The following is a 72,089-nucleotide window of genomic DNA, read 5'->3' on the forward strand; positions in this document are numbered from 1 at the left end:
TGGGGTTAGAAATTCCTGCAACACAATACCCATGGTTATAAACGGCACTTTAATTAGAGACATGCTAGAACATATGTTACTAATAGACATTCCTTTCTGTACCAGCTGGACCTTACCATGAAAGTCTCTACTCACCACTCAATAATCACCACTGGGATTTTAGACAGGAAATTTCCACTTAAGAGGAAGTTTTATCTTGATAGTGATTGAAATGGGCATCTATGCTGTGAATACTTTTGTCCCTGTGATGTATATGTCAAATTCTTATAACCAATGTGATTTTATTAAAAAGATAGAAATTTGGAAGCAATAATGCTGGCCTCAGGAATAAAGCTTCTTATACAACTAAAGACCCCCTTTGAGCTGTCTTACCTCTACTATAACTTGAAACCACAGTAGGAAGACACTATCTATGAACCAGAAAATTGGCTCTGAGTAGATATCAAATCTGTCATTTCTTAACTTAAAATTTCCAAATTTCCAGATGTGTGAAAAACAAATGTTATTGTACATAATTGTTTATAAATTTTATTGTATATAAGAGACTTAATCTAAGAGATTTGTTATAACATTCTGAACATATGATGAAAGGATATAAAATGATCTTGAAACCTGAAATGTATATAATGTATCAAGGCAATGTCAGAGATTTACACTGGTGGAGAGGACAGTACTTAGAAAAATCTCTATTATATAATGGAAATGACTTAAACAAGATACCACTCCAGATGCACAAGTAGCTACTTAGAAGAAGTACCCCAACAACTGTTTTATTCCATCTCCTAGTTGCATATGTTCTGTGAGTGTTTCTCAGCTCCCTGCAAAAACTGCTTTGTTCTTGGATGGCAACTCCACCATGAATAGATAGAAGGCTGCCAGTTTGGTTGAAAAAGATAAAAACAGTCACTTCAATGAGATAACCTGCATTATTTCCCTTTAATTTGAACTTTTACCAATGCAAGGGTGTTGGCCAATGCCCTGGCCATCTGGTTAAGCAAAACCAAAAAGAAAGAAATAGAAAACTGGCCATTCAGGATATGCTTTTGTGAGTAATAACCTTGGGACATCAGTATAAAATTTTAATCCCATCCCATCTGTCTTAGGGCTACAGTTCATAGTCCATCATCCAGGAAAGTTAGGAGAAAAAGCTGGAGGAAGGAACTGATGCTGAGGCCATGGAGAAATATTACTAACTGACTTTCTCCTCATTACTTGCTCAGCCTGATTTATTTATTTCTCTCGTTATTTTTTATTATCAAATTTTAATTAAAATAGTTATGTCACTTTTCCCCTTCTCTTTCCTTCCTCCAACACCTCTTATGTCTTTTAGCTCCAAACCATTCCATACACCAGCACCCCCATCCCTTTCAAATTCATGATTGCTTTTTCGTCGATTATTGTTGTTTACACACACACACACACACACACACACACACACACAAAGTACAACTGCCCTGAGTCTGTTATGGCTTATGTATATATAGTTTCAGTGCTGATCCCTTTGTTTTGGATAACTAATTAAAAAGACCCATTTATAGAAGAGGCTAATTCTTCCTCTCATTAGTCACTAGCTGCCTTTAAATTTGTCTAGAGGTAGGACTCTGTGAGATTTTCCCCATCTGTGTGAGCATTGCTATGGTTATTGTTCAGGTCTTGTTTAAGTACCATGGGTGTAGTTTTCTGTCATTTCTAGGAGTCACCCTCTCATAACAAATTTCCTGGTCTCCAAGCTTTTACTATCTTTTTTGTCCCCTCTTCCTGTTCCTTTGAACCTTGTGTGCAGGAATTATATGCAGATGCACCTTTTGGAGCTGGTCTCCCACAATCTGTTGATCTCTTCATTACGGCCAGTTGTAGTTTTTTTGTAATGGTATCCCATTTTCTTCTTTAAATACAAATTTTTACTGGATCTAGAAACTGTGTTTGAGAACTGATTTGAACAAGTGAGTATGTCATTACAAGAGAGTGCTGATATGTTAGCCTGCTTTCTTATAGCACCAAGGACGACTCAGGGGTGACACTGTCCACAGTGACCTGAACACTCTCAAAATCAATCAGCAATCAAGAAATGCACCAGAGGCTTGCCTACAGGCCAGTCTTGTGAGGGAATTTTCTCAATTCAGGTTACCTATTCAAGAATTACTCTACTATTTTGACTGCACAGATAGTGTATTCACAGGGGCACACTGTGAGACTTTATTGTCACTTTGTTGAGCAAAACCTTGTCACAATGATACATGTGAAGACACTGTTGAAAGCTATATTTGTCACTGCTGGCCTGGATATACAGGGACCCTGTGTGAAATAGACATAAGTGAATGCAGTAGCAACCCCTGCCAATTTGGGGGGGAATATGAGGCATGGTCCCCAGAGGATCAATAATAGGGACACATTGCAGGACTGCCTTCCTCCTTCAAATACCTTGGAGCCTCAGGGGATGATTGCATCCATCTACCTGAATTCACAAACAGGAGCCTAGCATAACTGTCCTCTGAGAAGATCCCCTGAGCATCTGACTGAAACAGATGCAGAGACCCACAGCTGAACATTTGCTAAAGCTCAGGAAGTCTTGTGAAAGAACTGGAGGGAAGACTGAGGAACCCAGAGGAAATGGAGATTCCACAAGCAGACCAACAGAGCCAACAAACCCAGAGACTGAACCACCAACCAAAGAGCATAAAAGGGTTGGACTTAGGCCACACACACATATGTAACAGATGTGTAGCTTGGTTTTCATGTGAGTCCACCAACTACAGAAGTGGAGGCTTACACTGACTCTGTTGCCTGCCTGTGGGTCCTGTTTCCCTAACTGGGCTGCATTGTCTGACATCAATGTGCCTGGTCTTGCAGAGACTTGAGGTGCCAGGGTGGGTTGGTACCCAGAGTTGGTATCCAGAGTTTCTCAGAAGTGAAGGGAACATGTGAGTGAGGGGCATGTGGATGGGACTAGGGAGAGTGCAGGCACTGTAATCCCAATGTAAAGTAAATTAATTAATTAATGAAAAAAGAAAAATTTAAAAATTTTCAAAAGACTATAGTTTGTGCCAATTTGTCATAAAACTAGCCAGGAGACCATCAAAGAGTCATTTTGAGTACCAGAAGATGATTAGAACCAGAATGTGGTTATTCAGATTAATGCACAGTAGGCATCCACTGTGTCCACAAGATAAGTGGAGTGACATTAAGGAGCTGTAGCAATGCAGAGATTAAACAAATGTACATATATTCCCCCTTGTTCCTTGGTGGCACAAAATGACAGCATAAACTATGTGTCATAAGAGGCACATATGGCTATTAAGCAGATTCTTCAAGAGAAAGATGAAAACATGGACTTATGTCAGTAGACTTTGCTTACTGGGTGATATACTTAAACATTCATAGTAGTATCAAAGGAATAGAAGAGAAGGTTAGATACTATTTTGGATACTATGGTGGTTTGAATATGCTTGGACCAGGGAGTGGCACTCTTAGAAGGGGTGGCCTTGATGGAGGAGGTGTGGCCTTGTTGAAGGAAAGTGTGCCACTGTGTAGGTGGGCAATGAAACCCTCCTCCTAACCACACAGGAGCCAGTTTTCTCCAAGCAGTCTTCAGATGAAGATGTAGAACTCTAGCGATGCCTATAGAGTTGTAGGCTCACATCTGCTCAGCCACAGGGTATGGCCACTTGGGGACACTGAACATGGGGAGTTTGACTGCACTTATACCATGCAGCTGCCAGGACAGTAGGTGCTGGGCTGTAAAGAAGTGCTGAGGCATCACTCTGGGGTGGGGCCATGGGGTTCTTAGACTCGTGGACATCCAGGCACCTCTGGGAGTCAAGGAAGAGCAGAGAACTGAGTCAGGGGCCCTTGGGCTGGGGACAACATCTAGCCCAGAGCCAAGGGAAAAAGGAAGCTCTGGCTTGTCCCAGCAGAGATGATAGTCCTTGCCTTGGCTTCAGGCTGGGAGCACAGAGAGACCTTCTATGGGAGATTAGGCTGCAGCTCTGTAGGTGAAAGCCTTCTTCATGGCTCTCCATGGCAGATCTTGGTGAAAACAGACAGTCCATGATTCCAATTTATTGGCATGGTGGAAAGTGGATGCATAAAAACCATGCCTCACTTCTCAGGGTGAGCCTGAGATTAAATACCTTTTGCAAGATGGAATGTCTGGGAAGGGATGCTTTTTGGCTAAGCCCTCCAGGCCTCTAGGTACCTCATTAGCATGGAGAACTCTGTTTTGGGCCTATGTGAACACAGGTGATGTCTCCTTTATGTGAGAAGCCTGGCATGTTTTCCAAGTCAGGATTCTGCCAGGGAGATGGGAGTCACCTAAGCCTCAGGTGTGTGCCCACTAAGTCTCTGGGTCTCAACCTGCTCTACCTTACCAAAGTTCCTGGCACCATTTTATGTTCCACACATGCCTGTCTGGACACTGCCATGATCCAGCATTGATGATAATGGACTGAACCTCTGAACATGTAAGCCAGCCACACAACCATCTGTCGTTAATATCTCTCAACATCAATTCCCAATAAAAAAACAAGCTAACAGACTGGATATGCAAGCAGGATCCAGCATTTTGCTGAATACAAGAATCATACCTCAGTCTCAAAGACAGACACAACCTCAGAGTATAAGGCTGGAAAAAAAGTTTTCCAAGCAAATGGTCCCAAGAAACAAGCTGGAGTAGCCATTCTAATATCCAATAAAATAGACTTTCAACCAAAAGTTATCGAAAGAGACAAAGAGACAAGGAAGGACACTACATACTCATCAAAGAAAAAATCCACCGGGATGAAGTCTCATCCCGAACATCCACATTCAAAAAAAAAAAAAAAAACTTTACTAAAGCTCAAAACACACACTGAACCTCACACAATAATAGAGGGAGACTTCAATACCCCACTCTCACCAATGGACAGGTGATTGAAACAGAAACTAAACAGAGATGTGGTGAAACAAATAGAAGTTATGAACCAAATGGATTTAACAGATACATATAGAACCCATAGGAACACCAGCAGTCTCAACTAACCCAGACCCCCCTGGGAGCTCTCAGACACTGAGGCACCATACACAAGCTAGTCCAGGAGCCCTAGCACATATATGGTTAGAGGATAAATGGTCTGGCCTCAATGGAAGAATAGGTGCTTAATCCTCGAGAGACTTGAGGCCCCAGTAAGGGGAAAGACCTGGTTGGTGGAAGGGTGGGGAATCCTCTCAGAAACAGGGAGGAGAAGGAATAGGATGGGGAAATGGGGGGGGGAGGGACCTAAGTGGAGGCATCAGCTGGATTGTAAATAAATAATATTTTTATAAATTATGTTTAAAATCACCAATCCTGACATTATTAATTGGTTAGCTATTCCTTCCATCTCTGTTCCTTCTTTGTCTCTCTATTTCTTATAGACAGGACAAATTTTGGGTCAAAAGTTTTGTGAGTGGGTTGGTGTCCTTCTCTTTCCACTGGGGGTCCTACCTGGCTACAGGAGGTAGCCACTTTAGGTTTTATATCTCCACTGCTATGAGTTTCAGCTAAAGTCATCCCCATAGACTCCAGGGAGCCTCCCCAACTACAGGTCTCTGGCAAATCCTAGAGAACCTTCCATCCCTGCCAGCCACAGGTCCCATGCACTCCCCTGGCCTCTGACCCTGTCTGCTCTCTCTCCCCACACTGATCCCCAATCTCTCCTCCATTCAGGTCTCCTTCCCCTTTCCCACCCAGTTTTCTCCCTCCTAGAGACCCATGGCCAAACATTGGGTGGACCTTGGGGACTCTTATAGAAGAGTTGGGGAAATGATTGAGGGCCCCATAGGGGATAGGAATTCCACAGGAAGACAAAGAGTCTACTAACCTGGACCCTTGGGGGCTCTCAAAGACTGAACCACCAACAAAAGAGCATGCACCAGCTGGAACTAGACCCCTCCCATACATATGTAGCAGATGTGCAGCCCAGTCTTCATGTGGGTCCCCCAACAATTGGATTGAGGACTATCCCTAAAGCTGTTGTCTCTCCGTGGAGTCTGTTCCCCTGGCTGGGCTGCCTTCTCTGGCTCAGTGGCAGAAGATATACCCGCAAAGATATGATGTGCCATGGTGAGGGGATAACCAGAGGGGGCTTCTACTCTCTTAGAGGAGAAAGGAAGAAGGACTTGAGAGAGGGGAACAGGAATGTCGAGCAGTAACCAGGATAATACATACATACATACATACATACATACATACATACATACATACATACATACCATACATACCATACATACCATACATACCATACATACCATACATACATGAAAGAAGAAAAAGTAGTCATTTTTATGTGGGTCCGCATTTCCCCCAGCCACTGGGATATGGGAATGCCATGGGGCAAGTGGAACTTGGAGACGCTAGGCTGCATTTACCCTCCAACCACTGTTGGGTCCTAGGCTTGAGGGGAGTGCCAATACACTGCTCAGAGGATGGGAAAATGCAGCCTAAGATGTAGGAAGCCAGGGCTGGGGTTCCCTGACTCCTGGGCATCCGCTAGAAACCTCACAAAGAATGGAGAGAATGGAGGGTGGAGGGTACTCAGGCCTGCGATGAGGAGCCAGGGACCAGAGGCTCCCAAACTCCTGGACATCCAGATGCCTATGGGTCGCAGAGAGTTGGGAATGAAGGGGCCCCGCCAGCTGAGGACAAGTCCTGAGCTGCGAGGGGAGGGTGAAGGGATATAGGGGATAGAGAACTCTGGCTTAGCTTAGCAGTGTTGAGTCCAGGAGCGTATATTTCCAGTATTTCCTTTAGACAGGTGCAATTCTGAGTTAAAATTTTGGAGATGAGTGAGTGGCCCCACCCCTCAACTGGGGGGCCATGCCTAACCTCTGGATATGGTCTCTACAGGTTCTCCCTCCCCTTTGTGGGATATTTCAGCTAATGTCATCCGTGTGGGTTCCTGGGAGATTCTTGCTTCCCTGGCATCTGAGACTTTCTGATTGCTACCACCAGTTGCCCATCCCCCATTGCTACATACCTCTGTTCAATTTCCTGACCTTCTGTCCATCTCCTCCCATACCTTATTCTCTTCTTTTTTCCCCTCCCACTCTTCTCTTCCTCCCAAGTCCTTCCTACCCTCTACTTCCCTTGATTATTTTGTTCCCCTTCTAAGTAGGACTGAAGCATCCACTCTTTGGTCTTAAATCAAAACAGCAAACTATCAAGGAACAACAATAGCTTTAGAACTCATGGAATGTGACCCCCTAGTTAGCACAACCACAATAGGTGTGCCTTGGAGAGGCAGAGCCCTGAAAACTATGACCTGAGAACTTCAGGCTATTATAAAGCATTGATCTACTTGTTGTTCTTGCAGTCTTCACGTCCCTCCTAATCTATGAGTTGTATGAAATCTCTAAAGGGACTTCCAGCCCCTCATTAGGGAGTACCATTGGCACTTACAATAACAGTGACTGATCTTTTCCAAGCATTGCTGCTGGAGCAGATTAATCCATCCACTACCCTTAGAAAGAACTTAGAGATGTAGATTAATGGTAACATCCCCAACCCTTAGAGAGAATTTGGAGATACAGATTGTTAAAAAGTTAGGTTAAGATGTCTTTGCTAAAATGGGGAAAGGAGATGACATCTTAAATGTAAATAAATAAAATATCCAATTTTTTTTTTAAAAAAAGATGTTTTTGCTAGTAGCTTTGATGAAGAAAAACTTAAAAAACAATTTGAAGTTTATAAAAGCACACTCTTAATAGTTGAGCTAGGGGTTTTTTAAGGTCAGGGAACAAGAACAATGGCAGCCCAGTTCACACTGGCTGATGTCACTTTTACTTAAGCTGAATCAAATGATGATTAATTTTTTGTACCTATTTTTGCCCTCAGCTTCCTGATATAATTTAATAAAAATGTTAATAATAGATGTGTATCCTGAGGATTTAAACTAAAAATGACTGATTGCTTGTTATATAACAGTTTAGATTTGTAATTCTTTTAAGATTTTTATAGGATTACTTTTTTAGATAAATAATAAAATAATTGATGCTTTCTTGTAACTTCAAATTGCAGCCTGCCAGTAAAGAGAAACTGGCTGAAAAAACTTGCTTGCCACACTTTGTTAATATATAACAAGTTATTTAGTTACAAATGTATGTGGGTTCTTGGGAATAATTTATTTTCTTCACTTGTAGTGTATAAAATGTTTATTCATGTGAGTATTGGGGAACACATTTTTTTTCTTACATATTATACTCATTGAAATAGTTTAGTAGAAGAAAATAGAAGAAAAATCACATTATGATTTTTGCACTGCTTAAAGATTTTGCTGGGATATATAAGCTGTGGGAGAAAAATAAAATTATTGGAGCTTGTTCGTTGGAGCTTTGTTCCATCCACCCAATGTGTATATGTGTATATATGTATACATGTGAAAATGGTTGGAGCTTTGCTCCATCTACCAAAAGTATGTACATACCTATGTATGTAAAATAGTTGGGTCTTTGCTCCTTTAATCAACTATATACATATGTATGTATGTATGTACGTATGTATGTATGTATGTATGTATGTATGTACATAAGTATGCAAAGTTGTTGGAGATTATGGGACCTTGTTTCATTCACCAAGTTCACCCATGTGTGTGCGTGCGTTTGTGTGTGTGTGTGTGTGTGTGTGTTCCCTCACCCTTTTCACCAGCCCCAGAGAATTAAGTTCGACTCCTTCATGCTTTTCACCAACCCCAGAAAATGAGGCTTTGCTCTCTCAGAGAAAAATCTGGTGAATGATCAATTGCCAACTCTACACGATGCCTCAGTTTACCCTGTAATGTCAAAGCTAGTCTTCAACAGCAAATGGCCATAGCAGAGTCTTTTATCTTCCCTCTGAAATGTCATAATCCATACTTCCCATCTTCTTCACTGCTGTCAAGTTCCCACAGAATATCCCACAGAGTTCTTAACATCCAACGGCTTTGCTAGATCAAAGTTCTAAAGTCCATAATCCTCCTAAAAACATGGTCAGGGAGGTCACAGCAATACCCCCACTAAGCTGGTACCAATTTCTCTTAAATAGGGTTTCTGTTGCTACAACAAAACACTAAGACCAAAAATCAAGTTGGGGAGGAAGGGTTTATTTGGCTTACATTTCCATTATTGGGGAACTCAAGACAGGAACTTACGCAGGGCTGGAATCTGAAGGCAGGAGCTGATGCAGAGGCCATGGAGGGCTACTGCTTACTGGCTTGCTTGCTTCCTATGACTTGCTCAGCCTACTTTCTTAAAGAACCCAGGACTACCAGTTGAGGGGTGGTACCACTCACCATGGGCTGGAACCTTCCCCACTGACTACTAATTGCGAAAATGTCTAACAGCTGGATCTCATGGAGGCATTTCCTCAACTGAGGCTCCTTTCTCTCTGATGACTCTAGCTTGTATCAGATTGACACACAAAACCAGCCAATACAGGTCCATTTTCTTTGAGTATCTTTTCCCCTCCTCCCCGGAGGTGATGTTTATCTTTAATGTTACGATGTGTTTCTTAGATGCATCATAAAGATGGACTCTGGGTTTTCATCCATATTGTTAATCTGTTTTTTTTTTAATTAGGTAATTGAAACCAGTGATTTCGAGAGATATCAATGAGTAGTTTGTTGATTCCTGTTGTATTTGCTGTGGTGGTGGCAGTAGTGTGTGTCTATGTGTCTGTGTCTGTGTGTGTGTGTGTGTGTGTGTGTGTGTGTGTGTGTGTGTTCTTATTTGCTTGTCTGGGATCATTTATTCCTTGTGGGTTTTGTAGTTAATATCCTTACATTTGAGTTTTCCTTCTAGTGCCTTCAGTGGGGCTGCCTTTGTAGATAGATATTTAATTTGGTTTTATCATGGAATGTCTCATTTTCTATCTATGGTGAATTAAATGTTTTCTGCATATAGTAGACTGGGATGGCATCTGTGGTGTGTTAAGAGTCTGCAGCACTTCAACCAGGCCCTTCTGGTGCTTTTAGAGTCTTTACTGAGGTAACAGGTGTGATTCTGATAAATGTGCCTTTATATGTTGTTTCTTCTTTTCCTCTTGCAGCTTATTGTGTTGTTTTTTAAGTTCAGTGTTTTGATTATTATGTGCCATAGGGGCTTCCTTTTCTGGCCCAGACTATTTGTGTTCTGTTTGCTTCTTGTACCTTGATAGGCATCTCCTTTAGGTTATAGACATTTTCTTCTATAATTTTATTGAAATATTTTCTGAGCCATTGAACTGGGTTTCTTTTCTTCCCACTAGTCTTATTATTCCTAGATTTCCTAGATGTTTAAGTGTCTTGAGTTTTATAGATTTAACACTTTCTTTGACCAATGTATCTATTTCTTTTACCATGTCTTCAGTGACTGAGATTTACTTTCATCTCTTGTATTCTACTAGTGATGCTTGCCTCTGAGGTTCCTGTTAAAGTGCCTAAATTTTTCACTTCCTGGTTTTCCTCAGTTTGGGTTTCATTGATTCTATTTCCACTTTCAGTTCTTGAGCTATTTTATTCATATCTTTAACTATTTGTATTTTCATAAATTTCTTCAAGGAATTTATTCATTTCCTCCTTAAGGGCCTTTATCACATAGCATGATATTTTATGATATTTTTCTTGTGCTTCAGCTATGGTACAACAGTCAGGGCCTACTATAGTAAGATTTCTGAGCTCTAGTGGAAACACATCCTAGCTGTTATTGTTTTTATGCTAGTTTCTAGGAATGAGTTTGAGGAGATTATAATTCTAGGTGCTGATAGCTGATCTTTTCTTTATTGGGTGGATGTTTTGTTCCTTGGTTTCTTCTGCCTTCCTTCATACCTAGGAGAGTGTGGTGGCTCTGTGTTGCCTAGTAGGAGATTCTTCTGGTATCCTAATAAGTGTGGCCACAGGGGCTCCAAGTAAAACATATTTCTAGGTACTGGAAGCTTCTTAGAAGTAAAGATTTTCCAGGAAGGGGAACTAAAATGGTTCACAGGAGAAAGGTGGAGTTTTCCTCCAGAATCTGCTTAACTGTGAATGAGGGTCTGCCACAAAACTAGGGATGAGACTAGGGGACTGGATTTGGAGGCACAGATGGAGAGGTGAAGATCTTCAGTAAGCCTACCTGCCTCTTTGGCTGGAGTGGCCTACAGGTTCCCAGGGAGTGGCCTGCTGGAGTTGAAGATTGGGGTAAAGCAATACCTGGGGGAAGTTTGAAGGAGAAGATGTGTGATCCACTGGAGATGGGGATTGGGAGGAAGGCAGGCCATGGCAGATGATCTGCTGCAGGGCTGGGGATGGACTGGGGTATTAGATTTGGAGGAGCAGAGGGAAAGGTGACGAACTGCAGTTAGCCTACCTGCTTCCCTGTCCAAAGTAGCCTAAGGATTCCTCATGTCTTATTTTCACATTTATTTGTGTATGTTTATCCTCATGTGTGTCATGAATGTGGAGGCCAGAGGATAACCTGCAAGAGTCAGTTCTTTCCTTCTATCACATGCATTTTGGAACTCACTCAGGCTGTCAGGCTCAGTGACAAGTGCCTTTAATCAGTGAGCCATCTTGTCAGTCCATGTCTGTCTTTTGATAAATTTAATCATCACATTTAAAGCACCTATTTTACAAAATGATCATGCACTGTAGCTTTTATTTACACCTATAATACAATGTTTATTCAACATATGCAATAGTCAGGTGTCACATATCACATAACAGAATAAGAAAATCACCATAGAAAAAGTTACAAATATAAAAGGCACTTAAAAAGTCAACATTCTTTCATGATACTCTCAACAAGTTGGATACAGAAATGACTGCACCTTAATTTGCCAGTGACTATATATGTATGATAAGCCAGTGGCTGTCATCATACTCAACGAAAGTTCGGAGCCTTTCCTTTAAGATCAACAATATCCCTGCTTCGAACTTATATTCATCATAATGCTGCAAGTTTGAGCCAATTAAATAAGAAAAAGAAATAAATGGTATGTAAATAATAAAGACAAAATTGTTTTTATATATTTCCATTCTGAATAGAAGAAAGATTGGTAGAGCTCTCTGGAAAACAGCATCAAAACTCCTCATACAACGATAACTACAGCGACTAAATACTCCCAACAAACTGATTATGACCATACACTCAGGGAATGCTTAAAAGACATCTGTAATCTATGTTCAATATAGCAGTACCAACAATAAAGTATGTAAACAATCCAATCGTTCTTTTCTGTAGGAAACTTTCTTAGGGGCTGGGGAGATGAGAAATTGACTGTGCCTACAAATGGAAAGCTAGGATGAAACCCAAGCTTCTTAGCTGTAGAGGCCACACTCATAAACACAGTGACACATGCAAACACACAACACATACATACAAATACTTTGAGTCTGTGCATAAAAAGAATGTCTACCCCTTTTGTTTTTTAAAGAAAAGTCTGTCATGCAAGACAACAGAGATGAAACTTGAAAACAGTTTGTTATGTGAAAATAAGGCAGACACACAGAAACTAAAAACAATATACTATCTTATTTAAATATGGAGTGTAGTTGGGCATGGCAGTATATGCATTTAATCCCAGCACTTGGGTAGCAGAGGATCTCTGTGAGTTCAAAGCCAGGTTAGTTTACACAGGAAGTTCCAGAGCTAAACAGTGAGAACCTGTCTTTAACAAGTGAATGTTTATGAGTTACTGTTAAAGGTTATAAACTTTCAGTTATAAAATGAGCAAATTAAAAGTACAACTAGTGAATACAGTTAATAATGTGCATTACCTGAAATTTCTGAGATAGTAAGAAGTGCTTCATAATAACAAAACCAAATTACTGTATCACATTTTAATTAACCTAGTAATTGTTTCATGGTATATTCCATAGAATCTTGTACATCTTAAAACTAGAACAGCATTACACGCAAATATTTAAAAATCTCAAATATTGAAAATGCAATAAATCGCCAAAATAAGCTTATAAAACCACCAAGAAAGCTGTTTCTGCTAGTACACAAGATCTTAAGACATACAAACAACCCCCATATTCTATACATGAAGTTTCCCAAATGTGAATGACTTTATTGAATGTTGATGACTAATGTAAATAATTACTTTCCAACATTTCATACTTTTACAAAGTCCTCCACTGTAGTACTGTGGGTAATCTTCAAAGAACTGAGCAGAAATACAATTTTCCACGTTGTTTGTCAACAGAGTTTCTCTCACATATTTATAAAAAGCCGTAGAAACAGTGAAGGCTTTCCATTTTTTTGACTTTGTGAAGCTTCAAAGGAGGTTTGGGTGAGCTGGGTTTTGAGCATTCTGAACACTTTCCCATTCTTTAAGTTCATGAGGCACCTTTGCAATATGATTTCTTTCATGTCTCTGAAGTCAACTAGGATATAATCACTTTACAAATGGCTTACACGGATAAGCTTTCTTGCCACTGAGAATCTGGATGCACTGCTAAAGTAATAGAACTTCTTAAAGCAGTCTCTTCATTCCCTCCAACCAAAGAATTTATCTCGAGATTTTTTATGTGTTCTGTAAGATGAGAACGACTGAAGGCTATTCCATCACTTTTACAAGTGTAGGCTTTCTCTCCACTGTGAACTCTTACATGTTTACTTAGATGAGAGTAAACAGCAAACGCTTTCCCACACTCCTTACAGTCATAGGGTTTCTCTCCAGTGTGAGTCCGCATGTGAATATGAAGGTAGGAGGAACATGTAAATGCTTTCCCACACTCGTTACACTCAAAGGGCTTCTCTCCAGTGTGAATTCTCAAATGTGCAAGAAGATAGGAGGATGACGCAAAGGCCTTTCCACACTGGTCACATTCGTATGGCTTCTCTCCTGTGTGACTTCTTATATGCTCAAGGAGGCCTGAGGATGTAGTGAAGGCTTTCCCACATTCTTTACAATTGTAGGGCTTCTCCCCAGTATGCGTTCGTATGTGTTTTGTAAGACCAGAACGCACAGTGAACGCTTTCCCACACTCCTCACACTTATGGGGTTTCTCTCCTGTGTGAATTCGTATGTGTTTACTTAGATGTGAAGAAACAGTGAAGGCTTTCCCACACTCCTTACATACATAAGGTTTCTCTCCAGTGTGAGTTCGTATGTGATTATGAAGGTAGGAAGAACATGCAAATGCTTTTCCACACACATTGCACTCAAAGGGACTTTCTCCAGTGTGTGTCCGTAAATGTTTAGTAAGACTTGTGCGCTCAGTGAAGGCTCTGCCACACTCCTTACACACATAGGGCTTCTCTCCAGTGTGAGTCCGCATGTGAATGCGAAGATATGAAGAACAAGTGAAGGTTTTCCCACAAACTTTACACTCAAAGGGCTTCTCTCCAGTGTGTGTTCTCAAATGTGTAATGAGGGTTGAGGAAGAAGCAAAGGCTTTCCCACAATGATCACATTCAAAGGGTCTCTCTCCCATGTGACTTTTCATATGTTTAATAAGGCCTGAGGTGGAAGTGAAGGCTTTCCCACACTCCTTACATTTATAAGGCTTCTCCCCTGTATGTGTTGGTAAATGTTTACTAAGGCCAGAACGCCCTGTGAAGGCTTTGCCACAGTCCTTACATTTATAGGGCTTTATTCCAGTGTGAACTCGAAAGTGATCATTAAGACACGAGGAATTCCTAAAGCATTTTCCACAAACCTTACACTCAAAGGGCTTGTCTTCAGTGTGAGTTTTTAAGTGCTGAGTTAGTGGGTAACACCTAGAAAAGGCTTTCCCACATTCCTTACATTGATAAGGTTTCTCCCCAGTGTGAGTGCGCATGTGAATATTAAGGTTGGCAGAATATTTAAAACTTTTCCCACATTCCTTACATTCATGGGATTTTTTCCCAGTGTGTGTTTGAGCACTCTCAGCATGACTCATGGCTGGGCTAAAAGTATCACCGCACTGTACCCATTTAAAGAGTTTGTCTTCACTGTGACTTCTCCCAGGCCTCTGAAGAGATGACTGACTATCAAAGACTTGCTGAAATTCACTGGATTCCAGGCATTTGTTTTGTACACATGTTGACTTCATACTGAAGTCTTTTCCATACTGGCATAATTCAGGACCGTTGTCTACAGAGGTCTCCTTAGGCCGAGTAGGAAAGACTTGCCCATACTGAATACAATCATAAATGTTCCCTGTGCTTTCAACACCCATGTGTGTCAGACTGCATGAAGGTTCTTTGACGATTTCTCCAAGTGGCATAAAGTCACAGAGCTCCTTTCCATTATGGCTATTTGACTGTTGATTAAAAAAATAAGAAGATACTATTTTTTTTTCAAATGTATTAGTATACTTCACTTATCTAAAGACAAGAACATGATGAGGATGATGGTTTTCCAATTTTAATTACATGCATTTCACTCAATGTGAATGAAAACATCCTACTGCAAGAATCTTAGGTCATCTGTTCTAACTCTGAAAAGCTTCCTGTGCTTTCATGAAATTGTTTTAAAAGCCCAATGTCTATAGCTATAGGTAGGAATATGTGCTAACGGGAAGTCAAGTTTCAAACTATGATTAGGACATCTTTCTAGACACTACTCCTGTGGATGCAGGCTATTTCTCTTTAATACCTCTTTATCTGTAAACATTTTGATGAATTTATATGAAATACCCAGTCTATTTCAATGAAAAAAATATGAAATATCTCTTGTGGCTCTTACCAGTTGTATCTCACTTGACATTTTTAACTGAAAAATATCCTGCTGAAACATTGTCCCTCTGGTGTTAAGTTGCATAGCCCATTCTGAAGTTAAATAACAACAAAAAACATGTAAGTGCTTCCACATTGAAATAGAAACATTAATAATACATCTCATTTTAATTTGTTTTCATATTAAAGAAGTTAAAAACAAAGCTCTTAAATGTTAGCAACTCGGCTATGTCTAAGATTTTACAGACTGAGGATACAGGTTCATGTCAGAATAAAGGAGTCCCTGAGGGCTGGAGAGATGGCTCAGAGGTTAAGAACACTTACTGGTCAAATAAATAAACAAACAAACAAATAAATAAATAAATAAATAAATCACCCAGATTCAGTCCCCACCACCCACATCAGACCACTCACAACCACTTGTGACTCCAGTTCCTCTTCTGGCCACCACAGGCACCTGCATACACATGGCACACATGGACTCACACAGCCCACACACATACACATAAAAATTAAAACAGCAGTAATAAATATTTCTAAAAGGTCTTGAATCTAACAGTCAATAATAATAATGATAATAACATAAACATAATAAAATTATAAAGAGAATAGACAGCCAAAACTTAGAAATCATTTACTCTGAAATTTAAGTGCCCTGGTAAACAGAGACAGTATTATTAGGAAGAAAAAGAAAGACTTGGACAATTGAGATTGTAAAGAAGTCTAGGTAGATGGAAAGTAATAGTTTAGAGGTATGAAGATCTCATAAAACATATATATCCTATGGTCTCAGCCTTCTGACTAAAGTTTTCTCTTCTTGGTAATATACCTTAGTGGTAGAGCACTTGCTTATCTTGCCTTTGTGCCAGCCACAGAAGGGGGAAGGGGGTCCTACTGTATTCTAAATAGACTGAACTCCCAAGCATTTACCTTGGTGAACTCTTCTCTTGACTACTCTCAACTCTTCAGCCTCCAAACAAGAGCTGGATCTGGATTTGATAAGCTGACATCCTACACATGAGGAAAGATGCATTCGTGAAAGCAGATCAAGCAAGAAAGGGTATACCTTTCTATGACTTAGAAACTTCGGTTCCAATGACAGCAATAAAATACTGCTAAAGACCCCAATATGTAAATAGTCCTTTTATGTGTTGGTAGGTACTGACTTCATACCTTTAAAGAATAAAGTTGACAGTTACAAAGACAAGACAAAACACTAATATTGGGCCAGTTGGATGGCTCACCAGGTAAAATGCTGGACACTAAGCCTGACCACCTGTTTACATGCCTAGGACATGGTAGAAAGAACAAACTGACTCTCACTAATTGCCTACTAACTTTTAGATATACACCATGACAAACGAAAAAAATAAATGTAAACAGAACACTTTTAAGCACTAATCAAACATAATCAAATATAAAAGAAAGTAAGTGAGACAGGTTTCCACTGTGTGATCGACTGGCCTAAAACTCTGCACACTAGGCTAGCCTCAAACTCAGATAAGCCTGTCTGTACTTCCTGGAGTACTAAGATGAAAGGCATGAGCCACCATATCTACAAGATCTTTGTTATCACGGAGAAAAAAGTTACACTAGTAGTTAAATAATGCAGTGCATCCAAATCATATGAAAGCACTATTAAAACAGAGATGATTAGGACCCCAAACAGTATTTCTGATTCAGTCTGTCAAAGATAGTCGGATAATTTCCTGTTAATGAAGCACAATAGCAATACTGGTGATTTTAGAACTGTGTCTTAAGATACAACAGGGCAGATGAAAACATAATAGGACAGAGTATGAGATCTCTTTTTCTTTCCCTCTGCCCTACCCTACCCTACCCTACCCTTCTCTCCTCTCCTGTTTTTTGCTTATTTTGTTTTTTGAGAGAGTCTCTATTCAAATGCACAGAGATGCTCCTGCCTCTGCCTCCCTATACTGGGATTAAAGGCGTGCACCACCACATCCAGCCCTCTGTTATTTTCAACTGTCCTCAGAGCTGCCATCACCAATTCTAAAACACAGAACATTCATAGCTGTGATGGCTCAGCAGGTAAAGGGACTTGCTGCCAAGCCTAAGTTTCACCCCTAAAACTCACATGGTAGAATGAGAGATCACTCCCAAAAGTTGTCCCCTGAACTCCATTTGTGAACTATCATACACAGAAACACACACACACCATAAAATAATCAAATGTAATTAGAAAAATATACATATCTTTGGTTGTTATAAGCATCTACAAGGAATGAGGGGAACCTCACCTAATATTGCCAGGTTCTGGTAGTTCTCCAGCATCACCTCTCTGTAAAGGTTCCTTTGTTTTGTGTCCAATAAAATCCATTCCTCCTGGGTGAAGTCTACAGCCACATCCTCAAAGGTCACTGACTCCTACAATCACACACACTTGGATTTGAGCCAACTAATATCTCTATCCAAGGTCAAAGAAGACTGAGGAGAGGAACTGAATGCCTCCACAGAGCTGGGAGTTCTCCAGCAGCCTATGGCAGAGTTCAGTGAATAGCCATAGGTATTCTTTACATCTATCTCACTAGTATTTTCACTTTCTTATCTTGTTTTTAAAGACAGGGTTGGCAAGGCTGGCTGGCACTAAAGTCTCTATTCCACCCCCACTTTTCCTACTGGGTGCTGGATTAAAGGCACGGACCACCATGCCTGAACTACATCCCTGACTTCCTGACACATCTCACTATCTCACCCACAACCAGATCACATGCTCTTTCTATGTCCTTCTATCTAAACACACTAAACATACTGCACACACTTGATGAATGATGAGAGGTGAATAAAGTCTTTCAGAAAGGAGAACATTCATCCCCTTTATCAACTGTCAGAGCACAGTAAAATCAGAAATAAACAGTAAACGCCCTGAAGGTGAACATCAATTACAAATAACTGAAATGCTGAAATGATGTTCACAAAAATTGTAAGCCAATATAAAACTTTATTTTCTTTTGTTTGTTTGTTTGTTTGTTTGTTTTCGAGACAGGGTTTCTCTGTATAGCTCTGGCTGTCCTGGAACTCGCTCTGTAGACCAGGCTGGCCTCGAACTCAGAAATCCCCCTGCCTCTGTCTCCCAAGTGCTGGGATTAAAGGTGTGCGCCACCACCACCCAGCTACTTTTCTCATTGATATAATAAAATATATGGCAAGAAACAACTTCAGGGAGAAAGAATTTATTCTGGCTTGCAGACAGTCATGAAGAAATACAACTAATCACTCAGTCTTTGAGTGAAGTTTTATTTACTTCCAGAAGCTCTGGAGAAAAAAGTCTGCCTAAATGAAATGTGTCAGCCTTATGAGTGTAATGGCAAGATATACTTTAGTCACACCTGGTAACTACTTGTCCAGCAGTCAGACACCCTCTTTTCCATCTCTGTCTTTTCATTATGAAAGTAGCCTGGGTTCCTAGAAAATAAACCTAGTAAGAAAAAGAAAAAGAAACTAGAGTTATCCATAATTCTCAGATTTACATACATGAATGTAATTCTATCCCAGGTCAAAATTCCCATATAGTCCAACACAGGAAATCAAGCGCTCTCTCTCGTGCTTGGCCCCGTTGGGGGGGGGGGGTACACATTACCTCTCTCTCTCTCTCTCTCTCTCTCTCTCTCCCTCTCTCCTTCCCTCCCTGTCATCCTCCCCCACACACACACACACACACACACACACACACACGTATACAGGACTACCACACAGTGCCAGAGTAACCAAAGAGAAAAGAATGGTGAGCCACACTACCCTTGAGGACAAGAATATCAGTCTCATTTACAGGTAAAGAACAGTAAGCCTAAAAACATGGCCTATTACTGCCCTTGGTGGAGTAACTCATGAATGAAAGAAATCAAATAGCACCCATGACCAAAGTACACATATCAGCAAGCTGGCTTATGAAACAAACAACTTCAGCAACTCTTGTCGACTTCAGCATCTGTATTACTTATTTCTCATTGCTATGATAAAAAAGTACTCAACAAGGAGTAACTTTGGGGGCTGGAGAGACAGCTCAGTTGTTAAGAGCACTTGTTGCTCTTGTAGAGGACCTGTATTTAGTTCCTAGCACCTACACAGTAGTTCACAACCATCCAGAATTCCAGTTCCAGATCTAATGCCCTCTTATGATCTCCACAAGCACCAAGCACACATGTGGTCCATAGGCACTGTACTGGCTGGTTTTGTGTGTCAACTTGACACAAGCTGGAAGAGAAAGGTGCTTCAGTTGAGGAAATGCCTCCATGAGATCCAGCTGTAAGGTATTTTCTCAATTAGTGATCAAGGGGGGAGGGCCTATTGTGAGTGGTGCTATCCCTCACAGGCTGGTAGTCTTAGGTTCTATAAGAAAGCAAGCTGAGCAAGCCAGGGAGGGAAAGCAAGCCAGTAAGTAACATCTCTCCATGGCCTCTGCATCAGCTCCTGTTTCCTGCCCTGTGTGAGTTTCAGTCCCGACTTCCTTTGGTGATGAACAATAATGTGAAAGTGTAAGCTGAATAAACCCTCTCCTCCCCAACTTGCTTCTTGGTTATGATGTTTGTGATGGAATAGAAACCCTGACTAAGACAGGCATACATGCAGGCAAAACACATACAGAAAACAATAAAATAAATAAACTTTTTAAAAGATAAAAAAGAAACAACTTAAGAGAGAGCCTATTATGGCTTATAGTTCAAGGGGATATAATCCTTGAAATGTACTAGAACAGTCTCTTCCAGAACTTGAGGGACATGTCTAGGCAGTTTATACACATAAGTGGTCAGTGGTGATCTTCAATTCTCTCTATAAGGGAAGGCATGGCAGCAGGAGTGGGAGGCTGGCCGACTGCATTGCATCAGCAGTCAGGAAACAGAGAATGAACCAGGAAGTTGGACTGGCCTATAAAACTTCAAGGCCCACCTAACACTGAGCCACTTCCTCCAGCAAAGCTCCACCTCCTGAAAGTTTTACTCTCTTTTCAAATAGCACAATAGGCTTAGAACCAAGGGTTCCAGTAAATCATTGGGGTAATTTCATATTCAAACAACAGAAGCAGCACTGAACTAGAAGCATGACTGCTCAAGCCAAGAACACCAAAACTTACTCTGTACAAGGAATACACAATGCATGAGCAAGACTTACTGATGGCTTCCATCCTGTAAAGGTGATGGTGAAATACACTGGAACACTCCCTTCTGGAATTTGAAGGACAAGTCACATAAGTAGCCACTGGTGATCTTTCCTCTCTCTACAGTGTTACTTGTGTTCTTGAAGACATGGATTGTTCATCATCAAATATTATCTATTAATCAACAAGCATCATAATTAGTTTTTTCTCTTTCTGATGGGTAAAAGTCACTAAAAATGATAACACATGGGCTGGAGAAATGCATGACTAGTTAAGAGCACTTGCTGCTTTTCCACAGGATTTGCGTTAACTTTTCAGCACCCACGCTGGGCCAATCACAACCACCTGTAACTCCAGCTCCAGCAATCAGCTCCCTCTCCTGCCTCTGTGAGTGTCTTCATACACATGGAACACATTCACACAGATACACACAATCACAGACATAAATAAAAATATAAACAAGCTTAAAAACTGATTACTCAAAGGCCAGTATCATCAGCAACATTTATGCTTTAAAAGCCTAGATTCGAGGGGGCTGGGGAGATGATTCAGTAGTTAGAGTGTTTATTGATCTTGCAGAGGACCTGAGTTCAGTTCCCAGTACCCACATGGTGGCTCAAAACCATCCATAATTCTGGTTAACCTCTTTGAACTCCACAGATATCAGGCACACATACAGTACACACACATGCAGGCAAAACACCCATACACATAAAATAAATAAACAAATTTTTTTTAAAAAGCATCTAGATTCAGGACCAGGAAGATGACTCCATAGGTAAAAGTGCTTACCAGTAGGCATGGCAGCCTGAGCACAATCTCTGGGACCCATAAGGCAGAAGGAGAAAAATCAACTTTAAAAGTGTGGGAGGGGGTGACCAGGAGCAGGGCAGTGAGCAGGATGTAAAGTGAGTGAATAAAAAAGATAAAATCAAACGCTGTCCTCGGACCTCCAAAGTCGTGCTGTGGCATGAGCTCTTCCCCATCCAATAACACAAACGAAATAAACAAATGTAAAAACAGTATCAGAAAACACACAGACTATACTCAGGAAAAAAAAGACTCAGGGCTGCAATTGTTCTAACCTGTGGGGCTGTGGAAATCCTGGGATGATCGGCCACGCCCCCAAAACCCAGAGACCTAACATACAGCCCCCATGCTAGGCCACGTAAGGCACTCTGCCTCAAGATTAACGTATTACCTAAAAGCCCCGCCCCTCTCCTGCTTCCAATATAAGCAAACCCCTTCTGACATCTTTTGGGAGAGCGCATCATCTTTCAAACTCATCGCCATGTCAATAAATCTCCACGTGTCTCTTGAGATTCTGGACTCACTGTGTAAGTGGAAAACCCGCGTGCGTGGCGTGGCGTGGCATGGCGGGGGGGTGGGGGAGGGAGAGAGAAGCCTTTTCCGCCCGCCCCTGGCCTAGGGACATTTTCTCCTGACAACAGCGGCCCATGCACCGCCTTCGCGCCGTGTCCCTCATGCCCGGCGTCTCTGCTCCAGGGACCCTGCAGTCGCAGGCAGCGTGTGGGCTGTTCAAGCCTCAACACCCGGGCAAGACCGAACCATCAACAGAGAGTGCTGAGAGCCAGCCCGCTCCAGGTCTCGCTGCCGCCCGCGATTCGCGGGCGCCAGCTTTGACCCGCACTAACCATCTACTTAGAGATGAACTAATAAAGCTTTAGGCACTTTGGTCCTAAATTCTGATGTAAGAGATGGCACTCCTTGGTGGCATCATCATATAGAATACTCTAGAAATTAACATCTGGCTCACATTTGTAGCAAAAGAGTAAAATCAGAAGATCATATGGGTTTTGTTTGTTTTGTCAGTCTCAACTGTTTCCTACAGCCCAGTCTACTAAATATACAGCTGAGACTGTCCCTGAATCCCTGATCATCCTGCCAATACTTCCCAGTTACTGGAATTGTATGCATTTACCACCATCATGGCCAGCTTCAGTAAAGTTTTACCAAAAAGTCTGTACTAGGGGGCTGCCAAGATGGCTCAGTGTGTAAAATGCTTGCTGCACAGCCTGGCAATCTGAACTTGATTCCCCCAATCCACATGAGAGTAGATGGAAAGAACCCACTACAAAGCTGTCCTCTGTCCTCTCCATGCTTACCATAGCACACGCAACTTCACAACACACATGCACACATGCACACACACAAACACAAAGTAGACAAACAATAATAATTGATAACTACACTGCTTGAAAAAAGAAAATTGGGAGCTGGAAAAACAGTTGATCTTGTAAAAAGACCCAAATTTGGTTCCCAGAACCCATGTCAAGAGGACCACAACCACCTGTAACTCTCAGGACCTGCACTTATATGCACAAACCCCCATGAAAACAAACATGCATACCACAATTGAAAGTTAAAAAAAAAAAAAAGGTTTGAAAGTCAGACTGTATCTGAAGCACTAACAAAGCCAAAGACAGTCGCTGTATATGAGCAGAGAGCCATGTTCTGAGCTTCATGCTTCTGCTCCTAGCAGAGGGCAGAAACCACACAGAAGGTGTGCTGGCTAGTTTTATGACAAGCTTGAGTCACCTTAGAAGAGGTAACCTCAATTAAGAAAAGGTCTCCACGCCCAAGAATCAATGGGGGTCACCTTAGCTGTGATTCACTACATTGGGGATATGGAACCTAAAAAGGTCACCTCCTGTAACCAGACAAAAACCCCATGGAGTGATAGACACACCAACCCACCCACAAAACTTTCAACCCAAAATGTATCCTATCTACAAGTAATGTAGGCAATGGGGAGGGAACAGAGACTGAGAGAATGGCCAACCAGTAAGCTGTCCAACTTGAGTATGGGTAAGCACCAATCCCTAACACTATTAGTAATACTCTATTATGCTTGCAGACAGGAGTCTAGCATGACTGTCCTCTGAGAGACTCCACCCATCAGCTGACTGGGACAGATACAAACACCCACATCCAAACAGTGGATGAAGCTTGAGAATTCTTATGGAAGAATAGGAGGAAGGGTTGAAGGGGATAGATACTCCACAGGAAGATCAACATAGTCAACTAGCCTGGATCCTTGGGGCTCTCGGATTCTGAACCATCAACCAAAGAGCATACATAAGCTATACCTAGGTCTCCCCACTCATATGTGACAGATGTGCAGCTTGACTTTCATATACTGTCTTGAACAACTGGAGCAGGGGCTAGCCCAAAAGCTGTAGCCTGTGCATGGGATATATGTCCTTCTAGTTGGGCTGCCTTGTCTACTCTTACTGGGAAAGGAAGCTCAACGCCTTGAAGTGCCAGGGTTGGGGGGATACCCAGGGTTCCCCACACCCACCCAGGGGAGAAGGGGAGGAAGGAGGAAGGAAGGATTATGAGAGGGAGTGACCAGGACGGGGGCAGTAAAGTGGATAAGTAAAAAATAAAATTTAAAAAATATATATCACATTGTGATAAACATTTTAGGTGACAAAAACAAACACACAAGTTTCAAGATCTACAGCCAATCATCACAGGAAAATGACTCAAAAATAACCTATAGACTATATATTAAAATATATATGCAAATATAAATATATACAGGTAATATATATAATTTCATATATCATATTCATTTACATATAACAAACATATCCTTTATCATTTAACTTTTTATTTGTTTAATAATAGCCCCTCTGATAATTTGTAATATCTTTTTAAATTAAAGAATGAAATGAAAGACAAAACAGGCTATTATTTATTAATAATTTATTTCTTCACATTTTAAATATTATAATTTATTTCTTCACATTTCAAATGTTATCCCCTTTCCTGGTTTCACCTCCGGAAAATACTTATCTCATTCTCCCTCCCCCTGCTTCTATGAGGGTGTTCACCCACCCACCAACACAATCCCACCTCCCCACTCTGGCATTCCCCTACACTGGGACATTGAGCCTTACCAAGACAAAGAGCCTCTCCTCCCACTGATGTCTGACAAGGCCATCCCCTGCTACATATGCCACTGGAGCCATGGGTCCCTCCATGTGTACTCTTTGGTTGGCACTTTAGTCCCTTGGAGCTCTGGGGGGTCTGGTTGGTTGATATTGTTGTTCTTCCTATGGGTAGCAAACCCCTTCAGCTCCTTCAGCCCTTTCTCTAACTCCTCTATTGGGGACCCCGTGCTCAGTCCAATGGTTGGCTGCAAGCATCCGACTCTGTGTTTGTCAGGCTTGGGTAGAACCTCTCAGGAGACAGCTATATCAGTCTCTGTCAGCAAACACTTCTTGGCATCCGAAACAGTGTCTGGGTTTGGTGTCTATATATGGGAAAGACCCCGGGTAGGGCAGTCTCAGGATGTTCTTTCCTTCCATCCAGTATCTGTTCCACACTTTGTCTCCGTATTTCCTCCCATGAGTACTTTGTTCCCCCTTCTAAGAAGGACTGAAGCATCCACACTTTGGTCTTACTTCTTTTTGAGCTTCATGTGGTCTGTGAGTTGTTTTGTGAGTATTCCATGCTCTTTGCCTAATATCCAATTATCAGTGAGTGCATACCATGTATGTTCATTTGTGACTGGGTTACATCACTCAGGATGATATTTTCTAGTTCCACTCATTTGCCTAAAATTCATGAATTCATTGTTTTTAATAGCTGAGTAATACTCCATTGTGTAAATGTGCCACATTTTCTGTATCCATTACTCTGTTGAAGGACATCTGGGTTCTTCCCAGCTTCTCGCTATTATAAATAAGGCTGCTATGAACACAGTGGAGCATGTGTCCTTGTTATATATTAAAGCATCATTTAGGTATACGCCCAAGAGTGATATAGCTGGGTCCTCAGGTAGCACTATGTCCAATTTTCTGAGGAACCTGCCAGACTGATTTCCAGAGTGGTTGTAACAGCTTGCAATTGCACCTACAATGGAGGAGTGTTCTCTTTCTCCACTTCCTAGCCAGCATCTGCTGTCATCTGAGTTTTTTTTTATTTTAGCCTTTCTGATTGGTGTAAGGTGGAATCTCAGGATTATTTTAATTTGCATTTCCCTGATGACTAAGGATGTTGAACATTTCTTTAGGTGCTTCTCAGCCATTTGTTATTCCTGAGTTGAGAATTGTTTTGTTTAGCACAGTACCCCATTTTTTAACAGGGTTATTTGGTTCTTTGGAGTCTAACTTCTTGAGTTCTTTGTATATATTGAATATGTAGGGTTGGTAAAGATCTTTTCCCAATATGTAGGTTGCCGTTTTGTCCTACTCACAGTGTCCTTTGCCTTACAGAAGCTTTGAAATTTTAGGAGGTCCCATTTTTGATTGTTGATCTTCAGACAGAAGCCATTGGTGTTCTGTTCAGGAAATTTCCCCTGTGTTAACATGTTCAAGGCTCTTCCCCACTTTTTCTTCTATTAGTTTCAGTGTATCTGGTTTTACGTGGAGGTCCTTGATCCACTTGGCCTTGAGCTTTGTACTAGAAGATAAGAAAGGATCAATATGCATTCTATTGCATGCTGACCTCCAGTTGAACCAGCATCATTTGTTGAAAATGCTGTCTTTTTTCCACTGGATGGTTTTAGATCCTTTGTCAAAGATCAAGTGACCATAGGTGTGTGTGCTCATTTCTGTCTCTTCAATTCTGTTCCACTGATCTGACTGTTTCTGTACCAATACCATGCAGTTCATATCACTATTGCTCTGTAATATAGCTTGAGGTCAGGGATGGTGATTCCCCCAGAAGATCTTTTATTGTTGAGAACAGTTTTCACTATAATGGGTTTTTTGTTATTCCAAATGAATTTGAGAATTTCTCTTTATATCTCTATGAAGAATTGAGTTGGAATTTTGATGGGGGTTGCACTGAATCTGTAGATTGCTTTCGGCAAGATGACCATTTTTACTATATTAATCCTGGCAATCCATGAGCATGGGAGATCTTTCCATCTTCTGAGATGTTCTTCAATTTCTTTCTTCAGAGACTTGAAGTTCTTGTCATACAGATCTTTCTCCTGCTTGGTCAGAGTCACACTAAGGTATTTTATATTATTTGTGACTATTGTGACTGGTACTGTTCCCCTAATTTCTTTCTCAGCCCATTTATCCTTTGAGTAGAAGAAGGCTATTGATTTGAGTTAACTGTACATCTAGCCACTTTGCTGAAGTTGTTTAACAGGTTTAGGAGTTCTCTAGTGGAATTTTTGGGGTCACTTAAGTATGCTATCATATCATCTACAAATAATGATATTTTGTCTTCTTCCTTTCCAATTTGTATCCCTGTGACCTCCTTTTGTTGTTTAATTACTCTGGCTAGCACTTCAAGTGCTATATTGAATAGTTAGGGATCAATTGGGCAGCTTTGTCTTGTCCCTGATTTTAGTGGGACTGCTTCAAGTTTCTCTCCAATCAGTTTGATGTTGGCTACTGGTTCACTGTATATTGCTTTTACTATGTTTAGGAATGGTCCTTCATATTCCTTATATTTCCAGGACTTTTACCATGAAGGGATGTTGAATTTTGTCAAATGTTTTCTCAGCATCTAGTGAGATGATCGTGTGGTTTTGTTCTTTGAGTTTGTTTATGTAGTGGGTTATGTTGTTCCATATATTGAGCCATCCCTGCATTCTTGGGATGAAGCCTATGTGACCATGATGGATGATCGTTCTGATGTGTTCTTGGATTCAGTTTTTGAGAATTTTATTGAGTATTTTTGCATTGAAATTCATAAGGGAAATTGGTCTGAAGTTCTCTTTCTTTGTTGGGTCTTTGTGTGGTTTAGGTATGAGAGTAATTGTGACTTCATAGAATGAATTAGGTAGTGTTCCTTCTATTTCTATTTTGTGGAATAGTTTGAGACTATTGGTATTAGGTCTTCTTTGAAGATCTGATAGCATTCTACACTAAACCCATATGGTCCTGGGCTTTCTTTGATTGGGAGACTTTTAATGACTGCTTCTATTTCTTTAGTGGTTATGGGACTGTTTAGATGGTTTATCTGATCCTGATTGAACTTTGGTGTCTGGTATCTGTCTAGAAAATTGTCCATTTCATCCAGATTTTCCAGTTTTGTTAAGTAAAGGCTTTAGTAATAGGATCTGATGATTTTTTGGATTTCCTTGGTTTCTGTTGTTATGTCTCCCTTTTCATTTCTGATTTTGTTAATTTGGATACTGCCTCTGTGCCCTCTGGTTAGCCGCTAAGGGTTTATCTACCTTGCTGATTTTCTCAAAGAACCAGCTCCTGGTTTTTTTGCTCAGTCTTGTATGGTTCTTTTTTGTTTCCATTTGGTTGATTTCAGCCCCAAGTTTGATTATTTCTTGCCATCTACTCCTCTTGGGTGTATTTGCTTCTTTTTGTTCTAGAGCTTTCAGATGTGCTGTCAAGCTGCTAGTGTATGCTCTCTCCAGTTTCTTTTTGGAGGCACTCAAAGCTATGAATTTTCCTCTTAGCACTGCTTTCATTGTGTCCCATAAGTCTGGGTATGTTGTGCCTTCATTTTCATTAATTTCTAAAAAGTTTTTAATTTCTTTATTTCTTCCTTGACAAAGATATCATTGAGTAGGGTGCTGTTTAGCTTCCAGGTGTATTTTGGGGTTTCTGTTGTTTTTGTTGTTATTGAACCGGCCTTACCCCATGGTGATCTGACAGGATGCATGGGATTATTTCAGTCTTCTTGTATCTGTTGAGGCCTGTTTTGTGATCAATTATATGGTCAATTTTGGAGAAAGTACCATGAGGTGCTGAGCAGAAAGTATATTCTTTTGTTGTAGAATGAAATGTTCTATAGATATCTGTTAAATCCATTTGTTTCATAACTTGTTAGTTTCACTGTGTCTCTGTTTAGTTTCTGTCTCCATGATCTGTCCATTGATATGACAGTGGGGTGCTGAAGTCTCCCACTATTATTGTGTGAGGTGCAATGTGTGATTTGATCTTTAGTAAAGTTTCTTTTATGAATGTGGTGCCCTTGAATTTGAGCACAGATGGTCAGAATTGAGAGATCTTCTTGAAAGATTTTTCCTTTGATGAGTATGAAGTGTCCTTCCTTATCTTTTTTGACAACTTTTAGTTGAATGTCGATTTTATTCGATATTAGAATGGCTGTTCCAGCTTGTTTCTTGGGACCATTTGCTTGGAATTTTTTTCCAGCCTTTTACTCTGAAGTAGTATCTGTCTTTGTCACTGAGGTCCATTTCCTGTATACAGCAAAATGTTGGGTCCTGTTTACATATCCAGTCCATTAGTCTATGTCTTTTTATTGGGAAATTGAGTCCAGCGATGTTAAGAGATATTAAGGAAAAGTGACTGTTGCTTCCTGTTATTTTTGTTGTTAGAGGTGGAATTATGTTTGTGTGGCTATCTTCTTTTGGGTTTGTTGAAAGATTACTTTCTTGCTTTTTCTAGGGTGTAGTTTCCCTCCTTGTGTTGGAGTCTTCCATCTATCATCCTTTGTAGGACTGGATTTGTGGAAAGATATTGTGTAAATTTGGTTTTGTCATGGAATATCTTGGTTTCTCCATCTATGGTAATTGAGAGTTTTGCTGCATAAAGTAACCTGGGCTGGCATTTGTGTTCTCTTAGGGTCTATATGACATCACCCAGGATCTTCTGGCTTTTAGAGTCTCTGGTGAGAAGTCTGATGTAATTCTGATAGGTCTGCATTTATATGTTACTTTACCTTCTTCCCTTACTGCTTTTAGTATTTTTTTCTTTGTTTTGTGCATTTGATGTTTTGATTATTATATGATGGAAGGTGTTTCTTTTCTGGTCCAGTCCATTTGGAGTACTATAGGCTTCTTGTATGTTCACAGGCATCTCTTTCTTTAGGTTAGAGAAGTTTTCTTCTATAATTTTTTTAATCTATTTACTGGCCCTTTAAGTTAGGAATCTTTACTCTCTTCTATACCTACTATCCTTAGGTTTGGTCTTCTCGTTGTGTCCTGGATTTCCTGGATGTTTTGGGTTAGGAGCTTTTTGCACTTTGCATTTTCTTTGACTGTTGTGTCAATGTTTTCTATGGTATCTTCTGGACCTGAGATTCTCTCTTCTATCTCTATTCTGTTGGTGATGCTTTACATCTATGACTCCTGACCTCTTTTCTAGGTTTTTTATCTCCAGGGTTGTCTGCCTTTGTCATTTCTTTATTGTTTCTATTTCCATTTTTAGATCTTGGATGGTTTTATTCAATTCCTTCACCTATTTAGTTGTGTTTTCCTGTAATTCTTTAAGGGTGTTATTTATGTCCTTCCTAAAGTTTCCTATCATCATCATGAGATGTGATTTTAAATCTAAATGTTGCTTTTCTGCTGTGTTGGGGTATCCAGGACTTGCTGTGGTAGGAGAACTGAGTTCTGATGTTGCCAAGTAGCCTTGGTTACTGTTGCTCAGGTTCTGCCTACCTCTTGCCATCTGGTTATCTCTGGTGTTAGTTGGTCTTTCTGTCTCTGACTAGAGCTTGTCCCTCCTGTGGGCCTATGAGCCTTTGATCTTAGCTGTGTCAGCACTCCTGAGGAGACCAGCTCTCTCCTGGGCAGGATTCAGGTGTGGAGGGCTATGAGATACCCTTAGCTCCAGGAAGCAGATTGAGACCAGAAGGATCCTGTCCTGGGCTGTTCCATTATTCCTGTGCCCTGTGCGCTCCTGGTGGGTCCCTCTTTGGACAGTTACTAGAGCAAAACTGGTGATCTCACCTCTGGGCTTAGGAGAGCACTCCTGGGAGACCAGCTCTCTCCAGGCGGGATTTGGCTGCGGAGTGCTGTGGGACAGCCTTAACTCTGGGGCACAGATGGAGACCAGAAGGATCCAGTCTAATATCAGGATTTTTACACTGATCCTTGCATGTACGTGTCATCATTTCTCATTTCTTAAACATGTACTGACACACAAAGACACACACATTATATATGTATATTGGCATATATATGTATATTTATATGCAGGCACTATATCAATATAATTTAATGCATAATGCTATTTACTTAGGTTTAGCATGTGAACTTTAAATAAGTATTTTAATATTACAAATTCTAATCTGAAATGAAATAAATGTCTACATAGAAAAAATAATTAAAGTAATTAAAAATAAAACTGATATTTTTCTATGATCACTTTATGTTTTTAATTAGAAAAAATAATATAAATCTATTAATACATATAATCGATGTTAAAATATTATTGTATGTTAAGCTTACTATCTATCAATCATTGCTTTGAGATCAATGACTGCTTTTTTCTCATTGAGGCTATTATATCTAACTTTGTGAAAGAACAACATATATTACGATTTTTAAAATCCTATTATTTGATATAGCAAAATAAAATAGGGAATATTAAGCATTAAAGACTAAAAATTAGCCAGCTACCAAACAAGCTAAAAATATACCCATAGCAGTGAGTAATATAGGATGTAAGACAGGATCCATTTTTCATATTGACTCTTATGTTTCCTATATGAAAGTTTACTAGCAAGATTTCTCAATGTTTCTATCCTAGTTTGTTTAATAAATAGCATATTTGTACATTTAAAAAAAAGAAAGGAAGGAAGAACAGAAGAAAGTAGGAAGAAAAGAAAAAGAAAATGCCTCCAAACTTCTGGAGGTTTAACCATCTCTGACCTCAAGCTGTTCTACAGAGCAATAGTAATAAAAACTGCACGGTATTAGTATAGGAACAGACAGGTTGATCAATAGAATTGAATGGAATACCCAGAAATAAACACACAAACCTATGGACACTTGATTTTTGACAAAGAAGACAAACATACAATGGAAAAAGGAAAGCATCTTCAAAAATGGTGCTGGTCTAATTGGATGTCTGCATGTAGAGGAATGCAAATAGATCCATATATACCACCCTACACAAAACTCAAGTCCAAGTAGATCAAAGACATCAATGTAAAACCAAACACACTAAATCTAATAGAACAGAAAGCAGGTCATAATCTTGAATTTATTGGTAAAGAAGACAACTTACTGAACAGAATACCAATAGTTCAGGCTCTGATAAATGAGACCTCATGAAACTGCAAAGCTTCTGTAAGGCAAAGAACACTTCAATGGGACAAAACCACAGCCTACTACTGGGAAAGGATCTTCTACACACAAGAGAGGGATAATATTCAAAATGTGTAAAGAACTCAAGAAATTAGACTCCAACAAACCAAGTAACCCAACTTAAAAATGGGATACAGAGCCAAATAGGTAATTCTCAACAGAGAAATTCTGAATGGTTGAAAAACACCTAAAAAAATTTTCAAAGTCCTTAGTCAACAGGGAAACGCATATCAAAATGACCCTGAGAATCCATCTTATACTGATCAGAATGGCTAAGATCAAAAATTCAGGTATACAGAGTTGATAACACATGCTGAAGAGGATGTGGAACAAGGAGAACACTCCTCCATTGCTGGTGGGGATGTAAACTTGTATAACCATTTTAGAAATCAATTTAGCAGTATCCCAGAAAACTGGGAACCATTCTACCTTAAGACCCAGCTATACCACTCCTGGAAGTGTACCCAAATGATACCCCATTATACCACAGGAACACTTGTTCAACTATATTCATAGCAGCTTTATTCATAATAGCCAGAAATTGTTAACAACCTAGATGTTCCTCAACTGAAAAATGGATAAAGAAAATGTGGTATATCTACACAACTGAATACTATTCAGCTATTAAAAATAAAGGCATTATGACTCTGCAGGCAAATGGATGGATCTTCAGGATGATCAAGATATCATCTTGAGTGAGGTAACCTGGTCCCAAAAGGACATGGATGTTATGTACTCACTTATAAATGGATATTAGCCATAAAGTACAGGATACCCATGCTATACTCCACAGATCCAAAGAAGCTAAACAAGAAAGAAGGCCCAAGCAAGGATGCTTAAATCTCACAAGGGGGAATAAAATAGTCGTAGGGGGCAGATAGTAAGACAGAACTGGGTTGGAGAAGAGAATGGGGAGGTGATGGAGGGGTTTTCAGGATCAAGTGTAGGGAGACAGGAAAGATTGCCAGAGGGCCATGAGAATGAATGGAAAACTGCAGCTGATGGAGGTTGGGGGTTAGGGGTGGCTGACATCTTGAGGACATGCCAGAGACCAGGGATAGGGGAGGCTCCCAAGGAGCCTTGTAGATGACCTTAGCTGAGACTCACAGCAGTGGGGATATGGAGCCTGAAGAGGCTACCTCCTGTAGCCAGGCAGAAACCCCAGTGGAACAATTGGGACACCAAGCTACCCACAAAACTTTCAACCTAAAATTTATCCTGCCTACAAGAAATGCAAGGGTGGGGAATGGAGCAGAGACTGAGGGAATGTCCAACCAATAAGCTGCCCAACTAGAGACTCATCCCATAGGCAAGCACTAATCCCTGACACTATTAATGATACTCTATTATGCTTGCAGATAGGAGCCTAGCATGGTTGTCCTGAGAGGCTCTATCCAACAGCTGACTCAGACAGATACAGAGACCCACTGCCAAACACTGGATGGACCTTGGGGACTCTTTATGGAAAAGTTGGAGGAAGGGTTGAGGGCCCCCAATGGGATAGAAACTCCACAGGAAGACTAACAGTCAACTAACCTGGACCCTTAGGGGCTCTCGGAGACTGAACCACCAACCAAAAAGCATATACTAGCTGGACCTAGCCCCCACCAAAACCCCGTACATATGTAGCAGATGTGAAGCTACGTCTTCATGCAGGTCCCAAACAACTAGAGTGGGGGCTACCCCGATGGCTGTTGCTTGTCTGTGGAATCAGTTCTCCTAACTCAACTGTCTTGTATGGTTTCAGTGGGAGAGGAAGAGCCTAGCCCTGCAGAGACTTGCTGTGCCAGGGTACGAGAATACCTGGGGGGGAGGGGGCTCCACTGTCTCAGAGAAGAAGGGAAGGAAGGATTTTGGGAGGGACTTTGGGAAGGGATAAAGAATGGGAACATCGATCAGGATATAAAGTGAATAAATAAAAAAAGAATTGAATAAAAATGAAAACACAACATACAACCTCACACATACAAGATATAACATACAAGACACATGAGAGCAGATCTAAAAGGCAAGTTCACAGCACTAAGTACCTACATTTTAAAAAAAAAATTGGTGATATCTCATATTAGTTACCTTAACATCACACCTGAAAGTTTTAGAGTAACACCTAAAAGGAGTAGATAGCAAGAAATAACCCAACTCTGGGCTGAAATAAATAAAATAGAAACAAACAAAACAAAGAATCAGTGAAATAAATAGATGGTTGTTTGAGAAAAATCATTAAGATTGATAAAGCCTTAGCCAAAGTAACTAAAATGCATAGAGAGACGATCCAAATTAATAAAGCTAGCGATGAAAAGGATACTGAAGAAATCCAGGGCATCATAAGGACATACTCCAAAAATCTGCTCTCTACTGAACTGGAAAACCTAAAAGAAATGGGTGGATTTTCTGATATATGCAACAATTCAAACACACCAATAACCCCTAGTGAAATAGAAGCAATAATTCAAAGTCTCTCAACTAAAACAAGCCTAGGACCAGATAGATTCAGCACAGAATTCTACCAGACCTACAAAGAAAAATTAACAGCAACAATCCTCAAATTGTCCTACAAAATGCAAACTAAAGGAACAGTGTCTAATTATTTTTCCAAGGCCTCAATTATCCTGAAACCTAAAACACCCAAAGACCTAAGAAAGAAAATGACACACCAATTTCCCTTATAAACATAAATACAAAAAAAATCCATCATAATCAGGTAAACTTAGCCCCAGAGATGAAGGGATAGTTCAACATACATAAATCAGTAAATGTAATCTACCATCTGTATATTCCTCACCTACCTTCTAATCTCTTTTCCTCCTAGGACTCATATAACAGGCCCCAGACCTTAGTAGGCCTTGAAATCTTAACTTAGCACAGCTGACTCCATGATGGATGTACCATTCAGGCTGTGATACTCAGCATGCGGACAGCACCACCTGCTAAAAACTAAAACAAAGGCCTAAACCTCAAACTTCATAGTTTTGGGGAAGTCTCCAAATGTACAGACCTTGCTTTTTTTGGCTTCTGTGGCTCTGCTTCTGGATAACTGCTCTTGTTAACTGAAGTATGTCAACTCAGGACATGGTTTTTGAGCTTACAACTTCACCCTAAATAAGGCTTAGTGCTATACTGAAATCCCAAACACCCAGTGAAGTCACTGGTAAGCTAATACTTTCTATTGGCTTAAACCCATGTCCAAGCAATCTTCACTGTTGAATACCCCACAATACTCAGATTCCATTAAACCTAGTTGTCTTATTGCAAATAACATGGTCTCAGTACAGCTCCATGGCCACAAAATGGCACACAATTTCCAATGCTTGCAGACTGTAACAACTTCTGCCACTGCACGAATAATCCCAAAATCTCATATCTCTAAACTCTCCACTCTCAAAAATCTCTTATTCCTAAGCCTTCTTTGCTCCCAGCTCTTATCAGAGTCTTCTTTGCTCTCTGCTTGCTCTAATCCCTCCCCCTTTAATCACTTAAGCTCGTTTTTCAGAGATTTAAATGTATTTTGGACGTAGATAATATTACAAATTTGTTTTAGTCTGTTCTACTCTATTAAAAAAGTTAGTTCTGGAGTTGGGTTATGACCCTCTCTCTCCAGACCCAAGACCCAAAATACAGCCTTAAACCAGGCCACAGGCCAAGGACACCTAAATTATAATCGTTCCTTTTTCCTATTTATTCATGAAAAAGAAGAAAATGCATTGGCTTGTGACTCAGAAACATGGGGAAAGACACAGAGTCTTGGTGTGTTTCAATCGGCAACTAGATCCAGTAGCCAGGAGACACCCTCCCTGTATGAGGTCCACTAAGGCCTTCCTCCTCTGCTAAAAACAGCAGAAATTTCCTTATGTTCTTCTATCACCATCATGTTCCTAGTTTTCTAGAACTTTTACTAAATTCTCATCACATCCAACATTACTCAGTGACTCTGGCTAGTCTAGAACTCACTATGTAAACCAGGCTTGGCTCAAACTCAGAGGTCCACCTACCTCTGCCTCCCAAGTGCTAGAAACAAAGATGTGTACCTCCATACCTAGCTCATCTAACGTATTAGGAAATACTTCTGCTCTCATCTCCCAATGTTTCCCTGGCACACTGCAACTTTCTTTTTTTTTTTTTTTATTTTATTGGATGTTTTATTTACATTTCATATGTTGTCCCCTTACCCCATCCCCCACCCACCCAGGAACCCCCTATCCCCTCACCCCTCCTCCTTCTTCTCTGTGGATGTAACCTCTATCTACCCCCCCACTCCCACCTCTCCACCCTCAGAATTCCCACCCCCTGGGGCGTCCAGCCTTCATGAGGTCAAGGTTCTCTTCTTCCACCTATGCCCAGCAGGGCCCTCCATTCTTACATATTCAGCTAAAGCCCTGGATCCCTCCATAAGTGCTCTCAGGCTGGTGGTTTACACCCTGGGAGCTGTAGTTGGTTGGTATTGTTGCTCTCCTCATGGTGCCACAAATCCTTTCAGCTCCTTCAGTCTTCACTCTAAATCCTCCATTGAGAACCCCATGATCAGTTCAATGGCTAGTTGTGAGAATCTGCCTCTGAATATGTCAGACTCTTGAAGACCTCTAAGGAGACAACCATATCAGGCTCTTATCAGCATGCACTTCCTGACTTTCACATCAGCATCTACCTTTGGGATGCTGCACATGGGATAGATACTCAGGTGGAGTGGTCTTCAGAAGGCCCCTCCTTCAGTTTCTGTCCCTCACTTTGTCTCCATATTTGCTCCCTTGAGTATTTTGTTGCTCCTTCTAAGAAGGACCGAATCTCCCCGACTTGGTCTTCCCTCTTTATGAGCTTCATGTGGCCTGTGAGTTGCATCTTGGGCATTTCAAGGTTCTGGGCTAATATCCAATCATCAGTGAGTGAATACCATGTGTGTTCTTTTGTGATTGGCTTACCTCACTCAGGATGATAATTTCTAGTTCCATCCATTTACCTAGGAACCTCTCAAATTCATTGTTTTTAATAGCTGAGTAATACTCCATTGTGTAAATATACCATATTTTTTTAATCCATTCCTCAGTTGAAGGACATCTGGGTTCTTTCCAGCTCCTGGCTATTATAAATAAGGCTGCTATGAACATAGTTGAGCATATGTCCTTGTTATATGTTCGAGCATCTTCTGGGTATATGTCTAGGAGTGGTATAGCTGGATTCTCAGGTAATGCTATGTCCAATTTTCTGAGGAACCGCCAGACTGATTTCCAAAGTGGTTGTACCATCTTGCAGTCCCATCAACAATGGAGGAGTGTTCCTCTTTCTCCACACCCTCGCCAGCATCTACTATCACCTGAGTTTTTAATCTTAGCCATTCTGACTGGTGTGAGATGGAATCTCAGAGTTGTTTTGATTTGCATTTCCCTGACGACTAAGGATGCTGAACATTTCTTTAGGTGCTTCTCGGCCATTCGAGTTTCTTCCATTGAAAATTCTTTGTTAAGCTCTATACCCCATTTTTTAATAGGGTAATTTGGTTGTCTGGAGTCTAATTTCTTGAGTTCTTTATATATATTGGATATTAGCCCTCTATCAGATGAAGGATTGGTAAAGATCTTTTCCAAATTTGTTGGTTGTCGTTTTGTCCTATTGACAGTGTCCTTTGCCTTACAGAAACTTTGCAATTTTAAGAAGTCCCATTTGTCAATTCTTGATTGTAGAGCATTGGAGTTCTGTTCAGGAACTTTTCCCCTGTGCCCAAGTATTCGAGGCTCTTCCCCACCTTCTCTTCTATTAGTTTCAGTGTATCTGGTTTTATGTGGAGGTCCTTTATCCACTTAGACTTGAGCTTTGTACAAGGGGATAAGAATGGATCAATTTTCATTCTTCTACATGTTGTCCTCCAGTTGAACCAGCACCATTTGTTGAAAATGCTGTCCTTTTTCCACTGGACAGTTTTAGCTCCTTTGTCAAAGATCAAGTGACCATAGGAGTGTGGGTTCATTTCTGGATCTTCAATTCTATTCCATTGATCTTCCTGCCTGTCTCTGTACCAATACCAGGTAGTTTTTATCACTACTGCTGTATAGTACAGCTTGAGGTCAGGAATGGTGATTCCTCCAGAAGTTCTTTTATTGTTGAGAATAGTTTTCGCTATCCTGGGTTTTTTGTTATTCCATATGAATTTGAGAACTCCCTTTTCTAACTCTGTGAAGAATTGAGTTGGGATTTTAATGGGGATTGCATTGAATCTGTAGATTGCTTTTGGCAAGATGGCCATTTTTATTATATTAATCCTGCCAATCCATGAGCATGGGAGATCTTTCCATCTTCTGAGATCTTCGATTTCTTTCTTCAGAGACTTGAAGTTCTTGTCATACAGGTCTTTCACTTGCTTGGTTAGATTCACACCAAGGTATTTTATATTATTTGCAACTATTGTGAAGGGTGTCATTTCCCTAATTTCTTTTTCAGTCTGTTTATCTTTCATGTAGAGGAAGGCTACTGATTTGTTTGAGTTGATTTTATAACCAGCCACTTTGCTGAAGTTGTTTATCAGGTTTAGGAGTTCTCTGGTGGAAGTTTGGGGGTCACTTAAGTATACTATCATATCATCTGCAAATAGCGATATTTTGACTTCTTCCTTTCCTATTTGTATCCCTTTGAACTCCTTTTGTTGTCTAATTGCTCTGGCTAGGACTTCCAGCACTATACTGAATATGTAGGGGGAGAGTGGGCAGCCTTGTCTAGTCCCTGATCTTAGTGGGATTGCTTCAAGTTTCTCTCCATTTAGCTATATAAACAAACTTAAAGAAAAGAACCACATGATCATCTCACTAGATGCTGAGAAAGCATTTGACAAAATTCAACATCCCTTCATGATAAAAGTCTTGGAAAGATCAGGAATACAAGGCCCCTACCTAAACATAGTAAAAGCAATCTACAGCAAACCAGCAGCCAACATCAAGCTAAATGGAGAGAAACTTGAAGCAATCCCACTAAGATCAGGGACTAGACAAGGCTGCCCACTCTCCCCCTACCTATTCAGTATAGTACTGGAAGTCCTAGCCAGAGCAATTAGACACTGCAACTTTCTTAATCCTGACACCTTACTTCCTTTACTAGATGAACTAGAAGAGGATAAACCCGACTGCATTCAAATAACTGGTATACTTCTTTCCCTAGGAGAGGCCTGCTAGAGACACCTACAGAAAACACAAAACTGATTTCATTTACTGACAGTTCTTATTTACGAATGAACAAGGACACTTACCTGCACAATATGCAGTTACCTCTACTTTTGACATAATTGAGAATGCTCATTTGCCTGGGATTTTATCTGTCTAATGGCTGAACTCATAATCTTTTTTAACCAAACACAAAATAGCCACCATTTATACAGATAGTCGTCACACAGTTGGAGTGATGTGTGACTATGGCATGCTGTGGAAACAGAATGTATGACTTCTGGCCAGTTGATTTGAAATAGTCAACAAATCTCAGAATTACTGGATGCTATCCATTTGTCCCAATAATTAGCCATCATTAAAATCCTAAGACATTTTAAAACAAACACTGAAGCAAAGAGTAAATTTGATTAATACAGAGCTGTACTACATAGAACAAATGCCCTGAGAGTCTGCCCTGTTTTTGATGGCCACTCTAGCTCTGACCTCCTTTCAGAATTATTGTGGCAATAACAAAAATGAGCCTGGCAACAGAGGGACTGTTGCAATCTCAACTTCCAGATTAACTTCTGGATGGATCCAAATGAGAAGCTCCCAGGAGAAAAAGAACTAAATGAACTAAAACCAAGTGATTTCCTCTATTAGGTAAGACATTACATCAAAGACTCGATTCAGCCATGTTGGAAAGGAGGCCCTCACCAGGTTATTTTACTACCTCCTATGCTGCAAAATTTCAGAGGACAGACACATGGATTCATATTTCCCACCTCAAACATGCACCAGCTCTTCCTGAGGACACATCCCCTGGACTTCAGAAAGAATGGATGGTACTAGCCTTTGACTGAGTTGTCAACCAAGAGCTATTAAGTAAACAACCTCAAAATCCTAACTCATATCTACATATATGTATATCTTCTAGAATTTTTCTGAGAAACCTAACATTTTTTTCAGAATTTTTCCTTAGATGATAGATACAATGGTAATTTTAGGAACTTTTATTCTATGCCCTTTTCTTTGCTGTGTCTTTATTGTGCCTGTTGACCTACCCAAACCTCACATTTTACTTAAACCAAGTTTTTATGCTTAGAAAAATTCAAAATTTTTACTATATCCAGAAAAAAAGTTCCTTTTATTAATTCAATATGCTTTCAATAAATATAAATTCCAGGTTCTGGACTGAAAGAGTCCTAATTTAGAAATACCCAAGGGAATTTCCTTCATAGAGTTACATCCATAACCCTCATACCCAAAGCAATAGAAATTTTTCCCACTAAGAAAAAAGGAAATCTAATTGGATCCAACCAATTAAGACTACTGCATTGCCACTGATGTAGAAAATGAGAAAAACAACAAATTCCTAGATATAATGTCCAATCTATTGCCGCTGCCCGCATTTCCTGTCACAGCATAACCTGCCCTGATGATCATTTTCCCTTTACGTGTGGCTGGATATCCCACAATATGAGACCTAATCATACTTACCAATCACACACACTCCAGTTCACAGGAGTAACTTGGTGAACACAGTTTCCAAGTGATGTAAATACTATCCTCAGAAATGGAAGGCTCTAGGAAGCCCTGTGGCACATACAGATTTCTGCCTACTGGGAGTATTCTCTACTTATTGACTCTTATATAGGATACTCCGAAATTTGAGGGTAGCTCTTCCCCACCCCTTCCCTTCTCCCTCTCGCTCTGGCTGGCTCACTCCAGCCCAGCTTGAGGGTAACTCTTTATTCAAACTGTACCAAAGCTATTAGTCTCCAACAGCAACAACATTCATGGTAGATTAATCAAAACTAGCCAAATGCTAGCACCAAAAGAGACCTTACTGAAAATATAGGTGCTGGCTTGGAAATCTAGGACAAACTAAATTCACTACAAATGAGGAATAGACATCCCTTAGAAAAGAATTCACTTTCAAAACTAGGACTTATAGAAAAGATAACTAGGATTTCAAGAAAAGGTGAAAGGATAGGAAACTCTTACCAGAAAACGGTGTGCTACAGAAACAGATTACAAACACTACGCAAACTATACAGGACTAGATCCCAAACATGAGGCTAAACATAGTTATGCTAATGAAGCCTGAAGGATGCTAGCACTTAAATACTTGTTCATCAGGACTAACCAGCCTTTAGGCTTTGTTCCTGCCTGGGTCCAGCCCAGGGAAGTTGACAGGATTTCTAAAAGGACATATGGAATCCCCACATGGGTAATGAGTCATATACAATGGTCAGGGGAATCTTGCAGCTCTGACTGACTAGCAATCAGGCTGCTTCTTTATTTATACAAGTTTCACAGAACAAAGACAAACTAATGATTATCCAAGAAGTACAGATTGTATCATTTTGTCTCCAGATATGTGTTTGATTTTTTTTTGTTTTGTGTCCAAAGGTTCCAAAGTCAGTTACAATTAGAAAGTACAAATAGAACAGATTGCATTTTTATTATCAGCATCATAACTTCAATTCAAAGAATCTAAAGAATGTCTCCACCAAAGCAAACACATTTATATATGACATTCTGTTTATAGACTAGCAGTAATTGCACTTTTAAAGTGCTCCAAATAAAAATATCTGAACCAGTCTTTTGATGAGTAGCAAATGCTACTAACTCCTTTTACTTATATCATTTCATCACCTCTGTTATTAAGTAGAAAAGGTTATTTTAGTCAACCTGTTTATTGAATTCTGTTCCTCTAGGGCCATACCCTGTATGAACCCCTATCTTTAAACAACATTTTCAGAAAGCTCTAAGTGTACTGAAAAAAGAGGCCTTGAATCTGTTACTAATTCTTCTAGCAAGTCAGTTTGTCAACTATTTCTAAGTTTACCCTGTTCCAGCTACAATGTTTGAGTCTGGTTAGGGGCAGATACCCCGAAGAAGATGGAGTTATGGCCTCATAAAGAAATTCCTAGCACACATACTTGCTCATACAAGCACACAGACAAAAACAAATAAATAATAAAAATAAACATGAGGGGTGAACACCTTTGATGGGGAATTAGAAGCAAGAATAACCAAAACTATATTTTTGAACAATGTGGAGAATCTCTTTCTACAAAAGATATATGTTAATGACATTTTTCAATAGCTTTATCTTTTTGATTCATTTGTTCTATGTGTAGTGTTTTGGTTGCATGTCTGTCTGTGAACTATGTATGTGCCTGGTGCCCATATAGATCAGAAGAGGGGGTCAGATCCCCTGAGACTGGAATTAACGATGGCTGTGAGCTACTATACGGGTACTGGGAATAGAACCTGGGTCCTCTGTAAGAGCAGCAAGAGTTCTTAACCACTGATTCTTAGTCTTTAATTTCCTTATTTTATAATGCATTTTCAGACACTTAAAGCTCAATTACTAAAACTGCAATCTTCTATTTCCTTTAAAACTAACAGTTCAAAGGCCGGGCGGTGGTGGCGCACGCCTTTAATCCCAGCACTTGGGAGGCAGAGGCAGGCGGATTTCTGAGTTCGAGACCAGCCTGGTCTACCAAGTGAGTTCCAGGACAGCCAGAACTACACAGAGAAACCCTGTCTTGAAAAACCAAAAAAAAAAAAAAAAAAAAAAAAAACTAACAGTTCAAAATTAAAGTTTAAAAAAAGATCACATTTACACCAAAGATTCTATGAGGCTAATTAGGATAATTAGAACTTAATGACTGTTGCAGATTTAGAGCCAAAATTATCTGGGACCATGTTTAGTCTCCTTAATAATCATCTAATGCCCACCTCTGTATCTATCCTAACACAGTGTCAACTGTCAGGCAAAACCTTTATCCTGTAGTCTTAGCAGAACACCAGCTTCCACCAGCCCAAAGGGTAACAATATGCAGCAGCTTTTCACCTGCTCGGTTACAACCCGACTTTACCCAAGGTGCCCACCAACGTTTTGAAATTGCTTTCATTTATGATTTTTGGCCTAGAACTATAAAACGTTCGTGTAGCCAGGTGTAATCATCTTTGCCTTTAATCCTAAGAATTCAGGTCAAACTCTGTTCCAGACCAGCCTGATCTACTTTGAGAGTTCCAGGTCAGCCAGGGTTACACCATGTCACTCTGTGTAGCCTGGCTAGCAGAAAAATAAATAAAAATACTAATAAATCAAGTAACCACTTCCACAATGGAATATGTTATTTGGGGAAACACATATTCTCTGGTCTTTGTCATTATTTGGTTCAGGATCAACTTTTATTTCCTTTAAGGTGGGAGCTATTTTTCTCCTTCATCAACACAACTCACCCAAACATTTTTCTGCAGAAATAAATCAACCGAAATACTTCAATAGTCTCCACCCATTCCTCCCACAGGTCCTTGTTTTGAATTCCTGTGGGCAGGGCCTAAGAAGTTCAGCCAGAATGACTCAATACTGGTTTAGGTGTTTTGTTTAGTTTTGTTTTTCCAGTACACACGCGTTTACATGCACATCGACAACTAAAAAAGATGGCTTTTTACCCAAATGTAACTAAGTGTTGGAAACAAACAAGGGACGTGCAAAGAGGATGCCGTTTTTTGCTGAGGACACATTCGTCTATAATTACAAAGTGGCAACGCCCTCTCAACAGCTTTCACCTCGCACTCACCTGAACGAGCCAATTCCTGAAAATAACGACGGAGAACCAACCGCGCAGCGGAGGTTCCGCTCGCGCTGGCCCGCACAGGCCGAGGAAGTACAGCCGCCGAGGGGCCGAACACGCCTCTCTCCCTATTCGCCTTCGGGGACCGCCTCTGGGGAGCAAAGGAACTCCACACCCTAGAGCCTGCGCCGGAAGAGTAGGAAGGTAACACCGCCGACAATACTTCCGCTTCCGGCCTGGGGCTGTGGGAACTGTTCTGACTCCTGCTCCAGCCGTTCGGAAGACGTTCAGAGAAAGAATTTACTTAGTTGGTATCACCAGCGTCTCGTACAGATTGTCGGCCACGGAGATGGAAAAAGAACCCCACAACCCAGAGCTGGAGCGTAAAAGACCGTGGAGGGCGGCTGATGTCACTTCTCTTTTCTTTGTCTACAGTGTCCTCCAACTTGGGGCGCTTTAGTTTACCCTGAGTTTACGTCCCTTCGGGCAGGGCAATTACGGCAATTACAGTTTCCTGCCCCAAGAGTGGCTTTACCCCAAGTCGATTTAGAGACTCTGCTGGCCTGGCCACTATCCTTGTTTAAGGCGACAACCAGACCAACGACAGGAGTTGTGCCTGGGCTGTGTGGACACAGGACAGACCTGTCAGAGCGAACACGTCACCCAGTGTTGCTCTTGTTAGGTCTGTGAGTCCTAATGCACCCACTTAAATATCCAGGTACTTGTGTCTCTAGTCACAGAATTAGACGAGAAACACGTCGTTAGACGTAAAGACAGTTTATTACGAAAAGGAAAGTAGTATAGATGAGATGGCTCAGAGGGTAAAGGAGCTTGCCTCCAAGCCTGATAACCTCGGTTCAGGACCCAGCGAGCCGAACCTCCACAAGTTGTCCTCTGACCGTCACACGTGCACCCGCACTCTCAACCACATTATACAAAATGATAACTAAAAGAAAATTGGGGCCAGGCATAGCGACCCACATCTTTAATTCCAGAGTTCGCAGGAGTCAGAAGCTGAGTTGAGTCCAGTCGAGTCTACATAATTTCAAACTAGTTAGGGGTATAAGGACACACACACACGAGAAAGAAAGGAAGGAAAGAAGAAATTTAAAGAGGGTGGGGAGCACTCCTGAAAATGGGAATGACCTGGAGAGCAGAGAGCCTAGAAAAAAAAAAATGTTTCAAAAGCGCTGGGCCAAGAGCCTTATGACCCTTAACATTTATGTAGTACCTGACTCTCATTAGTATGTGAGGGCTTCTTTTGAGCATGCTTCATATATGTTATACATGTTATATAAAGCCCCATGAGGAAGTTTTTTTCTGCCAACTGGCTTTTATATGTTTAATATTGGCGTAGCTTCTTGCAGCCTCTCCTGTCACAACACTCTTTTAGTGACTGTATGGTCCTAGAGCCCTATTAAAGCAGAAGAGAAAAATGAAAATTTGGGGGACATGAGTAGGAAAAGCCTGGAAAAGTAAGTCTACCTTGTCTGTCCTGCTAACAGACTCAGAAAAATTAAGATAAGCTATAGGCTCTAGGGGAGGGGAGAGTCCTACTACTATGGTTTTGCTAAATGGTGCTGTTGTTAATTTGCCTTCTAAATGTTTATACCCATATATATTGATGCTGCTCTCAGTCTTGGCCTTTCAGTCCTTCCCTCACCCTACCCCCAACCCCCAACCCCCACCCCCCACAGTGGGAAGTGAGTAATGCAGAGACTTTATAATGGGTCAAAGTGCTGAGAAAAGGCAACTCTAAAGTTCTCAGCCTTAAATAGGAAATCAGTATCCTTCTTACCAAGGCCCAAGAAACATCAAAGAAGAAAGGGTTAAAAGAATATAAGCTGGAGGATGGAAAGGAGTGTTGTGAACACTATGTTCTGGATGTGACCAATACACTTGTGAGCTCCTAGGAGCAATGGCTGGGCACATCAGCTTCTAAGACACAGAATGTCTTACAGGAGAAGTTCTTTAAGTCACAGGTTATTTACTGAGAGGTGAAATATTCTGTCCTATAGAGAAGCTCCTTAAGAAGTAAGCAACTCAGTGATATCAGTAAGTTCCTGAAATAGACAAGATTCACTAGGTCACTTTGAGATACTCTCAAGCTGGCCTGTCTAGAAGAGGCTCGTGCCAGCTGAACAGCCTGGAAGAAACAGATAAGCCATGCTGCCTACAAAGAGATTCATGATAACCTACCTAGAAAGGACACTCTCCAGCCTGTTACGAAGCCTTCAGGCTGTGCAGTATGCCCCAGGTTCCCAGCTTTTGTAAGCTGTCATCCATGCTGGCGTGGGCTTTGGTGGGATAGCTATCTTGGAGTTATTTCTGCTCCTATAAGTATCACTTCACCCATATTCTTGTAAATGACCCCAATAAAACTCATTTGTTCACCAAATTGTACTTTGGTAGTATCTATACTTTGGTATGTCATCACTTCTCTGTCTGATATAAATAGATGTTTATTCATGTCTCTTCAGGAATAGTGTCATACAACTAGGGATCATGAGGACCACACCTGTCCCTGAGGAGCTATAAACTATCACTTGTCAAGCATTGCTGGAGGACAGGGAGTCCTGTTTTTTTTTTTTTTTTTAGTGATATAATCATTAGCAAATTGCTCTTGCTCAAGTAAATAAGTATGTGTGAAAGTGTTTTCTCACACAAGGGTATCTTGGCAATCAGGAGCCAAGAAATACCAGAAAGTCACACCGTATAACCTGATAGGCATTCTCTACAGACAAAATGAGCCAACTCAAGCCCTATTAAAGTGTAGAAGCAGATCTACTGGGGGTAGCTCTCAGGCAAGTTCACCAACCACATGGGGGGGGGGTCTAAGAGGAAGACAAAGGGGAAGGGGAAGATAAAGAGAGAAAGTTTGGGTACAGAGAAAGAAGAGAGATAACCAAATGTCCAGATTATATAATGAATAACCGCTGGGTGAGAGGAAGTCCAGTACCTTGTTTGGAAAGTTCAGCATAAAGGGCAGAGTATTCCAGCCAAGCTGTAACAGGGATTGAGGGATACAGGGAGAATCTGGAGGCCAGGTCCACGTTGGTATGTTAAAAATGAACCTCAGCTTATTCTCCCAGGTCTGAAACCCAACAGCAACAAGCCTCACACAAGAGATTTATTGGGGAGAAATGGTGGCTGCCTCTGGCAGAGACAGCAGCAATCTGGACTGAGGGGCAAGCTTTTATAGGGTCTTTGGAGCATGCACAGTGAGCTAGTGGAAAAGTACTGCACGGCTGGTTAAGCCTGAGTCATAGAGATGGGGATTTACAAGTCCTGGGTTCAGGGACAACCAAAGGCAGGGTCATTTTCCATTGGCCTCTAACCCTACATTCCCCCCTTTCTTGTTTACTATTGATAACTAGGGGTCTGAGGAAAGGACAGTATTATCATTAAACTACTTCCTGCTGTATGGGGATGTCAAAGTCCTTGGAGCAAGCTTTATGGTCACCATCAAGGGTTGTAGGCCTCTGATTCCATAGGTAGGTGTTGGGAAATTGCTATTAAGATCATAGTCTACCATTACCAGACAGCTCTCTGAAGACTTCTTTTCCCTACAGGGCTTATTCTTCTCTGCCTGACCTTATATAGGGAGCCTGATCTCCACATTCTCTACCTGAGGAATGTCACATAGTCCTTGATGAAGTCACAGGTTCAATTCCCTTTCTTCTTAAAATTTCTCAATTGCATAATATACAGATGCAATATGAACTATGTGAGGGGCTTCACAGACCTAAAAGAAGAGAGGCAACTGCACCATGAGCCAACTTGTCAGAAAAATACTAAGTGAGAAGATAAAGAAATTTAGGGAATGGTGATTTCAGGGAAGGAACCCACCCAGCTAAGTGTATTGTTGTGTTTACAAAGACAGGAAGATTCCTAAGTTCAAGATCAGCCTGGGACAGAGCTAGTTTGGGCCCAGGCATGGTCGGAATGGTAATCTCAGGATGGGATCCCACCCAGCTAGCTTATTGTTTGTGCTTACAAAGGCAGGCAGGCAGATATCTGAAGTCATTTGCAATGTTAAAAAAAAATGTGCTTGCTGTCTCTAATAATCAAGAGCCTTAAGTCATGGTATGCTGATTCATGTAATAATCATAAGGGAACCTGGGATGGGTGATTGAATTGATATGTAAATAAAAGACTGGGCTTTTGATCTTTAAAATATGAGCTATCCAGAGAGTTTTTAGAATTTGGAGAAAAAACTGTCTCTAGAGAAAACTATCTGGAAAGCTGTCTTGAACAGAACACAGGCTATTAGTTTGTACCCATGATTTGACCTTTCTTTCACAGATCCCAGACACACCTTCCTCAGAACGCCTCTCTAAACAAAGGCAGGTCCTTGGCATGGGTCTATTTGGTTTTGGCAGATACCTTTCCTGGTATGCCAATAGGCACTACATGTAACCATTTTCCCGCTATGTCAGAAAAAGTCCTTTTGACCTAACACTGCAGCCTTTTGTTGAGAATAAGGCACAGCATACTCTCTTCTATAACAACTTCCAGATGAAATTAGGACACCATCCTCAGGGCCCGGGAGGGCTGGAATGCTTGTCAGATGCTGAGAGGGGATGAAGGCAATAGAGCATTCATAAGAAGTATCTGGTTTTGTGACTCAACTGAAGAGACGGTGAGCAATCACATCGACAGGACCGGTTCACATCAGCGTTCGGCAAGCCCAGGGCTCACAGGGCTCACAGCTATTTGAAGCAGTTTGTAGTTTGCAGCAGATTTCTGGATGGTATTTGTCACCCTATTGGAAGTTTGTTGAAACAGACAAAGACTAGGAACAGAAGTTAAAGTTTAGGAATTTAAAGGAAAATCATACATTTTGAACTTTCAGTCCCATAGTTCTGGTAGCTGGGTAAGGGTTGAGTACCAGAATTGGGGAAAAGAGAGTTCACACCCTCAGGAATATGGAGGTGAAGAAACTTAGGGTGTACTTATCTGGAATCCATTTGACCTGTGGGAGAAGGATCCAAGTCTTATGACACCCTCAGCACCCTGAAGCTTACATGAATTTTTTGTTTACAGTAATAGATAAAAGCTTTAGCTGTATTAGCATTACTACTGTTGATAATCTATACTGAAATCCACATTGTAGAAAAAAAGCAGCTAAAGGTGTCACGCCTTCAAGTAACAGGAGAAGCTGTGAGTTAAAAAGTATGAACATTTTTTCTCTTCCCAGAGAGTTAGACATAGAGATTGGACAAAGATGCTTTTAGCATAATGAGCAGCACCTTTAAGTCTAACTGTATTGATTAATGTTAAAACTGCAAACTTTCAAAATAGAGGAGAAAAGGAAATCCAAAACATTTTACTTACCTTAGATTATTTTCTTATACCTTTACAACTTGCATTTGCACACCTTAAAACACTAGCTTTCACATCCTCAGACACTTTCTTAGACCCTCAGAACTTATGCTTACGCATTTTCCATCTAACTATTTACCAGAGTCATGAGGAGTTATTACTCAGAATACTCACTGGAAAACAAGTTCCTTTAAATCCTTTTGTCTTGTTTTGTTATCTTTTTTCTGTAACAGTCAGGTAATCCACCTGACATGAGACAGATACAGCTAAATAGTAAGGTTTGGGAAGTTGGTGGGAATATCCCCCTACCCCACCGATAAGGAGAAGTGTGTCCCCAAAACTCCATTGGGAACAAGTAAGTACCCCAGAAGAATGGTCTCTCTGATACGGTGACAATTACCCATTGATCCCCTTCTGGAGATGGCAGTGATCAGGCCAAGGGAGCCCCAGGGACCCTCAAATAATCCGTGGCCATGCCTAAGAGGTCAGCTGGACAGTGATCTGAGTCTGATTTTCCCATTCTCTGAGGGTTATGGAAGCAGTCAACAGCAAAATGTCCCTCTTGATGGCACCTTGGAAATGGTTGGGGTGGTTTTGGGAGCTTTGGACCATGAGCATGCACAGTGAAATAGTGGGAAAGTACAGCATGCATGGGCATATTGCTTGGCAGTTAACTCTGAGTCATGAGATTGGTGATTTCCAAGTCCCAGGTGTGGGGACAGGCCAAAGGTGATTTTCCATTGACCTGTCACCCCATAATGTGCCAATGTTAAAGCAGGCAGTAGGCCACAAAAAAAGAGGAAGTCTTATTGGGAGGAAGAGTTTGGTAGAATGAGGAGGATGAGAGAGGAGAATGGGAGGCATATGATTAAACTATGTTATATGTGTGAAATTATGAATTAAAACAATTAAGACACCATTGGGCCTGGAGAGTTTGTTCAGCAGTTAATAATATTTGTAGCTCTTGCAGAGGACCTGGGTGCAGTTCCCACTCACAACCATCTGTAACCCCAGTTCTAGGGGATCCGATGTCCTTTTCAGACTTTTCTGACTTCAAGTAGGCTTCATCCCAAGGATGCACAAATGGTTCAGTATAGGAAACTCCAACATAATCCACCATATAAACAAACTGAAAGAAAAAAAATCGACTGATCATATCACTAGATGCTGAAAAGAGCTTTCACAAAATCCAACACCCCTTCATCTTAAAAAGTCTTGGAAAGATCAGGAATACAAGGTGCATACCTAAGCATAATAAAAACAATATAGAGCAGGCCAATAGAAAACATCAAATTAAATGTAGTGAAACTTAAAGCAATCTCACTAAAATCAGGGACAAGGCTGCCCAATCTCTCCTTATCTATTCAAACTAGTACCTGAAGTTCTAGCTAGAGCAGTAAGACAACTAAAGGAAATCAAGTCAATATAAATTAAAAAGGAAGAAATCAAAGTATTGCTATTCACAGATGCTATGATAGTATATGTAAGCAACCCCAAAAATTCTACCAGAGAAGTCAGACAGCTGATAAACACCTTCAGCAAAGAGACTGGATACAAAATTAACTGAAAATAATGTAGCTTTCTTTTATACAAACAATATGAAGTTGAGAATTGGTCTTTCCAGGTCTGTGAAGAATTCTGATGTAATTTTGATGGGGGTTGCATTGAATCCGTACATTGCTTTTGGTAACATGGCCATTTTCCCTATATTAACCCTACCAATCCATGAACATTGGAAAACTTTCCATCTTCTGAGTTCTTCTGTTTCTTTCTTCAGGGACTTATAGTTCTTGTTATACAGATCTTTCACTTGCTTGGTTAAAGTTACACAAAGATATTATATATTATTTGTGGCTATTGTGAAGAGTGTTATTTCCCTAATTTCTTTCTCAGCCCATTTATCATTTGTATGAAGGAAGGTGACTGATTTCTTTGAGTTAATTTTATATCCAGCCACTTTCCTGAAGTTTTGTTTTTATCAGCCATAGGAGTTTTCTGGTAGAATTTTTTTTTTAGGTCACTAATGTATACTATCATATCATCTGTTAATAGTGATACCTTGACTTCTTACTTTCCAATTTGTGTCCCCTTGGTCTCCTTTTGTTGTCTTAGTGCTCTAGCTAAAACTTTGAGTACTATATTGAGGAGGGGGGCAGTTTTGTCTTGTCCTTGAACTTAGAGATATTACTTCAAGTTTTCCCCCATTTAATTTGATATTGGCTATTGGTTTGCTATATAGTGCTTTTATTTTGTTTACATATGTGCCTTGAATTCCTGATCTCTCCAAGACTTTTAACATGAAGGGTTGTTGGATTTTGTCAAAGGCCTTTTCAGCATCTACTAAGATGATCATGTGATTTTTTTTTCAGTTTGCTTATGGTGGATTATGTTGATTGATTTTCTATATTGAACCATCCCTGGATCCCTGGGATGAAGCCTACTTGATCATGGTGAAAGATCATTTTGATGTGTTCTTTGATTCAGTTCGAAAGAATTTTATTGAGTATTTTTGCATCTATGTTCGTAATTGGTCTGAAAGACTTTCTTTGTTGGGTCTTTGTGTGGTTTAGGTATCGGAGTAACTGTGGCCTCATAGAATGAATTAAATAGTGTTCCTTCTGGTTTTATTTTGTGGAATGTTTTTGAGGAGTATTGGTATTAGCTCTTCTTTGAAGGTCTGGTAGAATTCTTCACTAAAACCATCTGGCACTGGGCATTGTTTGGTTGGGAAACTTTTAATGACTGCTTCTATTTCCTTGGGGATCATTAGACTGTTTAGATAGTTTATCTGATCTTGATTTAACTTTGGTATGTGGTATCTGTCTAGAAAATCATCCATCTTGTCTAGATTTTCCAGCTTTGTTGAGTATAGGCTTTTATAGTAAGATCTGATGATTTTCTTTAATTTCCTCAATCTCTGTTGTTATGTCTTTCTTTTCATCTCAGATTTTGTTAATTTGGATACTGTCGGTAAGGGTTTATCTATCTTGTTGATTTTCTCAAAGAACCAACTCTTGGTTTTGTTGATTCTTTGTAGTGTTCTCTTTGTTAATTGGTTGATTTCAGCCCTGAGTTTGATTATTTCCTGCTCTCTACTCCTCTTGGGTGTATTTGCTTCTTTTTGTTCTAGAACTTTCAGATGTGCTGTTAAGTTGCTAGTATAGGATCTCTCCAATTGCTTTATAAAACCATTTAGTGCTATGAATTTTCCTCTTAACACTCCTTTCCTTGTTTCCCATAAGTTTGGGAATGTTGTGCCTTCATTTTCATTGAATTCTAGAACATCTTTAGTTTCTTTACTTCTTTTCTGACCAAGTTATTATTGAGTAGAGCATTGTTCAGCTTCCATGTGTATGTGGACGTTCTGTTGTTTTTGTCATTTAAGTCCAACCTTAGTCCATGGTGATCCGATAGAATACAAGGGATTATTACAATCTTCTTGTATCTCTTGAGGCTTGTTTTGTGTCTGAGTATATGGTCAATTTTTGAGAAGGTACCATGAGGTGCTGAGAAGAAGATATATTCTTTTGTTTTGGGGCAAAATGTCATGTAGATATCTTTTATATCCATTTGGTTCATAACTTCTGTTAGTCTTACTGTGTCTCTAGTTTCTGTTTCGATGACCTGTCCATTGGTAAGAATGGGGTATTGAAATCTCCCACTATTATTGTGTGAAGTTCAATGTGTGTTTTGAGTTTTTTTCTTTTTTTTTCTTTTTTTTTCCTCTATTTTTTTTCTTTTTTTTTTCCTCATTCTTCTCATGGAGGACCTGCCCCGCTCCCCTTGCCTCCCCTCCCCTCTCTCCTCCCCTCCCCCCTCCCTCCCTCCTCCCTTCTCCTCTTCCCTCCCCCCACCACCCCCTGCCTCTCTCTCTGGTTTTTCAAGACAGGGTTTCTCTGTGTAAGCCTGGCTGTCCTGGAACTCATGTTTTAAGGTTTTGTTTTGTTTTATTTTGTTTTGTTGGGTTTTTTTTTTTTTTTTTTGGTTTTTTCGAGACAGGGTTTCTCTGTATAGTCCTGGCTGTCCTGGAACTCACTCTGTAGACCAGGCTGGCCTTGAACTTAGAAATCTGCCTGCCTCTGCCTCCCAAGTGCTGGGATTAAAGGCGTGTGCCACCACTGCCCGGCTTGTGTTTTGAGTTTTAACAAAGTTTCTTTTACAAATATGCATGCCCTTGCATTTGGGGTATAGATATTCAGAACTGAAATATAATCTTGGTGGATGATTCCTTTAATGAGTATGAAATGTTCCTCCCCATCTCTGTTGATTAATTTTGGTTGAAAGTCTATTTTGTTGGATATTAGAATGACAACATGAGCTTGCTTCTTCAATCCATTCACTTGGAAAATCTTTGCCCAGCCCTTTACTCTGAGGTAATATCTGTCGTTGATGTGGAGGTTTGGTTTTTGTATTTTGTAGCAGAATTATGGATCCTGTTTTCTCATCCATCCTGTTAGCCCATGTCTTTTTCTTTTTCTTTCTCATTCATTTATGTATTTATTCACTTTACATCCTGATTGCAGCTACCCTCCTTCCAGTCCCTCCTCGTACAGCCCCTCTCCCCATCCATAGCTCCTTTTCCTCTGAGAAAGGGGAGGAACTCCCTGGATATCATTCCTCTTTGGTACATCAAGTTCCTGCAGGCCTAGGTGCATCCTCCCACTGAGGCCAGACATAGAGGCTCAGTTACAGGAACAGGATCCACAGGCTGTCAACAGCTCCCGTGTGGAGAACTCTTGGCAAAAATATTTGACATTGGGCTAGAACAAGGAAGTAGGCTCGAGAAAAATACAGCTGAGGAATGTGTTCCTTGTATCTTGATTATCTTGATAAGTCCCTAGATACAGTGATCAAGGGACTTTTGTTTATGCCTTGTTTGTTCCTTGACCAAAAACTGATCCTACTCTTTGCATGTACTTAGAATGGTATAAAAGCAGCTTGGGAAAAAAATAGACATGCTTCAGTGCTTGCTGGAGTCATGATATAGTATGGTCTAATTGTCTTTTTTCTTTCATCCTCACTCCCTCCCTGGAGACCCTGTTGACTGACTGAGCAGACTTGGTCACCCCTGTTCCAGTTGTTGGGGACTGTCTCAACACATGAAAACCAAGCTATACATCTGCTATATATATGCAGGGGGCCTAGGTCCAGCCTATGCTCACTCTTTGGTTGGTGGTTCCATCTCTGGGAGCCCCCAAGAGTACAGGTTAGTTGACTCTATCGGTCTTCTTGTGGAGTCTCTATCCCCTTCAGGTCCCCCAATCCTTCTCCTAACTCTTGCACAAGGCTCCTCAAGACCCATCTAATATTTGGCAGTGGGTATCTCCATCTGTTTCTATTGGCTGTTGGATGAAGCTCTCAGAGGACAGTTATGCTAGGCTCCTGTTTGCACATAACATAGTATCATTAATAGTGTCCTGGATTGTTTCTTGCACCTGGGATGGATCTCAAGTTGTAGCCCATGTCTTTTTATTGGGGAATTGAGTCCACTGATATTGAGAGATACTAATGACCAATGATTGTTAATACCTATTATTTTAATGTTGTTGTTGGTGGTGGTGGTGGTGGTGGTGGTGGTGTGTGTGTGTTTCCCTTGTTTTGCTTTGCTGGTGTGAAATTATTTCTTGTATTTTCTTGGGTGTAGTTAACCAACTTGGGTTGAAGTTTTTCTTCTGGTACCTTTTTTGCCAGTCTGTGTACCAGAAGCTATTCATGGAGATCTCTGGCCTGGCCAATGAGACGGTTCAAGAAAAGGGGAAAGGGCACAAGCAGGGAAGGGAAAGTGTCACCACTCTGGTGGCCCTGCTGCTCCAGCAGGCAGCTGCTGCTGCTCCAAGGTGCTGCACTCATTGGCTGTGCTGAGGCAAGCTGAGCCTGAGTAGGTGGAGGCCTGACTAGTGAGCAAAGTGCAGGGGAACTTATAGTGGCTATAACTTCAAGAGAGCATTCTCTTCCCAGACAATGTTACAGCTCTTATGTGACATGCTCTCAAATGATGGAGTAATTCTTGCACACCTTTATTCCTTCTGGATAGAATATTACATACAGTTTTGGGGTGGGTTGGGGTCTGAGAGCAGGTGCTTCCTATTGGCTTGGACTGAGATATTCGGGATGCCTCATTTACATGTGAAGGGGCTTGGGGGCATTGCCTGTACATGACTGATGGCTACAATTCTTTCTGGGGGTGGGGGGTAGAACTATGTGACAGGGGCCTGGTTTTGGGAGCAGGCAAAGCTCCTACTGTCCCTTCTGGGTCCCTGGGGCTTCAAGCCCAGCTCGACCTTAGCAGGCTTCCTCTCACAGTCCACCACCCCACACCTTTTACAGGGCTGGATTTGTGATTAGAGATTGTTTAGATTTTGTTTTCTCATGGAATATCTTGTTTTCTCCATATATAGTGATTGAAAGTTTTGCTGGGTATAGTTGTCTGTTAGCATCTGTGATCTCAGAGTCTGCAACATATCTGTCCAGGCACTTCTGGCTTACAAAGTCTCTATTGAAAAGTCAAGTCTAATTCCAATAGGTCTGCCTTTATATGTTAGTCTCTTCCTCTTGCAGCTTTTAATATTCTTTTTTTTTTTCTTCATTCAATGGTGAACAATGATATGTAAGTGTAAGCCTTATAAGCCCTTTCCTTCCAAAGTTGTTTTATTCACAGTGATTCATCACAGCAATAGTAACCCTAAGTCAGTAACCCTCAAAAAACTTGTTGCCTCACCAAGTTAGACAAGGGTAGAATTATTTCTATAGTCTGTTATTGGTGCTCCATCTGAAGTGATATTTAGTCATGTGCCCGGGAGAAGTCAGACATAACTAGCACACAAACATGGACCTGTATAACCTGAGTTGGCGAGGGGTAGCCCTATGGCTGTGATAGGTGATAAGACACTCAGTTGAGGCTGATGCATGAGGTGGTGTTTTCATGAGTTCAACACTAATAATAGCTCTATTTCCCCTTGTGCTATAGAATGGTATGCCTTGCTGTAGACTGTGCTATAAGTAGTTGCATGCTCCCTGTGATAGGTGACAAAACATGACAAAACAAGTCCAAGCCTTCTGAGAATCAAGTATTCTTAGGGGAAATCCTAGGATAACCACTTTCCTCTATATAGTATAAGGTAGCATGCCCTCTTAAAAAGAGTACAGGGAATGCCTCTTTACCAAATGGCTGATCTATTAGAAACTATAGTGCAATTTCTGACTGTAACACAGAACCAAAAGCAGGATGTGGTGGAAGTTGCATGACCTTTGCAGCAGACAACAGAACATGCAACTGAGGAAGAACTGTTTTACAAAATTTCCTCATCTAAAGTAGGAAAGTACAATGAGAAAAAAGAAACATAGGCACTATCTTCTGCATTGGGATCTGATTTATTAGGAAGGGTGGAAAACACAAAGAGATGGCGGCACTAGCTTGCTTATTTTTACAGCTAGAAAGATGGGAAAGAAACAACATTCAAGTTTGAGCTGTGTTATAACATCATTTATGGAATCATAAAACTTGAAACTCATAAAGAAAAATCAATGCAGGAGCAAACCAAAGCACACATGACAGAAGATGCACCTCAGAGCTGACCTTTAGTATAGAGGAATGGAAAATCCAGGATTCAGCATGCAGACAGGGATCAGCACAGGAAGCTATTATTGAGAAATAATATTGTACATCTGAACTGCTTGAATTGGAGGAAGAGTTTAAATAAGAAATAAAAGAGCTTGCACATAGCCTGGCCAATAAGGCTATATGATTTGGGAGCCAAGCTCTGAATGACAGGTGTGAAACTGAATAATATAACTAACTGTCCCCTGTAAGACAATTGTTGAGGGTAATATTTAGAAAATGGCTCTCTGTCTGGCTTGTTCCCAGGCAGCCACCATTTTCCCAGTGCTCCAGCTCTGGACTGTAGCTCAGGCTATCTAGAAACACCAGCCCTGGCACCCACAAGATGCCAGCATGGTGACTGGCTCTGCCAATCCACCACGTTGTCTACAATGCTTGGCTGAGCCCAGATCATCTCCACTATGACCTTGGCACCTGGTAGAATGAGGGCTCAAGGATTATCCAATGGATTTATATATTTGGAAATGCTCAATTAACAAGATGTCCACACAATTAGAATTATTACCCAAGATCTAACCTTTTGATAAGTTGCTGCCCAGGACTGCTCTCCAACCATCCATAGTTCTCCATGGCTACTAGCCTCCTTCTCTCCCCTCCTAGTCTCCTCCTCTTCTTCTCCTTCTTTCCTCCTGACTCCTCATTCTGCCTACCTTTCATACAGCCCAATCACCGAGTTTTATTGCAAATGTAGTAGGAAATACCCTACTACAGACAATGACTGCATAACCTAAAGCAGTTAGAGGAAAATCAAGGAACGGACACAGACAAGCCTTTAGAGACACTCGGTTATTATCTCTTGAAGTTCCCATAAATATATACAACAGTATGCCTGGCATTGCTGAGGGGATCTGAATGTCAAAGATAGTGTTTGATACCTATTCACCATGCTTACATAGGACTGTGTACGTGGGAAAATTAAGAAACATGTTGATTCAGAAGGCACCTGTGATTGGTATAAGCTTTAATTTCTTTATTAGCCCCAAGTGAAGTAAATCTTTACAAGATCTTGTGAAGAGACTCTGGCAGAGCTATATATTTAAACCAGCAAGTAAATAGAGTTCATCAAATGCTAAAGAAACCAAAAGAGGGGAAAGAGGATAGCAAAACAAAAAGGTCTGCCCAGGTAATTCAAAGTCAAAGGTGGCAAGATTCATGTCAAGAGTTCCTGGTGGGGAAAGAGAACAATGCTGTTCTACTGAGTTATAGGTGGTTATACCTGGCATGGCATGGGTGCTGGGAACCAAACTCAGTTCCTGGAGAACTTTACAAACCAAGAATTTACCACAGTTATCTTATTTTAAAAACAGTGCAGATAAAAATATTAAGCTTGTTCTGGGGATGGGCAGTTATTCCCAGTGTGTTGAGTACATTTTTCTTTATAAGAATCTAAACTAGGTGTGTAGGTTGTTCCCTCATCCAGGGAGGTCCCTTCAGTAACCAGGTGCAACCAAGGAAAGACAAGGGCCATAATGCTGGCTTAGGAGTTCAAGTTTGTCCCACTAAGACTGTCATATTCTAAGTCAATCCCAGTGAACCTACCATTGGTATTTCCAGGAAACATAGAAGTGATGGGATCTTTCATGATAAACTAGATATTTCTAAGGTATCTGGTATTCCCTTAGTCATCCAGGCTCAATGGCACTTGCTTAGAATACACAGTAGTGGGCCTTCAGCAATCCTGCCCACCATCTTTTAAAAACTATCTCCTTATACAATGCCATTTCTTTTGGAAAAGCATCAGAACATACAGCAAAAATAGGTTAAGACTTCCAAGAAACACCATGCACACTCCAATAAACAAGAATGGTGAGTAAAAAAAAACCCCAGGGCCAAACATGAGATACTTTTTAAGTTGGAGGCCAGTGGAGCCCTTAAATCCCAAGTCATTAAGGACTATTGCTATTGGTACCATTCCAAAATTAGATAACTCCCTACTGCTAAAGACAAAGTGCTGAGAGTGACTGTTAGAGTGGCCTAGTGGGCCAATGCTTAGCTGTCAATAGAATAATCCAGAATCTATATCATCCCAAAGTTCAAAAAAAAACATTGTATACAAGTGGGTGCAAAGAATTTAAAAGCTAGATGAAAGGTTGGAGTATTATGTAGCTATATCCTCCAAATAGAAACATTCCCTGCCTCCTAAATGGAGAAGAGATGCGTCATAAAACTCAAGAAGCTAGTGAAACAAGATTCAGAAAGTTCAAAGGTGCAAAATTCACAATAACCCTTTACCAAGATTATAAAAACAATAAACAACTACTAGATAGACTTTCCAGTGGATGCTGCCTGCAGGTTGAGCAGAGGGGTCCAAGAATGCAGCTTTCATGAATTATCAACCCATGCCAGGGTGGGCTCTTGTTGCCCTAGTCCTTGGCTCCTCAGGATGCTCCTTGGGAGTAGGGGGTAAGAAGGCAAGAAATCAACAACCCAGATTCCAGGATTCAGGTGAGAAGAAGCAGACTCATTAGTTGCAGGATTGGTGAGCACCTTTATACCTTCCACCCATGCCTCATTGGCTCATGACATCTCACTCCCTGTAGCTGGCACTATCCAATTGGTTGGCCAATCTTTATGCATCTGTTGTATTTTCTCTCCATGTGCCAGGCAGATCTTAAGGTTGTAAAATGTGGACACAGCTGTTGAGCTTGCATGGCCCAGTCAAGGTATACGACTCATTCCTCCTACTGGCTTTTAGGTGTCACAACTATACTGGAAAACCCATGATCCTAAAAGTAAACCCTGTCTAAGTCACTATTCTATTACTGTGAAGAAACACCATGACCAAGATAATTCTTATAAAAATATTTAACTGGGAGCTCGCTTAAAGTTTCAGAGGTTAGCCCATTATCATCATGGCAAGCAGCATGGCAGCACACAGGCAGACATGGCGCTGGAGAAGTACCTAACAGTTCTATATCCTGATCCATAGACAGAGTGACAGTAAGTTTGGCATGGCCATTTGAAATCTCAGAGCACACTCCCCACTAATACCCTTCCCCCAACAAGGTCATACCTCCTACTTCTCAAATATTGCCACTCTGTGGTGGCTAAGCATTCAAATATATGTGCCTATGAGGGCTACTCTCCTTCAAACCACCAGAAACCCCTAGGGCTTGTTCCTATTGATGACCCCATTAAGTTCAGTGGCTTACCAAGCTCTATTTGGACAGAATCATTTCTTTGATCTGTTATCAGTGCCCTACCTGGGATGAGTAGATGTTTATTCCAATCTGTCCTCCAAAAGCTAACACAACACAAATCATTAATACACATACACTGAAGTGTTTAAAACATTAAAAGTACACCTATAGAGACACCTAGAAATCCATGGCTCTGTGAGCACACAAGATTTGAGAACATATGGAAGCATTTGCCATATTCCATACACGTAATTTGTCTTCGTTGTGAAATACATTTAGCAAAGGTAGTGGTATACATTTTTTTAGCTCTAGTATTTCTTTTCATAAAGTCATTCTCTATTTTGAGACCATTGAACACTAAATTACTTAGCAGACATATAACTGCTACACATATCACATATCAATAGTATTTTGCTTTATTGTAATTGTTCACATACTTAGCAAAACCTAAGGAAATAATGATGTTTCCATGTTACATTGTGTGGTCTATTTGTCAGATTGTGAGCTGACTTTTTGTATTTCACTACCTTCATGGAGCATCTTGATTGTGAAGCCCTCATAAATTTTTATGATTTATGTTAAATTATGTGTATGTCTGAGTATGAGGTATGTGCATAGTACCATAAGGACATATGAGTACAAGTATCCACAGAGGCCAGAAACATCAGATCTCCCTAGAGCTGGAGTTTCAGATGTTATGAGTGGACTGACGTGAGCACTGGGACCCATAATCAGAAAGAACAGTACATCTGTTAAGCACTTCTAGGACAGCTGACTACCTGTGCCGAGCGTGATAATGTGAATATGGGAATGTGCATACTTCTTAATGAACTTTCTCATTCTTTAATCAGAGTTCCACTCTGTGATTATTTATGTCCCATATGATCAGAAGAATAAGTGATGCCTTTCTCATATTATTTCCATTTAGAGTGTAGAGCTGTTCAAGTGTAAACAGTAGAAGCTTTCACAGGATTTTTCTACAGTATGTTTTCTGCAGTGTTTAATAAGGGCTAAGCGTTCAGTAAAGGATTTCCCAGAGTTCTTATATACATAGGATGGCTCTCCAGCATGCACTCTCATGTGACTACAGAAGTAGGGGCTTTGTGACATCCTGTACACACAAAGGGCTTCTCTCCAGTGTGAGTTCTCAAATGTACATTAAGAGATGAGGAGGAAACAAAGGCTTTCCACACTGGTGACATTCAAAAGGCTTCTCTCCTGTGTGACTTCTTAGCTGTGAAAGGTGAGGAAGGAGTGAAGGCATTCTCACATTCAATGCATTCTTATGGCTTTTCCCCACTGTGAGTCAGTACACGTATATTAGAGCCAGTGTGGACACTTAAGTCCTTTCCATAGTCCTTAAATTGATATGGTTTTAGTCCAGTGTGCATTCAGAAGCACAACTTAAGGCGTGTAGGATTTCTAAAGGATCATGTACATATCTGACATTCAAAAGGCTTCTCACCAATATGAATGAGTTCAGTAAGTTAAGAAAAGCTGATGAATGCTCTTCCACAGTGCTAACACAGATTGGGCTTCTCTCCAGTGTGTGTTCTTATATGCCTGCTGAGGCATGAGCACCCACTGAATGCTTTCTCACAATTTTTACATACACAGGGCTTCTCTCCAGTGTGAGTTTTCATGTGTCTACAAAGATAGGAGGACCGTGTAAATGCTTTACCACACATTGTACACTCAAATGGCCTCTCTCCAGTGTGAGTTCTCAAATGCGCAGTAAGGTATGAGGAAGATGCAAAGGCCTTTCCACACTGATAACATTCGAAGGGTTTCTCTCCTGTGTGACTTCTTATGTGTTCAATAAGGCCTGAGGATGTACTAAAGGCTCTCCCACATTCCTTACACTCATAAGGTTTCTCCCCAGTGTGAGTCAACACATGAGTGGTAAAGCTAGTTCGTCCACTGAAGGCTTTCCCACAGTCCTTACATTGGTATGGTTTTATTCCAGTGTGAACTTGGAAGTGCTTCTTAAGGCATGAGGAATTCCTAAATGATTTTGCACACACCTGACATTCAAAGGGTTTCTCACCAGTGTGGATTTTCATATGTTCAGTTAGCTGATAAAAGCTAGTAAAAGCCTTCTCACATTCCTTACAATCATAAGGCTTCTCCCCAGTGTGTGTTCGTGAATGTTTATTAAGGCATGAGCGCACAGCAAAGGTTTTCCCACACTCCTTACAGTCATAGGGTTTCTCTCCAGTATGAGTTCGCATGTGAATTCGAAGGTAGGAGGAGCGTGTAAATGCTTTTGCACATACTGTACACTCAAAGGGCTTCTCTCCAGTATGAGTTCTCAAATGTGCAGTAAGATAAGATGAAGAAGCAAAAGCCTTTTCACATTGGCTACATTTAAAAGGTTTCTCTCCTATATGACTTCTCACATGTTCAATCAGCCCTGAGCATTTACCAAACACTTTCCCACACTCTGTACACTCATAAGACTTCTGCCTGTTATGACTTTGTACATGTGTAGTAAGACCTGAGTGTACAGTGAAGGCTTTTCCACATTCTTTACCTTCATAGTGTTTCTCTAAAGCAGAATAATTTGTAGATTGAGTAAAAGCTTTCTTACTTTGCTCCAATTCATAAGAATTTTCTTTACTGTGAGCTCTGCAATGTGCCTGAAGTAGCAACTGATTAATAAAGGCTTTTCCACAATCACTGCATTCAAAGGAATTGTCCAGAATGCACGTCCTCTGGTAAGCAATGCTTGGCTTCAGGGAAAAGGCTTCTTCACATTGAGTCAACACTGAAAGTTTCTCATCAATAGAGGCTTTCTTGGCTGAAGGAAGTAGGTCTTTTCTGTACCAATTATATTCAGAAATCTTCTCTGTATTTTGAATATCCATGTGTGTCTGAAGGCATGGGTGTTCACTGAAGAATTTTCTGCCCATTTTAGAGTCATAGAGCTCCCCTCCATTGTAGCTTCCAGCCTATTGAGATAGAGATGAATGAGTATTAAAGAATTTTCAGACTTAGGAGGATGTTCTTGGGGTAATTCTGAATCACAATGCTTCATGCTAGAAAACCGGTCAAGAAAAACAGGCTACTTCTCTTAAACATCTTTTGTTCTTTTGTTCACACATAGAAATATCACAAAGTCAAAGAGTCTCTGACTTTGGAAACTAAGAAATACCTTTGTTAATCTTCTCCGTTGTATCTCCTTTGATATATCTGACCAAAAACTATCCAGCTGAAGTTCTGTCTCTTTTGTCTCAAGGTCCACTTTCCATTCTGAAATAAAACATTTAAAACTACACATACAAATATTTATACAAGAAAATAAGATGTTAAGTATTTGTTCTGATATTAAACATGCTAAGCTAATAATGTAAAGATAGAATCAAACAGATTGATTATATAATTGAACTCAATTACATAACTCTATAATTTGGCAGTCATATGGATCTGGGGTCAAAATAAAATTAACAATTTTTTTCTTTTTATATTTATTTATTTTGTGTGTGTGAACATGCATGCATGGCATGACACAAGCATAAAGGCTAGGAAAAAACCTTCTAGAGTTGATATTCTACTTCTACCTATGTGAGTTCCAGGAATCAAATGTAAATCAATAGGATTGAAAGAAAGCCTACCTCTACCTACTAAGCCATCTCAGTGGCCCCAAACTAAGTATTTGTTTATTTGTTTATTTATTTATTTATTTTGGTCAAAACTACATGAGATGGTAAACAAAAATAATATAATTTGGGAAAGAAAGCAGTGTACAACTACAAAAAAAAAAAAAGAATCAGAAACTCAAAGTGTAAAAGAGCAGATCACTGTTGACATCATAAGAAAGTCTGGATATGGGGCTGGAGAGACGATGGGTCAGTGGTTAGTTACAAGGACTTGTTACTTTTTCTGAAGACCTATAAGTTTCAATTCCCAGCAGCCACACAGTAGCTCTCAATTATCTGAAACTTCAATTCCAAAGGATCTGATGCCCTCAGTTCTGGCCTCTGCAGGCAGCAAGCACATAAACTGTATAGACTGACTTGCAGGCAAAACACCCATACACAGAAAATTTTTAATAATATTCACGTTGGCCTTTTTGTTTTTTCATGTATGTATTTGTGTGTGTGTGTGTGTGTGTGTGTGTGTGTGTGTTCACACACATATATAGGCTTGCACCATGTAGGTTCAAGGGATCAAACTTAGACAGTTGGGTCTGGAGGAAAGTTTCTTTACCGGCTGAGTCATCTCATCAACCTTCAAGCGAGTCTTTTTTAAAAAGTTTTCTAATGGATGGCATTCTAATGGATTTGGTCAAAATAAAATGTGTTCTCATATATATATATATATATATATATATACACACACACTTTAAGTTTGTGATTCTTTTTTGTAGTTTACATATATATATACATATACATATACATATACATATATATATATATATACTTTTGTAATATATATATGGGTATACACACACACACACGTATATATATATATACACAAACTTTCCTGAGGTTCAATAGATGGCTTAGCAGTTAAAAACCACAAAACCTGGGCCCAATGTTGAGAACCCACATGGTAGTTCAAAACTCTCTGTAACTCCAGTCCCAGGGCTCCATCAGCACTGCATGACACAGCATACACATGGTATACAAATATACACATAGGTGGAACACTCGTCGCGGTAAAATTAAAAAAAAAGAAAAATATTTTTTCAAAAAAGCTTCCTCATACTTAAAAACATTTGGAACTTTTCAAAAAGAGATGATTTTAACTCATACTCACCCTGGACAATGCCTTCTTGCACTACAGTCAACGAATTTACTTCCTCCAACCAAGAGACCAGGCTGGGTTTGACAAGCTGAACTCCTATACACAGAAAAATATGTATCAGTGACAGAAGCTCACAGAAGAGATGACAAACGTTCCCATGAAAGAGAAATTACATTTCTAATAAAACATGAGAATCTATCCCTTTTTAGATAGGGCCTCAGGTAGTCAAGGCTGGATTTGAACTCACTATGTAGCCTAGGATGACCTTGAACATATGATCCCTATCTCCATCTCTTAAGAACCGTAATTGTAGGCATGTAACACCATGCTTAATTTCATTCATTCGGTACTGGGGATTGAACCCAGGGCTTTGCGCATGTTAGGCAATCACTCTACAAATACCGTTACATCATGAGGCCCTAGAATCTTTTTTATAAAGATTTATTTTTACTTTATGTGTAAGAAAGTTTGCCTACATGTATGTATATATGCATCATATGTGTGCAGATGCCCAAGGAAGCCAGAAGAGGGTACCAGGTCCTCTGAAGTTGGAGTTACAGATGGTTGTGAGTTGCCATGTAGATATTAGACATTGAACCTGGGTCCTATGCAAGAATAGCAAGTGCCCTTAACCATTAAGCCATCTCTCCAGCTCCGAGAATTCACTTTAAATAGTTCAAACTATTATTATATTGCAAATATAATGCAATTATTAATCATTTGGTCTTTGACTCTTAATATTATAGTCAAGCTTAAACATGGATTAAAGTCAGACAGTGGTGGTGTATGCCTTAGTAGATAATATAAATTAATATAATATAATATAATATAATATAATATAATATAATATAATATAATATAATATAATATAATACCTGTATTAGCCAGGTAGAAGTGGTGCACACCTTTTACTCTAGCACTCAGGAAGCAGAGGCAGGAGGATCTCTGAGTTCGAGGCCAGCCTGGTCTACAGAGGGAGTTCCAGGATAGCCAGGGCTACACAGAAAAACACCATCTCAAAACAAACAAACAAACAAACAAAAAACCCCATAGATATCAAGATTTTTATTCAAATTGCATGCAACAGAGATGGAGAAAGATCTTCAGTCTCATGGGGAGTGACTACACCAATAGTTGTCTAGTTTTTGTTTGTTTTGATTGTGTTAAGACATGGTCCTGCTGTGCAGCAGAGGCTTATAGCTCAGGCTGACCTCGAGCTTGTGGCCAGTCTCATGTAAGAATTGTAAAAACAGGTAATAGGAACGCAGGTGGAGATTCTTCTGATTCAGTATGTCAAAGATAGAGTATAAGGTTATGCATTTCTAAGGGAGGGGGAGTGACATTATTGATTCTAAGGCCACATTTATTGACAGCTGCCAATAACAGATTAAAATGTGCTAGGGCAATGACAATGGCTCCATTATTTCCTAATATATTCAGAGTTAATAACATCGATCTTGAAAAATATGTGTTTTTCTTCTTTAATAGGCTACAGGAGATAATGGCAGTCTTACCTAGGATAGCCACGTTCTGGTAGTTCTCTAGCATCACATCTCTGTAGAGGTTTCTCTGAAACGCACCCAGTAAGCTCCATTCTTCTTTGGCAAAGTATACAGCCACATCCTCAAAGGTCACTGAGTCCTAAACCATCACATGCATGCTAGTTTGAGCAAAGCGACATCACCTATGCTCACTAGAAAATGCAAAAGTGACACCCATGCCTGTAAAGAAGTCTGAGGTCTCAAATATTTTATCTCAGAGCTCAGTGATACAGAGTGATACTAAGACATCTCTACCCCTACTCATTCTGAGGACCTTGTATAATTAATCGTATGACTTTTGGGGACCTCTTACACATGAAGGTCTACTTCCATAACTTGCACACAGAGCCCTTCTCAGCCTATTTCTCTATGCACTAGATATTCATAACTACAACACAACCTGATAAATATGTGAGCAAGAGATGGCTTATCAGTTAAGAGCACTTATTGTTCTTGCAGAGGTCCTAGGTTTAGTTCCCAGTACCCATAATGTGGCTCAGTTCCAGGGAACCACCCTTCTCTTCTGACTTCTGTGGGCAGCAGGCGTGTATATGGTATAAATACCATATTTATACATGTAGGCAAAACACTCATACATATAAAATCAAAGTCTAAAAAGAAAATTTGCTAATGAGGCATGAATGCATTCTTGGAGTAAGGCACCTGCATCTTCCCTATCATTTGCTACAGCACTTACAAAATAAATTAGGCTATCAGTACCAGAAAAGTTGAGGATAGCATAATTACTAAAATACTAAGGTAATTTTGAGAGTAATCCCAATCTCTGTTGATCCAATTATTGCATCTTTTGGAAAAATACTAATAAAACTCATGCTACCTTTAGATAACCTCTATATACAGGACCTCTTCAGAGATATCATTCTATCGTGTATGAATTTTATTTTAAGGTAACTTTTCATGTCTCAATTTTCTATAATGCAATTCTTAGTCTTCTGTGAATAAACAAAATATTAAAAATACCCTAGTGATTTACATCATTAATCCCAGCACTTGGGATTAAAGATGGAACCACAGAGGCAGAGCTCTGAGTTCAAGGCCAATCTTATTTACATAACAAGTTCCAGCCTAGCTAGGGCTACACAGTGAAACCCGGTCTTAGAACAAGCAAAAGGAAAACAAATTTGAAAAGAAAAGAATGCTGGGAGCTGACACTGTAGCTCAAGGACAATACACAGAAAGAAAGAGTTCCTTTGTTAAACTTACCATTTGTAACTCATAGGAAATATTTCCTCTCAGCAAACCCGGTTGTTATATTAAATCTTTGGTTTTTAAAAGCATTTTCCCATTCTGAAATTTAACAAACAAGAACCAAATTTCAACTTGAGCAGAAAAGGTAAAGAAATAAAAAATTAAAGGGAGACAAAAATGGTAGTGGTATTAACAGCTATTTTCAAAATAAATACACTGAGGGCAATGGCTCAGGAGGTTAAAGTGCTCGCTTCAAAACCTCATGCCCAGAATTCGGATACCCAAGACCCACACTAGAGAAGGAGATGAGACTTCTGTACGTTGTCTTCTACCCTCCTCTCATACTGTGGCATGCATACACCTATGCTAGTGCACACGCACACTCACACATACGCACGCGTGCACACACATGCATGCACACACGTGTGCGTGCACATAGACACAGACACACACACTCATTGTGCTTCCAACTACACTGGACTTTTATCAATGATCAGTTCTGCCCTCTCATCCTTTTCTTTCCATTATTTGTTCTTATTACAGTTAGCACTGGGAATGGAATTCAAGTTGTTTGGATAAGCAGCAAATGTCCTTACCCACTGACCCATCTCACTCCCACTCTGTTTTATTCCCAAGGCATCATACTGGATTCAACCTTAAAGTCTGATAGGAAAAATGTGAGTCTAATAAAGCAATGTTGCTATGGTAACTATGTTGCTTGGTAATATTTAAACAAAGCAGGGAACTGGGCATGGTGGCTCACACTTGTACTCTAAACACATGGCATTCAAAAGCAAGAGAAATGCAAATTTGATGCCAGGCTGGTCAATGTAGTAAGTTCAAGGGCCACAGAAACTGTCTCAATTTTTTAAAAAATTGTAATGTCTGCTGTAATCTTAGCTGTACAAAAAAGGTGACGTAAGACTATTTTATATCTAGAGCTCAGGTTTACACAAGATACTTTCTCAAGGAAAGAATCTTAGTGGCTTAATGAACCAACTGAGTAGGAGCATGGAAGACAGTGGTGCCGACGGTGATTTGAGCTGGGGTGGGGACATGGTTCAGGAGGCTTCAGAGGGCAAGGATATCAGTAAGTGGCCTAGTGACCATCCTTGTGATATTTTGATCAAGAATGTGGCTGTTTTCTGCCCTTGACCAAAAATATCTAACTGAGGCTAAATTGAAGAGTTAAGAATTAACAGCGTTGGCAAAAGAGATTTCCAGACAGTCTAATGTTGACTGTGTCCTATGGTTATTAGTGGCCAGTCTTATGTAGATCTATATTGAAAAGGGGGCAAGGGAAAATACAAAATGTACAGTTTGTGGAAAAAAGGAATACCAGGAATTTTAACCGGATTACAGAAAAGCCCAGTGCTAACTGAAGTAAAGGGAGGGGTGATCTCAAAGCCAGACCCCCAACCAGCTACGTTTCCAACTTGTGAAAATGAAATAAAGAAAAGCTTAGAGGCTGGAGAGATGGCTCAGCAGTGAAGAGCACTGACTGCTCTTCCAGAGGTCCTGAGTTCAATCCCCAGCAACCACAGGGTGGCTCACAACCATCTGTAATGGGATCTAATGCTCCTTCTAGCAAGTAGGTGTACATGTAGATAGAACACTCGTATACATAAAATAAATAAATAAATTTGTTAAAGGAAAGAGAAAGAAAGAAAGAAAGAAAGAAAGAAAGAAAGAAAGGAAGGAAGGAAGGAAGGAAGGAAGGAAGGAAGGAAGGAAGGAAGGAAGGAAGGAAGGGAAAAAGAGAGGCTTAGAGGTGGGTGTAGTGGTTTGAAAGAAAATGGCTCACTTGGGCTCACAGGGAGTGGCACTGTTAAGAAGTGTGGCTGGCGTAGGTGCAGCTTTATTGGAGGAACTGTGTCACTTTCTCTTCCTGCTGCCTGTGTATCTGGATGTAGAATTCTCAGCTACCTCTACACCACGTCTACCTTTGAACCACCATGCTTCCTGCTATGACCATAATTGACCAAACCCCTGAACTGTAAGCCAATCCCAATTAAATGTTTTCCTTTATAAGAATTGCCATGGTCATGGTGTCCCTTCACAATAAAACCCTAACTAAGATACCAGGCATGGTGGCACACACCTTTAATCATAGAACTCCAGAAGCAGGCGGATCTCTGAGTTTGATGTCAGCCTGGTCTACAGATCAACTTCCAGAACAGCCAAGCTTAGGCAGTGAAGAAAATAATCAAAAACAGAAAGCTGGTGAAAATGTATTTGAATGAGGAGGTCATGTTCCAGCCCCAGCAAGCAGCAGAACTTGGTAGCTTTGGCCACATGGTCCCAGTTTTAGAGTCAAGGAATTAGAGAAAGGAATTATAGAATCACTCAGTGGCTAAGGATATGTCCTGCTGAGGCTAGGAGTATGTCAGGAATGCCCCTGCGTGAAGGCCCAGAGAATCCATTGCATGAAGCTGTGCAGGTGAAGCCTGGATTACTTTGGAGACTCCTAAGATGTTGGAGATGCCAGAGCTGTGGGATACTGTGGGGCAAGTAGATCATATCAATAGATAGAAGAACTGGTCAGACTGAGTGAGCTCAAACCCAGTGAATCTCAGAATTGATAAGGGTGCCCGCCTCTATCTGCTCTGGAACACGTAACCACAGCACCCCACTGAGAGGACCATGACATAGCAGTACACACTTTTAGTCCCAGCACTCTGGAGGTAGAAGCAGGCACATCTCTCTAAGTTTAAGGTCAGCACAGTCTACACTACACAGAAAGTTGCAAACCAGTCAGGGCTAAATAGTGAGACCCTCAAGGGCTTAGGAGGACCAACCATAATGGCAGGCACCTGTAACCCTAGCTTAACTAGAAAGGGAGAAAATAGAAAAGAAGGAAGAGAGAGGGAAGGAGGGAGGGAGGGAAGAAGGAAAGGAGGAAGGGAGGAAGGGAGGAAGGAGGAAGGGAGGAAAGAAGGAAGGGTAGGAGCGACAATTTCCATAGAACTTGTAGAGGACCAGCTGGTGGAGACTTTGTGCTTGTACCAAGATTTCCATGCATTTGACTCTCAGGAGCCACTAGAGTCCTTGAGTGGACTGGTAACAAAGGAATCTTTATAATGTGAAAAATTAGATTTTTTTTAAATTTGCTAATGCCTCTCAGACTTTCTGTAAAGAAAAACTAGGGTTTATTTCCAAAAAAAAGTATTTTAAAGTATACCATGAAGGATTTCCAGATAGATCTTTCTAAAGCACATTCCAGATAACAGGTTGCTAGTAACCAATGGCCTTCCGGGGTGTTATTTACATGTATAGCAAGTTGTGGAGGACAGCACAGCTGAGAACCTTCCCTTGGCTCAGAGAAGCAGGTTCTGGCCCTGGGAGAATTAGTTTCAGCCTCCTTGGATTCTGTGGAAGGAAGTCAGAAAAGCATGAGAGACTCTGAAAAGAGGCTTCTGCACCCTTGTCAGGCCTTTCCAGAGACCAGCCATAGCCCTGAGGCTCAACTTTTGTGTTTGCTACAAGCACTCCGATCCTGCATTGAAAAGTCTGGATGAAATGCCCTAAGAAAGATGTGGCTCTGGCAGACCAGATATCTCTCTGTGCCATGGTGCACGGGAACAGCCTGGAGGGAACATTCAGACATTTAAGCACTCATACCATGCCCATTTGCAACATTAAAGTGATTGTAGCAAGTTGAAAATGTATGAGAAGGAGGGAAGGGGTAAGAAGGAAGGGTGGGTGGGGCAGTTCCTTATTACAGGAGCATTAGCAAGCTTTGTTAATGCCTTCGGGAACTCTGGACCATGTGATGAGGCTGGTCAGGAACTCTAATACAAAAAGCTGTCACTACTGGCCCGCTATTTACCCCCTAAAAAACAAATAATTGGCTAACTATGAGGCTTTCCTAGAACAGAGGATCTCAAAGACCCTGGGCCTGACAAAGGCAGCTGCCTGGGACATGGAAACAACATCCAAGCTTGGCATGAAACTGAAAGAATGGAGTCAAAACTTGGGTCCTGATATATTCTACCTCAGCTTAGGCAGGGGCTTGTCTGCCCTCAGTCCCTTGACATTTTCCTACCCTAGAATATTTGACTACCTAGAATGTCCCTTGTCCCTTAAGATTAATTGAGTGAATAATGGTAATGTGTCAACTATACAGACAGCTCTGCTGAGCACCATGTGTAAAGGGGCTTAATGAAAGGCTGTTCTTTTCATTCATTAGCAAAGACAGAGCACAGGGCATAAAATGCTCGACCAATTATCCAGCAGTCATCAGTGCTGAATGTTCTCTCAACAGATTGTCTCAACTTCGGATTTATGAGTTCATAGACAACTACTTTAAAACTCTCTCCTTCAAGCCCTGTGTGGTAGCATATACCTATAATCGCAACACTTGAGAGACAAGAGCAAACAAGTCACTATAAGTTTGAAGCCAAGCTCATTTATATAGTGAGCCAGGCCAATAATGGTATCCTGTCTCAAAACAATAAAATTAAACAAAAGTATATATCTTCAGGGGCAGGAGACATTCCACAGTTAAAGAGCAGACTGCTCTTATGCAGGACCCAGCTTCCGTTCTTCAGGTAGGTCACAGTTGCCTGTAACTCTGCTCCAGGAGATTTAAGGTTGTCTTTAGGCCTTCTCAAGCACCCACACACACATACACCAAAAACAACTGTTTAAACAAAAAAACCTGTGCCCTTCAAAATAAATGCACCAACACCCTCTAGGAACTCTTCTTGACAGAAAACAAAAATATAAAGAAAAATATCACACATCTCTATACAAAACAAGGCTTTGTTAAAATATTTCTTGTTACTGGTACTTACAGTAAGCTTATTCTTGATGCCCAGTTAAGGATTCTAATTCCTAAATTTCCTATGTATGGAAAATTCAAACATTCTTGCTTTGTTGTTTTCTCCTGATTTACATCATTTGAATATCACTTATTGCTTCTCTTAGTTACAGACTGAATAATTTTCCCTCTTTCCCCTCATATAGAAAATGATTCAAGTATCAAATTAAGAGTAATCCCTAGTTCATTTGCCTGTCTCTCTCCATAAACACAACTTGCCAATTCCA

The 72,089-nt window shown here is 40.5% G+C and overlaps 2 protein-coding genes across 2 annotated transcripts in view; both read right to left on the reverse strand.

The window, feature by feature from the left end:
- Positions 1-11,571: 11,571 nt before the first annotated feature.
- LOC114618257 (zinc finger protein 345-like) lies at positions 11,572-43,558 on the reverse strand. Its single transcript, XM_028763953.1, has 7 exons — positions 43,465-43,558; positions 20,746-20,905; positions 18,966-19,054; positions 17,877-18,003; positions 16,546-16,626; positions 15,626-15,708; positions 11,572-15,200 (listed from the first exon to the last, which is right to left on the reverse strand). Exons 2-7 carry the CDS (start codon positions 20,756-20,758, stop codon positions 13,362-13,364), a joined length of 2,232 nt encoding a protein of 743 aa, XP_028619786.1. The 5' UTR covers positions 20,759-20,905; positions 43,465-43,558; the 3' UTR covers positions 11,572-13,361.
- A 16,376-nt stretch (positions 43,559-59,934) lies between these two features.
- Positions 59,935-72,089, reverse strand: part of LOC114618136 (zinc finger protein 26-like) — a 13,309-nt gene continuing 1,154 nt past the window's right edge. The window contains exons 2-7 of the mRNA XM_028763793.1: positions 70,222-70,409; positions 67,056-67,139; positions 65,805-65,931; positions 64,303-64,386; positions 62,696-62,793; positions 59,935-62,492 (exon numbers count right to left, since the gene is read on the reverse strand). Coding sequence (XP_028619626.1) covers positions 61,062-62,492; positions 62,696-62,793; positions 64,303-64,386; positions 65,805-65,931; positions 67,056-67,058 — 1,743 coding nt within the window. The 5' untranslated portion in view covers positions 67,059-67,139; positions 70,222-70,409 and the 3' untranslated portion in view covers positions 59,935-61,061. The remainder of the gene's footprint in view (positions 62,493-62,695; positions 62,794-64,302; positions 64,387-65,804; positions 65,932-67,055; positions 67,140-70,221; positions 70,410-72,089) is intronic.

Source organism: Grammomys surdaster, unplaced genomic scaffold (genome assembly GCF_004785775.1).
Source record: "Grammomys surdaster isolate TR1022 unplaced genomic scaffold, NIH_TR_1.0 140, whole genome shotgun sequence".
NCBI lineage: Eukaryota > Metazoa > Chordata > Mammalia > Rodentia > Muridae > Grammomys > Grammomys surdaster.

What these genes read in the sequence shown, in the direction of transcription:
- LOC114618257 (XM_028763953.1), bottom strand. An exon ending in CCAGAACCTGGCAATATTAG is followed by an intron (nt 16,627 to 17,876) that starts GTGAGGTTCCCC and finishes CCTCATGTGTAG; the next exon opens with GATGTCAGCTTATCAAATCC. An exon ending in TGTCAAGTGAGATACAACTG is followed by an intron (nt 15,201 to 15,625) that starts GTAAGAGCCACA and finishes TTTAATCAACAG; the next exon opens with TCAAATAGCCATAATGGAAA.